The sequence below is a fragment of the Camellia sinensis genome, chromosome 3, assembly GCF_055761805.1.
Source record: "Camellia sinensis isolate YWXY chromosome 3, ASM5576180v1, whole genome shotgun sequence".
Lineage (NCBI taxonomy): Eukaryota > Viridiplantae > Streptophyta > Magnoliopsida > Ericales > Theaceae > Camellia > Camellia sinensis.
Genome location: NC_138963.1, coordinates 144690383 through 144761816, shown reverse-complemented (window position 1 = coordinate 144761816; position 71434 = coordinate 144690383). Strand labels below are relative to the sequence as shown.

The window sequence follows — 71434 nt, the reverse complement described above, 5'->3', positions numbered from 1 at the left end:
ATCTCCTTACCTTTCCTTTCCCAGTCCTCTTTGGTGGGCAGATAACCCAAACCAAAGGTATGCGAGTTGTGCGGCACTTCGGCCGATACAGCGACGCCCTTCCGGCCACTCTTTTCCAATCCCATCCCAGGGATGTGTTGAAGCTTGTTCATGAGGTATACTGATTACGCATTGACATACACCCCCTCATTAACAGCCAAAATGTTCTGCACGACCCGGGCATCCGCCAGAGTAAACCCCGATAAGAACACATCTTCCGTGCCGTGCTCAATTTCCAAGACTGGTGTAGACACTTCCGGCGGCGGATGGATTGACGAGTTCCCAAAAACAATAGCTACACCCTTCCCGTGAGGGTACTTCAACATCTGATGCAAGGTGGAAGAGACTGCCTTGACCTGGTGCAACCACGGTCGCCCCAAAAATAGGTTAAAGGTTGCAGGAACGTCCAAGACATGGAATTCAATGTTATGCTGTCCTGGACCAACCTGGGTCTGAATTTTGACAGTCCCCATCACCTCCCTGCTTGTGTTATCATAGGCTCTGATCACTTGAGTAGTTGGCACGAAGTCCGTGGGCTTCAACCCAATTGCATATGCCGTCCTTGACGGGCACACATTAATGGTGGACCCCGTGCCGACAAGAACCACTGGCACCCACTTGTCTCTACATTCCACAGAGATGTAGAGGGGTTTGTTATGATTTGCGCCCTCAAGCGGTAGTTCTTTGTCCGAAAAGGTCAATGTCGGGGAACCTCCTCCCGAAAAGACCAGTCTAACTAGCTGCTCTGGTGTGGTGTCAATGGAGAGCTTAGCCTTGTCCATAGCAGATAGGACAGCCTGTCTATGTACTCACGAAGCCATAAGCAGTCCCCAGATGGTGATGTCTGCTTTGTATCTTTTTCAGCTGCATCAGTACAGCCTCTTCTTCGAGTTGCTTCTCTTTCTGTTTCTCGGCCTCCTTGTCCTTCCTGGATGCTTCTGGTTGGTCTAAATATAGGGGCTTGAAATACCGCCCACTCCTGGTCATATGATTGACTTCGCCGATGTACCAGGTATCGCCTGGTTGATTGCTCCCCCAGTCCTCATCCATGTGGGCGAGACATAGATCATCGTTTTCCCACCACATTCCATCGACAGCCGACAGACACCTGTCCGACTCCGGTTCCACTGTCCTTGTACTCGCAGTACCTTCTATCCACATGCTCGCAGCATTCTTTGTCTTCGTGCACACAACACTTTCAATCCCCACGGGGGCCTTGGCTTTCCTAATTCTCTCAGACTCTTCGATTCCTTCTTGTTCCAACTACGTCAGTACAACTGGCTGCTCTATAATTCCCGTATTCAAAGTGCCCAGATCCCGAGCGAAATTCTTAGCACCGGTGCTCTTTGGCGATGCATTCTGATCTCCAGCCCTTCCGGCCACAATTGATGTCCTTGCCCCTGCCGGGCCCTGTTCCAACTGAGATTCTTCAACAACGTCTGGTAGGTCATCAAGCCACCTGGTAACCTCTGCTGACTCTTCAAAATCAGACCAGTCGACTGCTACGCCCTCTGGATCTTGTTCATTGAAAAACTGGAGGTTAGCAAAATCCCCCTCCACAGCTGCCAAGTCATCCATCCTCTGACCAAATCCATCCCCCTGTATCACACAAAGCTCTGCCCCTGCCGGTAATTCCACATTTGGCCCAACCTGGCCTACTGACAGAATGTAGTCACTCGGACTGTATACCTCCTAGCAAAACTCCCAGATTCCTTAGATTCTGACTCAACAATCCCATTCTCCACTGAAGTCTCTCTTGTTCTGTCTACGATAGTCACCACCATTGGTTCGGGTTGGGTTCTGGAGATGTCCAACATGCACAAGTCAGTGCAGTCAAGAAGGAGCACCTCCGGCTTGGGTAGGTGGGACGGGGTAATATATATGCTAGGATCGTAAGACACGACCCCAGTTTGGATAAAGTTGATGCGTTTGGGAGGTGGAGCTTGGTTGTGCGGTGGGAGAGGGTTGGTTGTGACGTTGGGTTTTTCTGGAGGCACAATCACTTGTTTGTCAATGAGGTCTTGAATCTCATGATGCAATCTGAAACATTGGTCGGTGTCATGACCGTGTTGTTAGTGATATGCGCAGTATTTTGCCGGGTTATGAGTGGGTGGGAGTGGATTTGGCAATGGCCTCGGCTCAAGGGGCTTCAAGTGCCTTTTTTTGATTAAAACCCCCAGAGCTTTGGACAGGGGCATATATAATGGGGTGAAGGTTCTTTGGCCTCGAGGTTGGTATTTGATTGTTTGTGTATTACTTCCGGACGCACTAGAGAAAGGTGTAGCTGCCATGGGTCTTGGAGGGGGAATGGTGGTGACCATGCTTACTTCTGAAGTTCTATTATTTGCGGTGTTGCTGGTGCCTATATTGGTGTTGCGGTTGAAGGTTCTTCTGGGTTGCTCTTTGCCATTATCAATCAAACCCTGCTTCAAGGCATCCTCAATCTGTACTCCCATCTCATGCAAATCTGAAAAGGTAGGGAAGGGGAGTACGATCATTTTCTGCATAAGCTTAGGCTGGAGATTGCGCACAATCATCCGGATTTGATCCTTGTCAGTGGGCCTAAGGGTCATCATTGAGGCCTTGGCCCTCCAGCGGGCTACGAAATCAGAAAAACTCTCCTTAGGCTCTTGCCTTGTTGTCTCAAGATCACGGGTTGTAATCTCGATTTGCGTGTTATAGGAGTATTGCGCAACGAAGGACTCGGCCATCTCATCCTAGTTCCGTTTGACATCGTCTTCTAATTTTGCATACCAGATAGCGGCCACACCCGATAGGGTTCGGCCGAATAATGAAAGCTTCTACAGTCTGGTGAGGCCCATCGACCGTAGTATATCTGAGAACAACCGGAGATGCACCATAGGATCCCCAGATCCATCAAAGTGGTCGATTTGTGGCATTTTGAACCTATCTGGCAGCATCACAGCCACGTTAGTATACCCGTCCTCAATGTCTGGGATGGACTTTACCCCTTGGGATTTCTTGAATAACGTTTCGAGCTTGCTCAACTTCAATGCTGTAAGGTCCACTTCGAACTCAAAGGGAGAGTCCGGTTGATTGATAGGCGTAGGTGCCTTGGACAATTGAGGTAGAATCGGGGGCGGAGTCGGCCCCGTTGGGATGTCTGTATTCTCCTGGATATTTTTGGACATTTGGCAGGATATTCTGGACATTCGGTGTCTCCCCAGGTAGCGGGACCCTTGGTGGGGGAGGAGCTTGATGTGAGGTTGATGCTCCGGCTTGCTGCTGTAGCCGGGTAATTTGCTCTGTCTGCTGGGCCATGATCGTAGCATGCTGTTTGGAGAATTTCGCTTGGCGGGCAACGTCCTCCTCCATGAGTTTCATACTTTCTTCAAGATGACGCATCATTTCTTCCATCCCGGCCCTGTTTTGTTAATCCTGCTGATTGACTGGTATATCTATCTCTATGGCAACAATTGAGACCTCGGCCCGACTATCCACTGATGGGGTAGACCACTGCTCTGGCAACCACTGCTCGAATATACTGCGTTTTCTCGGCCTCCGTCTAATAACCGGAGGTAGAGAGTGGAACACTGGTTGTCCGTCGACCAAATCCTCAAATCGATTGAGTCGGCGAGCTCTTGTCCAGAGTGCTTGGGGAATATCTGCTTGATCTGAAGCAATTGTGCTACACTACCCCCAAGTAAAAAGATAAATAAAGCAATAATAAGGAAATAAACAACCAGACAAACAGACAGCATAACAGCTTAAAATAAACACACAACACACAGTCAGGCATAACAACACGCAGTCAATAAGCTGAATATACTATTCTCAAAAGCACTGATCACTGTTCCCAAACTACCGTCCCCAAAAACTAAATCTGATACCCGCAGATAACTGATTCCCAAAATACTGAACTGGTGCTCGCAGGCCTGATGCCCAAACTTGCAAATTGATACATGCATTCCTGTAGAGACGCACTCTAAAAGCACATAGCAAGCAAGTAAGAGCCAAAACACCCCTATGTTGGGGTAGGGTTTCCCTGTCCTATTTTGTCAGGAACTAAGGTTTCACTATGCACACAGCGGTTTCAAACAACCTATGATCGGGTAAGCAACCTGTCCTAGTTTGGAATGGTCACTATGGATCCTGAATATGCGCTAGGTCGAATGGTCAAAGAGGGTGCCCCGGTAAAATTGGGGTTTGTGTTCCCGTCGTGGCAGAGCCCGCAATCGGTCAGCCTTATGGCACGCTTCTCGAAGCGAGCTATCACGACCCAAACCCGCCCCGGGTTTAGCACTGTAACCGGCTAGTAATCCAAGATTACCGAAGGCCTGCTTAACAGTAGAACAGTAATACAGAGTACAGGAGTTGGCGGAAGCTAATACAGTAATTAAAGTTGTCTAATGAGCTATGACAATCTGTATGCAAAAGACTTTTCATACATATATACAGTCAGTACTAAACAGTATGCACAATATTTACAATCTTTCAGGACAGGGACTTAATCCCTATGTAAACAGTACAGTTCAAAAACATTCAGTCTATACAGTATTACAGAACAGTGACAGTTGGGTGAAACTAAGACACCCGAAAAGCAGCCTAAGCTTGATCACACTTGGAACCTCGCAGTGAGGCACAATGGTTGGCTGACAAAACAAGAGCCTGCCTGACGCCCCTAGCAATGGTCCGGTGTCTGAACACCTACATATATATATATATATATATATAAGCAGTGAGCTAAAACCCAGTGAATAACATATGCTTAAAGAGGTTAATAATGAATGTCCTTTCAGTATTGAAAACAGTCAATTAAACAATATATCAGTCATTCAGTTTATGGCTCATATTTCATGCCAACAGTCATTCAGAAACTATAATAATCATATGTGGTACATCCAATAGCAAACCAGTACAGTAGGTCTTATAGACCGAATAGTCAGTTGATGGCCATCATATCAGTAAACAGTAGTGGCTCCAACATGGGAACTGACAGAGATCTCTATGACAGTAGTAGTACAGTACAGTAACAGTAGATTGCTACGGATGCCACGAATACAGTTCACAAATAAGACATCATTCATTCAGTAACAATATCATTTCAGAAAACAGTACAGTTCAGTTGTTCAGAAGATAATCATTATTGAACATATCTTTACGACATTGTTACTCACAGAGTTCTGGGCTACAGATAAGCTAGAGCCTCTCCGGAATGCCAACCCTACACAGTTACAGATTGAACACACACTAAGCTACACAGTTGAGAAAAATAATAACTTAATCCCTAATTTGCCTCGGTGTGATTCTACATCAATATCCTCATTAAGATGCCTTAAACTAGGCCTAGGAATGCCTAGAATGAAATGAGGATGCAAAGATGCGCTTTAAAAACATTTTCAGAATTTTCAGAAAACAGAGGTCCCGCTCGAGCGTGATTATCTCCGCTCGAGCGGACATGCAACAAAAGGGTTCCGCTTGAGCATATACTTCCCCGCTCAAGCGGACTGTAAAACAGTCAAAAGTGATGGATGTGTGAAAACTACGCTCGATAGGCGCTCTACACCCGCTCGAACGTTAGACACAAGATCCCGCTCGAGCATCCAATACCCCACTCGAGCGGACTGCAAACATAACTAAAGTGCTGGATGCACGAATTTCACGCTCGAGCGCCAGTCACCCCGCTCGAGCGTGAGTCCAAAATCTAGAATTCCCAAATTTGAACCTCAAGCTCAAAATCAACTTCAAATGTATCAAATTCGATCCTTTTGGGCTAATTTTCTGGAAAACACTTCAAAACTCATAACATTACATGTTTCAAAGATCCATTTGAGAAATCGAAGCCCAAAGGTAGTTCAATTAAACCCAATTTCAAACTAAATTTCATGAACATGACCTCAATGCAACATGCATGAGTTAAATCAACTTTAAAGCTTCAAATACATGCTCAAGTGAGTCAATTTCTTCAAAGACAAGATGAATTCATGGATTTTAACACAAACATGAACATGCATGCAAGATTCCCATGAAATCCAACCTCCAAACTCAACAATGTAAACATGCATGCATGATTTGAGCTACAATACAACATACTAGAGCCAATTCTAGACTTAGCTCTCTAAACTACCACGATCCATGCTAGATACAACTTAGATACACAATTAAGAGAGTGATTTCTCTACCTTATACCTTATGTCTTCAATTCAAGTGTAGAAGCACAAATATGCAAGAATCCCTTCAATTTCTCTCAATCTCCAAGCCAATTCTCAAGAACTCAAGATTTTCTCCTACCCTCTCTCTCTCTAGTCGGTTGTGACTCTCAAAATGGGCTGATGAAATGTTTAGTCAAGAGTGTATGAAGTGGAGAGGAGTTGCCTAGATTAATCCACTAGGTGGCAAATTGGTAAATAGGGCCAACTCTTGTAATCTAGCTTATTTTAATCTAATTTAATCATACCAAATCGCATTTTAAATAAATATACCATTAAATCACATAATTTCTAATGATCATAAAACATTAATCAATTTCTGATTCGGCCGCCGATAAGGCCTTTAATTTTGCAGTTTAAACACAGAACATGAACAGATAATTTACCAGTCAAACAGAGAGAAATGCAATTAAACTCATATACTCAATCAATCAGTTCAGACTTTCAGTCAATCAGCCAATTAACATGCTTAGTCTCAGTTTAGCAATAAACAGCGGTGAGGGTTGTCACACGAGCCTCCCGCAAACCGTTCAGGAATAGCATATGGCAAACACGGTGCCCTAGGCGCACCAATGCACATGCAATGCAAAGAAACACATAAGTGTAGTCAAAACACGACATCATGAGTTCAAGTCAAGTTCTCTAACTCCCCAGCGGAGTCACCAGAAACTGTAGACGTCCCCGAACACCCTGGGAAGGAAATGTCATTTTGTTCATATGGGCTCACTACAGTTTAGGACTCAAATATCACGATCTTGTATCTAATCTCGTAGAGTGCAATGCAAGACTGATGAATCATCAAAGAGTCCAAATCCGGCAAATCGTTTTTGAAAACAGATTTTTTTTGAAAGAAGTATCAAACATGGACTGCTTTGCCAGATACAGAGTCGCCACCTAAATATTTTATTTTGAGAAATTTAGGAAACCTTGACTCGTTTGCCTAAGGCCACGTGTCGGTCATCACCAAAGTTGCCTCGACTCGAGAACTTGGGTACGATTGGGGAAGGTCACTTCGTGAGCACCCCTGCTCGCCCGATCAAAGATCGGCCTCTACTAACCATGATATCGAGTTTTGAACACATTATGTGCTCTTATTCCGGTTATTAGCGTAGATTTACTGCGTGATGCACACAGCATACAAGTATAGATTGGATCGCCTGAATTGGAACAAAACACCTCATGTTTGCTTTTGAAACGGTTTGCTACTCGCAAGTAGGCTAAAATGCGAATTTGCCACCCTCAGGTGGGCTTAGAAAACAAGATGATTTGCCACTCTCAAGTGGGCTTAAAACTCACAGTCAATGCATTATTCCAATTCAGATAATCCAACCTTCACCCACAAGCATTCAAGTAGGTATATCACATAAAGCAGTTAGCCTCATGGTAAACATGCTATCATGGCAATCACTCACACGCATGCAAGGATGCTAAAGCATAAACACTTACCGAGTACTCCGAGCCAAAACAGAAACTAGTCAGTAATCAACGCATGATCCTAGTTCATGTTAAGATGGCTAATGCAACACATGCAAAATGCAACTAGAAATAGGCTCGGCTATCTTAAGAATGACATATGAGATGCTACAACTAACATATGTTCAACTTGGAATTGGAATACAATGCAGTTAGTATGATGCGCCGAGCTCGGTGCATGCAATACAGATGAATGATGTAAACATGCAAGCATAAGTATGCTAATTGAAACATGGCCTAATCTAACCATCATAAGCTGATAAATAAAAGAGAGAAAGACGTGGGGTTGGAAGACATACATCACACACGCACACCTATTACAATTGTGCCCTCGTTCGGAGGGTCCGAATAAATAATACAGTCCGAATAAATAATTAACTGCTCTAGCTAATTAAATATTACAGAACCCTAATTAATCAACAAATTAACTAGGAAAGCAAATAAATTAGCATGCAAGCTAAATGGACCTCCTCAGCTCTGTTCCGAATGATGAAAGATGCATGCATGCTCGAACCGCCTCGTCGGGAAATTCATCGCGATGCCCCGATTCGCCTCTATTTGCAATTGATCTCAGAATGCTGTACAAAACTCCAGAAGGTTGTTGACTAGTTTTTCCTGTCGGTTTCCGGTTTGCTGCAACAGAGAGCAAGAAAAGGTCATGGCAAAGTATTTTCACATATATATGCACGACCACTCTCCCTATCATCGCGCAAGCTCTAGGGAGTGTAGGCCTTGATCCTCGTGCCACCAATCACGCATCTCGATGCATGATGGCCGAGGAGTCGAATTGCAAGACGCAATATGAAATGAATACTCATATAAACACAACAAAGCCTAAACTCCATCATGGGCAATCCAGAGTGTCGGTGACCGAGAATTGAGACACGTTTCATCACTTTGAGTATAAAACGTCCCTCATTTCCCGTTTTTGGACTAACCCTACTCCAAACACAATGCAATGAGATGGCATACACGATGTGGCTAACATGCAACCCTAAATGCAACGCAACCTAATCATGCTGGCATGTGAGGGATGATATGCACGCATGCAATTAGCATACGCGATGCTATGAACCTAGAATGGCATACTCAATGCACATGAGCTATATGGCATACACAATGCACACATACGAAGATGGACATACATAAAGACATAACCAAAATATACACAATGCGATGGCCAAACGTGCAACAACATGAGCTAAATGGCATACACAATGCAAGATGGACTTAAACCAATATGAGTGGACCTCAGCCACACTCAAATCAGTGGCCATATGATGAAAATGAGACAACCGAAATACATGCAAACATGCACGAATGTAAAGAACCGATCCTAAGGCACAACATGCTACTCTAACAAAGTATGGCAAAAGATGAAATATGACATAGAATGGCACATGATCCAGCACTGAAATATGATGCATAATGGTCCCGAATCATGAAAACACTTCACACGATGCATGCTAGATGGCCCGAATACCGAAACTAGTGAAGTGCGTTACACTAGAGGTACACAAAGCAATGAACAAATGGAAAAACCAACCCCAAACAGACCTTAGGCAGGTCCAAGATAGTGGGAAATTGGTCTAAAATGATGGCTCAGAATGCATTCAAATGAAGCCCATGCAATGGTCGGTAAATGAGGCATACAAGCCCGACTCTCTAATGCACTTAAAGAGTGAAAATCATGGGAATATGGCATGCATATAGGCTCTGAAATATGATGTGCAATGGCCCCAAAACATGAAAACACCTTAGTATATGCATGTGATGGACCTCAAAACTCAAAGTTAAGCATGGATATTGAACTACAGGCATGCAAAACAAGCATCATTCGACCATGAGACCCAAAAACAAAGCTAAGGCAGTCCAAAACATGCACAAAATCAGTTTAAGGCAAGGCCAAAATATGAGGCGGCCAAAACATCATGCAAAACAAGCTAGTGAACCATGACTTACACTACAACTATATGAAGCATGTGAAGGACTACCAAACCAGCCAAAAACAGAAACAAGGCATACCAAAATATGACCCAAAACCCACTGGAACTCAGTCAACACATGCTAGAATGAGGTGCTCCTTTGAAAGGCTATGCAAGGGGTTACTCTACACATGCAAGATAGACATCAAAATGGCAAAACCACCTCTGGACAGAGGTTATGAGGGCCCTAAAACTCCTCAAAAATGGCCTGAAAGGGGGCTAGGAAGCATGCAAGTGAAGGCTCCTTTGAAAGGCCATGAAGAGGGTTACTCCACACATGCAAGATGGAAACTTAACATGGCAAAACCACCTCTGGACAGGGTCATGCAGGTCATAAAACTCACAAATAATAGCCTGAAACATGGCTTGAAAACATGCAAATAGGAGCTCCTTTGTAAGGCCAAGAAAGCTAGTAAACAAGACAAAGGGTGAGAGGATCACCCCTCTCTGATTTTGATACTCAAAAACACATAATAAACAAGGCCAACAAAGCTCAACACAAAATCCCTAATGCATGGCTCAAAACAAAGAGAAATGAAGCATGCAAAGGGGGTAGGTGACCCCCTACAGAAAAGAGGTCTTAAACAAACATGTTAAGAAGCTTAAAACAAGACTTTTTTCAGTTTATGACAAAGCCCAAATATACTTGCAAATGGAACTAAGATGTGAAGCAAAATAATGATTAAAAGGGGAAAATGAGTGTTACCCTTGTAGAGAAGACCTCCAGCAGCTTCTGGACAAAAGTAGCAAACCATCAACCTCTAAAAAGCAGCTCCAAGGTGCTTGGATGGATAGTGGAAAGGTTAAGCTAAGGGTTAGTGTGTAAAGGGCCAAGAACTATGGAATATTTGAGCACAAAAGAGAGAGATATAGAGAGGTGTATATTGTATGCCTTAGAAGCAAAGTCTGAACCCTTGTAATGGAAGAGGACCTCTTCTGTGACAACCCTCACCACTGTTTATTGCTAAACTGAGACTAAGCATGTTAATTGACTGATTGACTGAAAGTCTGAACTGATTGATTGAGTATATGAGTTTAATTACATTTCTCTCTGTTTGACTGGTAAATTGTCTGTTCATGTTCTGTGTTTAAACTGCAAATTGAAGGCCTTATCGGCGGCCGAATCAGAAATTGATTAATGTTTTATGATCATTAAAAATTATGTGATTTAATGGTATATTTATTTAAAATGCGATTTGGTATGATTAAATTAGATTAAAATAAGCTAGATTACAAGAGTTGGCCCTATTTACCAATTTGCCACCTAGTGGATTAATCTAGGCAACTCCTCTCCACTTCATACACTCTTGACTAAACATTTCATCAGCCCATTTTGAGAGTCACAATCGACTAGAGAGAGAGAGAGGGTAGGAGAAAATCTTGAGTTCTTGAGAATTGGCTTGGAGATTGAGAGAAATTGAAGGGATTCTTGCATATTTGTGCTTCTACACTTGAATTGAAGACATAAGGTATAAGGTAGAGAAATCACTCTCTTAATTGTGTATCTAAGTTGTATCTAGCATGGATCGTGGTAGTTTAGAGAGCTAAGTCTAGAATTGGCTCTAGTATGTTGTATTGTAGCTCAAATCATGCATGCATGTTTACATTGTTGAGTTTGGAGGTTGGATTTCATGGGAATCTTGCATGCATGTTCATGTTTGTGTTAAAATCCATGAATTCATCTTGTCTTTGAAGAAATTGACTCACTTGAGCATGTATTTGAAGCTTTAAAGTTGATTTAACTCATGCATGTTGCATTGAGGTCATGTTCATGAAATTTAGTTTGAAATTGGGTTTAATTGAACTACCTTTGGGCTTCGATTTCTCAAATGGATCTTTGAAACATGTAATGTTATGAGTTTTGAAGTGCTTTCCAGAAAATTAGCCCAAAAGGATCGAATTTGATACATTTGAAGTTGATTTTGAGCTTGAGGTTCAAATCTGGGAATTCCAGATTTTGAACTCACACTCGAGCGGGGTGACTGGTGTTCGAGCGTAAAATTCGTGCATCCAACACTTTAGTTGTGTTTGCAGTCTGCTCGAGCGGGGTATTGGACGCTCGAGCGGGATCTTGTGTCTCACGCTCGAGTGGGTGTAGAGCGCCTATCGAGCGTGATTTTCACACATCTAGCACTTTTGACTGTTTTACAGTCCGCTCGAGCGGGGAAGTATACGCTCGAGCGGAACCCTTTTGTTGCATGTCCGCTCGAGCGGAGATAATCGTGCTCAAGCGGGACCTCTGTTTTCTGAAAATTCTGAAAATATTTTTAAAGCACATCTTTGCATCCTCATTTCATTATAGGCATTCCTAGGCCTAGTTTAAGGCATCTTAATGAGGATATTAATGTAGAACCACACCGAGGCAAATTAGGGATTAAGTTATTATTTTTCCCAACTGTGTAGCTTAGTGTGTGTTCAATCTGTAACTGTGTAGGGTTGGCATTCTGGAGACGCTCTAGCTTATCTATAGCCCAGAACTCTGTGAGTAACAATGTTGTAAAGATATGTTCAATAATGATTACCTTTTGAACAACTGAACAGTACTGTTTTCTGAAATGATACTGTTACTGAATGAATGATGTCCTATTTATGAACTATATTCGTGGCATCCATAGCAACCTACTGTTACTGTACTATATTGCTACTGTCACAGAGATCTCTGTCGGTTTCCATGTTGGAACCACTACTGTTTACTGATATGATGGCCGTCAACTGACTGTTCGGTCTATAAGTCCTACTATACTGTTTTGCTATTGGATGTACCACATATGATTATTATAGTTTCTGAATGACTGTTGGCATGAAATATGAGCCATAAATTGAATGACTGATATACTGTTTAATTGACTGTTTTCAATACTGAAAGGACATTTATTATTAACCTCTTTACACATATGTTATTCACTGGGTTTTAGCTCATTGCTTATATATATATATATATATGTAGGTGTTCAGGCACCGGACCGTTGCTAGGGGCGTCAAGCAGGCTCTTGTTTTGTCAGCCAACCATTGTGCCTCACTGCGAGGTTCCAAGTGTGATCAAGCTTAGGTTGCTTTTGGGGTGTCTTAGTTTCACCCAACTGTCACTGTTCTGTAATACTGTATAGACTGAATTTTTTTGAACTGTACTGTTTACATAGGGATTAAGTCCCTGTCCTGAAAGATTGTAAATATTGTGCATACTGTTTGGTACTGACTGTATACATGTATGAAAAGTCTTTTGCATACAGATTGTCATAGCTCATTGGACAACTTTAATTACTATATTGGCTTCCGCCAGCACCTGTACTCTGTATTACTGTTCTACTGTTAAGCAGGCCTTCGGTAATCTCAGATTACTAGCTGGTTACGGTGCTAAACCCATAGGGGCGGGTTTGGGTCGTAACATCTTCCTTTATAGAGAAGAGGGGCTAAAGCTTCCTCAAGAAGCTTAAAACCAAGCTTAAAGATTCTCCATACACATGTATGGAGGATCAATTCTGAGGCTTCCAGCTGGCACAGCTGGCTAACACTCAGTGAGACAAAAAAGGAGAAAGCTGGCCAACCAGTTCAGGTGGTCGGCCGACCCCTTGCCCTGGTCGGCCGACCAGGTTCAAAAGGGTCAATCATCAAAAGCTGGTCGACAGCCTTGATTGGTGGTCTCCCAGGTGAAAACAACTCAGTGGTGGTATGGGAGACCAGAAAATGTGGCTCAAAAGGGAGGGAGACCACTTACCTGTCAAGAAAAATCGGCCGACCAGGGAATGGTGGTCTCCAAGAAGAAAAGGTGGTCTCCCACCCTTGTACCACCTTCCTAACAATGAAACTAGGGTCTATGCCAAAAATGAACCAAGACGGACGCAAAACAAGGGTTCGGGGGCCAAAACGCGCAGTCGGGTGCCCCAAAAACTGACTGTTAAGCATCAAAGGTGGCATGCGACCACAAAGGTGGTCTCCCGGGCCACAGTGTCCCTCTAAAGAGAGGAAACAAGGTGTGTGCGAAAAACTGGAGCAAACAGAGGTAGTTAAGCGGTCCCGAACTGAGGCACACAGCTGACGGCTCCGAAAACCAAAAACTGGTCTCCAAACGGGAACAGTGGTCTACGACCACGAAAAGTAGCCTACGGCCACTGAGAGATGGTCTACGAGACCTCTCCCTCTCTTCGGGAAGAGAGAACAAAACTTGGTTCGCAAACCGAGGCGAAGCATAAAAAGTCCCGAAGTCCGGAAGCAAGGCTCTCAGCCGAGACTTCGTGACCTCAGGATGAGCACAACATACGTGATCACCGAGTGCTCAATCGATGACATCTGAGTCTTAAAGTCGGTCAAAAATGGGGTGTCTACAGGAGTGGTCCCACTATGTCTAGTCCCCATATCGCAAAAGGCCAAGGGCTTGAGAGGGGAAGGAGTTCTTTGGCCGGTTGGTGAATTTGGTGGGCGAACTTCTGGCACTTCTCACATTTGCGAACATATTTCTGAGCGTCCGCTTGCATGTACGGCCACCAATATCCCTGCGATATAGCACGGTAGGCCAAAGATCTACCCCTTATGTGACTATCGCATATGCCTTTGCGAATTTTGTATAGGAAAGCTTCCACGCAGTTTGGGTGTACACACTTGAGATAAGGACCAGTGAAAGACTTCTTGTATAAGGTGCCAGATGGAGAGAGCCAAAACTACTCTGACTTCACTCTGACTTTATGCGCTTTCTTTTTATCGGCTGGAAGTGTCTGTTCTTTCAGGAAGAGGATAATAGGGTCCAGGCCAAGCTCGGTGCAAAGTACTTCTGTCTGCTCCGGTTCCTCTATACTAGGCCTTGGAAGAAACTCAATCAGGAGAGGACTGGGAGAGGTTCGATCGACCATGGAAGCCAGACCGGCCAGCTCATCTGCGCTGCGATTGTCTTCCCGTCCAATTTGTTGGACCCTAATCGTTTGGAATCGCTTGATGTGGTCCCTTACCAGAGCTTGGTACTTTGCCATTCTATCATCCTTAGCTTTATAAACCCCAGATACTTGGTTGACAACCAGTTGGGAATCACTATAGACCATCAGCTCGGACGCACGCACCTGGAGCGCGTTCTTAAGTCCGGCTAGTAGCGCCTCGTACTCGGCCTCGTTGTTTGATGTAGGGAATCCGAGGGTGATAGAATGCTCAATGGTCAGACCATCTGGCGAGACCAAGACTATGCCTAGCCAGCACCGTGACGATTCGAGGCCCCATCTACAAAAAGTTTCCACATTTTGCCAACAAAGAGCTTCCAACATTCTGAGGGGTCCTGGGAGGCTTGAAGGTTGATGGGATCATGGTCGCTCGACTGTGTAACACGCTCGCGGGGGACCTCGCTACAGCTCGGACTCGATTTGTGGTCACGGTTCTAAATCTGAACCAAAGAGTCCAAATCCGGCAAATCGTTTTGAGAAAGCAGATTTTTGAAAAAAGTGCCAAACATGGACTGCTTTGCCAGATACAGAGTCGCTACCTAAATATTTTATTTTGGGAAATTTAGGAAACCCTGACTCGGTGCCAAAGGCCACGTGTCCGTCATCACCAAAGTTGCCTCGGCTCGGGAACTTGGGTACGATTGGGGAAGGTCACTTCGTGAGCACCCCCGCTCGCCCGGTCATAGACCGGCCTCTACTAACCATGATATCTATTTTTGAAAACATTGTATGTTCTTATTCCGGTTATTAGCCTAGGTTACTATGTGATGCGCACAACCTACAAGTATAGACCAGGTCGCCTGAATTGGAACAAAACATTTCATGTTTGCTTGTTTGAAAGGTGGTTTGCTACTCGCAAGTAGACTTAAAATGCAGATTTTGCCACCCGCAGGTGGGCTTAGAAAGATGGTTTTGCCACTATCTAGTGGGCTTAAAACTTACAGTCAATGATTTGTTCCAATCCGAATAACCCAATCTTCACCCACAGGCATTCAGGCAGTTATATCACATAAGCAACTAGCCTCATGGTAAGCATGCTATTTCATGGCAGTCACTCACACGCATGCAAGGATGCTAAAGCATAAAACTCACCGAGTACTCCAAGCCAAAACAGAAACTCATTAAAAATCATGCATGAATCCTAAGTATACAGAAATGCCTAATGCAACACATGCAAAAATGCAACTATAGCAGGCTCGGCTATTCAAAACATGGCGTGTGAAATGCTATAACTATCATGTATTCAATTTGGAATTGAAAGTACAATGCAGTTAGTATGATGCGCCGAGCCCGGTGCATGCAAAACAGATGAATGATGCAAACATGCTGTCATACTGTATGCTAATTGAAATATGCCCTAATCTAACCATCATAAGCGGATAAATAAAAGGGAAGAAAGACGTGGGGTTGGAAAACATACAACACACTCACGCACACTTATTACAGTTGTGCCCTCGCGCAGAGGGTCCGAATAAATATACAGTCCCGAATAAAAGAATATTACAGTCCAAATAATATACAAATTCCTAATTAATCAAATTAACTAAGAAAACTGTAAAACTGGCGTGCAAGCCAGGGACTGCCTTGCTTCTGATGAATGATGTATATTTAGGCTGCTTTGCGCGGAAATCCACTGGGATGTCCCAATTAGCCTCTGTTTGCACCTGTTCTTGAAAAGCGTGCCAAGTCCCGAAAAGTTGCTGATTCTTCATTTTGCTGCAACAGAGAGCAGGAAAGGGGCATAGCAATGTATTTTCACAAATATATGCATGCCTCGATCCTCGTGCCACCAATCACGCATATCGATGCATGATGGCCGAGGAGTCGAATTGCACAATTCAATGTAGGATGAATGCACATGAAAACACAACAAAACCTAACTCCATCATGGATGATCCGGAGTGTCGGCGACTTGGAATTGAGACACGTTCCGTCACTCGGAGTACGAAATGCACCTCGTTTCCCGTGCCCGGACTAACTCCTATTCCGAACACGATGCAATATGCATGACATGCATGAATGCAACTAAGATACAGCCTAGCATGCACAATGCTATGAAAATGAGATGCCTCGAAGTGCGTGCACACGGGCACGCAAACCAAGGAAATGCATGAATGCGATCTAAGATACAACCTAGTATGCACTATGCTGTGAAAATGAGATGCCTCGAAGTGCGTGCACAGGGGCACGCAAATCGAGAAAATGACATACGCAATGCAAATGACATGAAAACATGATATGGGCTTATACCAACATGAGAGAGCCTCAGCCACACTCACATAGGATGCCGGTAGATGAAAATGAAGTGCCTCGAGATGCGTGCACACGGGCACGCAAACCGAGGCAATGGCATATGCAATGCAAATGCATGGAAATGGCATATAGAATGCAACATGGACTTATACTAACATGAGAGAGCCTCAGCCACACTCACATAAGAGGCCGGTGGATGAAAATGAAGTGCCTCGAAATGCGTGCACACGGGCACGCAAACCGAGACAATGGCATACGCAATGCAATATGGCTAAAATGGCATATAGAATGCAACATGGACTTATACTAACATGAGAGAGCCTCAGCCACACTCACATAAGAGGCCGGTGAATGAAAATGAAGTGCCTCGAAATGCGTGCACACGGGCACGCAAACCGAGGCAATGGCATACGCAATGCAAATGACATGGAAAATGATATGCAAACATGCTAATGGAATTTCAGCACTGAAATGTGGGGGAAAACAGCCCCGAAATGAGGCGAAAACACACCCGATGCATGGAATCTTTCCCGAAATGCAAAATTAGGCACATAGAATGAACTACAGCTATACAAAGCATGCATAATTGGTACATGAGATGAAAATACAGAAGCAAGGCAGCCTCAAAATAAGCATTTTTACAGTACAAATCATGGCCAAACAGCAAGCAAAGATAGGGCAACAATGGCATGCAAAAATGGCCCTAAACATGAGATTATGAAGCAACTCACAGCTGCTAACTCCAAATAGGTTAGGGCCCTTCAACAACATTGAAGAGGGGCCAAAAATAAGTCACTTTACAGAACTGTAAAAACCCTAAAAACAAACATAGATATGGCTAAGCTCTTATGCAAGAAAAAGGGCCAAAAGGTGGCCAAAGAGGCAAGTGGTATATGCACAGCCCAAACTGAAAAATTCCCTTCTACAATATTGAAGAGGGACCAAAAATAAGCATATTTACAGAACTGTAAAAACTCCAAAACAGTATACAAACATGCTAGAAATGCAATGCAAAATGAGGCTCAAAAGAGGCTATAACATGAGGTATACAAAATATTCATCAAACAACCAAAGACCCTTGATGAAACATGTTAATAAGGTCAAAATAAGACTATTTCTAGGCCTGTAAAAAGACCAAAAATAGAAGCATGATAGGCTGCCAAAGCATGCAAGAAAACGGCATTCAAGGAGGATATTGAAGCAAGTGCAATATGGAGGGCTCAAACTGGGTTGAGCCCTCTATGAAACAAGAAAATGAGCTCAAAAAAGTGACCTTTTCAGTTTTGGTCGGAGCTCAAATCAATAAGCATGTATGGCTTACAAAAGGTGCAAGAAATGGACCAAAAAAGGGGGAAATGCTACTCACCCTTGAAGACCAATGCTTTTGTTGCTTCTTGGACCAAATTTGATGATTCTAAGCTGCTGGAATTCCTCCCCTTACTGCTGGAATGGAGTGGTGATGGTAGAGCTTGAAGATGATGAAGAAATGGAGCCCAAAACTTGAAGGAAATGGGGTGATATGTATGTATATGCTCCAACCAATTCTTCTAACCTCTCCTCTTGAGTTGGGAGGCCAGCAATATATGCAAGAGAGGGAGAGAAGACTCTAGGCCAAAGTGGAGCCAAAATGAGCATCTTGTTCCCCCACAAAATATCCCCCGGATATAGATATTTTCTGGGGGAAACAGCTGTACAGCTGTAAAGTGTGCACTGCAAGGAATATGGCCGGCCAAGTATTTTTGTTGCAGGTGGCCGGCCGGCCACCTCCCCTAGCCGGCCGGCTAGGGGTCAAAAGGGTCAAGTTGAAATAGTGGCCGGTCACCACTTGTTAGGGTCCTCCCATGTGTGTACAACACAACCCTATGGTTCAAAATTCAAGAAAAATGGCCTAGGCTGCTCAGCATTAGCTCGGAAAGGGGGTTCAAAAGGGTCAAGAAACATTATTGGCCGGCCACTAACTTTTAGGATCCTCCCAAGTGTGTACATCACAAATATGTGGTCCCAAGTTCAAGAAAGTGGCCCCAAGGTGTTCAACATTAGCCCGGAAGTGTGAAAAACGGGCATCGGAGGGCGTCGGAGGATATATAACTGGTTGCTGCAACAATTACTGGCCTCCCACCCTTCTACGGCCTTCCCAGTGATAAAACAGAGGTACCTGCCAAAAATGAACGAAAACCGTTGCAAAACGAATGTTCGGGGGCAAAAACGCGCAGTTCGGGGTCCCGAAAATGGGCTGTTAAGCACCGAAAGTGGCATTCGGCCACGAAGTGGGTTTCTCAGACCCCAGTGTCCCTCAAAAGGGAGTAAATAGGAGGTATGCCAAATTTTAGAGCAAACGGAGATGGTTAGGCGGTCCCGAACCGAGGCACACGGCCAACGGTCCCGAAAAACGGGAAACCGGACTCCGAAATGGGCAAAATGGCCTGCGGCCACAAAATGTAGCCCATGGCCACTGAGAGATGGTCTACGGGACCTCTCCCTCCCCTCGGGAAAAGAAACAGAGAAAACTGAGTCTGGTTCGCAAACCGAGACAAGGCACAGAAGAGGGTTCGGAAATCCGGAGGCAGGGCTCACGGCCGCGACTCTGAGACTTCTGAACGAGCACGATATGCAACGTCACCGAGCGCTCAATCAGTGATGTCTGAGTCTTAAGGTCGGTCAAAAATGGGGTGTCTACAGGCTGTTTGGCTTCAGGTTTAATGCTGATCGATTCCACTTCCTCCCCCCTCGGTGACGCGGCACCGGACCCAACAGGTTGGTCTGTTATCTCGAAGTTCGTCGTCGCATCGCCGGGCTGCGGTGACATGCCGGCTGGAGGTTCTACGGCGGGGCGCGTAAGTTTCGCGTCGCCAACACCGCCCTACTGTTCAATTTCGGTGGAATCTTCGTTGGCCTCCTTGGCTACCATGGTAAGATCCACCGGACATACTTGGTGAATCCCGGGCGAGAATTCGGCAACAAAATCTGCCAATGCTTGAGCTTTTATGGCCGTTCGGGGTTGAAACTTAACGTCGAATTGTCCCAACTCGATTGCCTACTTTAGAATTCGACCAAAGAAGTCTGCCCGTTCGAACAAGGCTTTGAGGGGAAACTCGGTCAAAACGATGATTGTGTGGGCGTGAAAATAGTGTGCCAATTTCTTAGAGGCCATCATCAATACTAAGGCAAGTTTTTCCAGTGGCAAGTATCTCGACTCTGCCGATAGCAAGGTTTTGCTTACGTAGAAGATATGTAAATGTTGGATACTTGCTGACCGAACAAGCACTGCGCTAACTGCATGCTGGGACACGGCCAAATAAAGGTAGAGTTCTTCGCCGGGCTTGGGCGTTACCAATAGTGGTGCAGAAGACAAATACTTTTTAAGTTCGGCCAGAGCCCGGTCACACTCCTCGTCCCATGAAAACTTGGATTTCAAGGCTCGAAAGAAAATGGCGGCAGCGATCTGATGACCGACTTATGAATCGGTTAAGCGCGGCGGCCATCCTGGCCAGATGCTGCACATCCTTAGCCGAGTTGGGTTGCTTCAATTCCTGTACGGCTCTGATCTGTGTGAGGTCTGCCTCGATGCCTCGGTTTGTGACTAGGAAACCCAAGAATTTTTCAGATCCCACGCCAAAGGCACATTTAGATACATTCAGGCGTAGCTTGTGTTGTTTGAGGATGGCAAACATCTCGGCTAGGTCGGACAAGTGGTCTGCTTGATGCCGGCTTTTAACCACCATGTCATTGATATAAGCCTCCATCGTCCGGCCTAGCAGAGGAGCAAACATTTTGGTCACTATCCTTTGGAAAGTTGCCTCGGCATTCTTCAAACCAAAAGGCATGACTCGGTAGCAGAAGAGTCCCCGTGAAGTAGTGAAAGAGGTGATCTCACAGTCAGGGCCATGCATGGCAACCTGATGATAGCCGCAGTAGGCATCCAAGAAACTGAGCTTGTTATGTCCGGCCGTTAGATCCATCAACTGGTCTATTCTAGGCAGGGGAAAGCTGTCTTTAGGGCATGCTTCGTTGACGGTCTTGTAGTCGACGCAAACTCGCCACTTCCCATTCTTCTTGGGTACTACGACCGTGTTTGAAATCCACCGAGGGTAGTGCACTTCCTGAATAGCCCGAGCTTCAAGCAAGTTCTTTACCTCCTCTGCGACTACCTCGGCGTGGTGCAACGCCGATCTCCTGGTTCTCTGAATAACTGGCCTTGCACCGGGAAAAACATTGAGGTGATGACAAATAAAGCTCGGGTCGATGCCGGGCATGTCGTAGGGCGGCCATGCGAAGACTTCGATATTTGCCATCAAGAATTCTACCATCTCGGTCCTTTCTTGGGCAGTAAGGCTTGAGCCGAGCAAGAAGAACTTGTTCGGGCTTTCAGTGTCAATCCGCACTTCTACCAACTCCTTGACAACTTTTTCCTCAGCCTTGGTGCCCACATCTTCAAGGACTCCGCAGTCTTTCGGTCCTTCAATCATTTGGACGAAACCTTTGGCAACTCCGCTCCCGTTCACTGCCACGAAGCATTGTTTCGACATGACTTGATCGCCCAGAACTTCCTCAATTTCCCCCATAGCCGAGGGAAATCTCATAACTTGGTGGTAGGTTGACGCCACAGCCTGCATAGCGTGAAGCCATCCTTTACCGAGGATCATATTGTACATAGACGGGACCTGCAATACCCAGAACTCCACCTGCTTGACCACGGATCCGGCTTTGACCGGTAAAATTATCTTTCCCAAAGACCACTCCGGTTGCGAGTTGAAACCAACCAGTGAAGAAGTTGCCAGAGCCAAGTCTGTATCTCGGAGTTTGAGTTGTTTAAACGCGTCGTAGTACATGATCTCGGCTGAGCTCCCCTGGTCGATCAAGATGCGCTTGACATCAAATTCTTTGACACGGAGTGTGACCACTTGGGCATCATTGTGTGGCGTTTGAATGCGCTTTAGGTCCCTCGTGGAGAAATTAATCATGTCTTTCTCCTCGGTCTTGCCCCTTTTGATCGCGGGCTGGACTAACAACATTTCCCTCATGTGTTCCGCCTTTTTAATCATCTCTCGGAGCTCGCATACACGCGCCGGCTCCACTATGCCATGGATCACATTAACCACTCCTTGAGGGGGCGCCTCCAAGTCATCCCATCCATGTTGATCAGCTGGGGTGGGATGTACGGCCTTAACTTCCCCGTCAATGTAAAGATCCAAGTGTCTGGCTGCGACTAACTCCTCCAAGTGTTGCTTCAGAGGCAAATAGTCCTCTGTCCGGTGTCCTCGCTCCCGGTGATATGTGCAGCGGTACCGCGGATTGAAACCCTTTTGTGCATCGCCTAAATTAGTAGGAAATCGGATATAATCCTCATCACGGATTTCACTAAGTATGCGATAGATTGGAATCTTAAAGACCGTGGTGATGCCTGTCCGAGCTTTCAACCTTCTGTTAGCATCAGCTACATCATCGCGGGGGTATTCCTCTCGGTCATTTCGACGACCCCTTCTTCGGTTACGACGATTTGACCCTCGGTCAGATTCCTCGGCGTGATCATTTGATCGATTAGTTTCTTGTCCGACCATGTGTACCTTGCCATCCGACCTCTTGTCTGCTACCACTGGAGTTGTCTTTGCAGTGGAAGCCGCTGCATCATCCTCTACTCGGATGTGCTCGTTGATTCGCTGCATTAGTTGGCCCATGGATGTTGGCTGGCTCATGGTAAGCGAGTCCCGCAATCTATGCCCGGCCGGGAGACCGCCCTTATATTGGGTGATTGCCAAGTTGATTGGGCAATCCAAAATCTCATTGAAGGTTTCCTAGTATCTGGAGTTGTATGCTTTGAGTGTGTCGCTCGGCTCCATTTTGACACTGAGAAGGTGGTCCACCTTCTTTGGCGTTTTTGTGTTGGTCTTGAAACGAGTCATAAATGCTTCTGCCAACTATTACCACCTTTCGATGCTTCCCTCCGGCAGCCTCTCAAACCATTTCAAGCCCAGCTTACCCAAACTCGACGGAAAGATTAGGCACATAAGAGCGTCATTGCGCCTATGTCCAACCATGACCTGTCGGAAGTGGCTTACATGCATGTATGGATCGGTCTTTCCGTCGTAGAGCGTAAACTTGGGCCGGTGGAAGCCTGTGGGAAGTGGAGTGGTTTCTATCTCAAGGGAGAAAGGGGTGGCGCTCAGCCTCGCCAAATCTGTGTCTAGAGGGAGAGGCACGACTGGGTGGGGTGGTGGCATTATGGCCTCTTCATTGGTATGACCCCCGTAAGATAGCCGTTGGAACGCCGACACCCTTTGAGTCTCTCGCCGGTGAGCCCGTTCCTTCAACACTACCCGCAAGTCCTCGGAGCGCGCGGAGTAGGAATACTTCGACGTCGTCGCCGGACGTGAGGGTTGATAGGTACTGTCTTGCGCGCTCGACTTCTCTGCAGGCGCATCGGAATCTCCAACTCTGAAACTTCTGGTAATAGAAAGGGAGGGAGTGTGCCGCTGGCTCTGACTGCCTGAACGGCGTGGTTGGGTGCGCTCACTGTGGTCTCCCACTCTAGCAACACCCTTCTCTTTGACATGTCGCTTGAGATCTTCCATCTCTGCCGCCATTCTTCGGATGATGGCGTCTTGGTCCTCAACTTGTGCTCCAGACGTCTGGCGTGTGATTCTCTCCGTCGCCGGTGTCTGTCTGCGCTCCGAGAGTAACCAAAACTCCTTCCGTGCTTATCCCGCGCGTCTCTCGAATGTCCTCCTGGGGAAGTCTCCAGGTCCGCCATGGGTGGAATGGCCGGGAGTCTGTCTGGCTGACTCCGAGGTAACTCAGTCGATGGCGGACAACGGTATCTCGTCGTTGTTCGCCATGAAAGACGATCAGATAAGCTTGGAAGACAAGGTTATGTCTATTAAGTTCCCACAGACGGCGCCAATTGTACGGGGAGCAAATATTCTGCAAAGCCCGTACTCCTTTCTACCAAGCTCCTTGTCCATCCGACCGACCTGCGAACACAACGGCGGTGAGCTACCCGGCGGTGTGTGGCCGAAAAACCCTTCTGACGGTCAAGTTAGCACACACTCAAGGATCTAGAGAGAGTTTTGTGTTTAGGGTGTTCTCACCAAATGATGTTCTGTCCCCAGCATGGGGGACGCAGACACGCTTATATACTTTCTACGCCCAAATCTGCTCCCATTAGTCTCTTGACACGTGGTGCTGCTCTCCCATCTGTCAGCACAAATCCTACAATCACCACCTAACCAAACCGTCAAGCTATATTACCGGAGCTCGGCAGACCGGCGGAACCACCTCGGTCTTTCACGACCGCGCTGCGCAGCGTACCCGAGTGCTCCACTCACCGAGCTCCAGAACGACTGAGCTCGGTTGCATTCTAGCAAAGCCGAGTTCACGATAGGTCGAGCTAGCAAACCGAAGGCCTTCTTGCCGCGCTAAACGCGTGAATCGTGGAATCCAGCATGGCATGCAATCATCTCGGCCAAGCAACTCAAGTAGCTTGGTTTTCTACATAGACAAGCCCAAGTAGCTCGATCCCCACATGGTCCTGGGCCTCAACCGAGCAAAACCTTATCTGGACTAGCCCAAGCTATCACGGCCCAAACATGTTCGGCCCCTCATTTTGCCCAGCCTTACCATGGCCCATTCCAGCTCATAAATCTCCCTCTCAATACACTAATAAATTTTTAAGTGTTTTTGTGTGTTCCATTAGGTTGTGTTACATTGGAGTGTTACGTTTGAAATTACATTAATTAGAGTGTTACATTTAGGAAAAACACACTAAGAAATTTTTTTGTGTATTACATAAGAGTATTACGTTTGGAAAAAGTACATTAAAAAGTTTTTTTTTGAAGTGTTATGCTCTTACGTTTGAGAAAAATACACTAAAAAGTTTTTAGCGTATTACATTAGAGTGTTACGTTATTCAAATATTACATTGGAGTGTTACATATTTGTTCATAATGTGGGATTTGTTACCGAATGAGGAAAAATTTAAAACGGATTGCCCAAATGTGAAATTAACATTTAGAGAAACTGACTTTTATTCTTCAAAATTTAAACCAAAATGCGTAAATGACTATCTTTTTGTATAGTTTATACTTTAATGAGAACTTTAGATTCATAATAAAAATTAAAAATTAAACAATTTACAATATCACATTTTAGAATTTATAGGTACTTCACCATAAATTTAGGAGAAAATTAGTGAAACATCTCTCTCTAATTTTGTGTAGTAGAAGAAGTGAATGTTTTTTTATTTTATTTTATATTTTTTTATTAACTAAGGTTTTTCAACATTTTCACCAAAAAATTTCGCTCGACTCAAAGAAATTTCGTCACTAATTCAAAAAAATTTATCTGATTTCACAGAGAAATTTAAATTTTTTTTGAATCAGATAAAATTTCTCTAAATTGAATTTTTTCAATAAAAATATTAAAAAAAATTAATTATTATAAAAAATATTATGGGTATGTTTGGTTTGTGTTTATAGAGTAGTTTTTGAGATAAAAAATACGAAAACTTGTTTGGTTTGTCTTTTTAAAAAAATAGTTTTGGAAAATTGTTTTGGGAAGAGAGTTTTAAAAAAGTGATTGATTTGATGTGTATGAAAGAGAGAGTAATTTTGGAAAGTAGGTAACCAAACAAAATTTTGAGATTTTTTTTAAAAAAATTGGTTTAGTTTGATTATACTTAAAAATTTGTTTGTAGAGAATTTTTTCCAATTTTTTTTTTCTGAAAAACAAACCAAACAAGGCCTATATATCTTTTATATTATAAAATTTATATTAACTAAGGCCAAGTTTGGCCATTGCAAAATAATTCATCTTTTTATCTTTTTTTCATTACATCACCTCTTTACTTTTCTACACATTTTTTCATAAAAAGACAAAAAATACACTATTTATGTCATTCCAAACAACCCCTACCTTAATTTTCTTTTTTAAATTTATTGATAGATTATAAAAGTATATCAAATTAAAGAGTTGCAAGAAGTTAGTGGTAAAAATTTCTTTTCCTCTCTGCAAAAATTTCACATACCTTTCGAGCTTCGACCTTTTTTTTTTTTTTTCTTCTTCTTCATCTTCTCATGTTATCTCCATCTCTCTCCCCCTCTCCTGCAACTAGACCATTTTTTAACATTCAATTGATTATTAGTGGTCTCTTCGATAATCAATGTCAGGTCTCTATAATCCTAACTTCTCACCTGCAAGACCTGTTTCCCCTCAGATTAGAAGTACCCCAGATGTCGACAGGTCCGCTCTTTAATTTTATTCTGGATTTTCTTTTTCGCTCCCATCAATCCTTCCCTGTTTTTGATCGATGTGGTGGTGGGTTTCATTCAATTTTTGTTTCAATTCATGTGCAGTAATCACTACTTTACGGAGCTGTTGGGAGAGCATCAGAAGATTGCACCCTTCATGCAGGTCCTTCCGGTGTGTAGCAGACTCTTGAATCAAGGTTAGTTTCCATACTGGGCTCACCATTTCTGCGTTTTGGATCTAGGTTTTTTTTTTTTATGGCTTTTAACTGTATTACTTAGGCACACACAAGACTCTTTTTTAGATCCCACTCAAAAGGGTTTACTTTCATGAACCATGCTTGCTTTCTTGATTCTCTTATCCTGTTCTTAGGCCTTGGTCATGCTTCATGCATTCTTCTATTCATTTCTTTCCTCGGTTCCCCCCCCCCCCCCCCCCCCCCCCAAAAAAAAAAAAAAAAATTCTTCCTTCAAGGACAGGGTCAAGAAGAGCCTTGACACATTTGATTTTGATTTTTCCAAGGGGCAATTGGACTGCCCATGGCAGAGTAATCACTCAATTGTGTTTGGCACAGCATCAAGTAGTTATGGTACAATGTGGGTCACCCATATAATCTCCAAAGGCCTAGTAGTAGAGAGGTCCTTTGTTCAATTGGTCTGAAGAAGAGTTCATGGATCTAAAAGAATGCTGTAAAAATGGAAATTAATTTCTCGCCGCAACGCGAAGCACAACTGATTTTTTCAATTTTCATGGGAATGCTATTTGTTTGTATTTTCTTATATGGATATACAGACTGACCTGATAACACTTAATTGTCTTATCAAAGTGTAATTGTTTTTTTTATGTGAGCTTTGGCAACCTTTACTACAGTTTGTGAATGGATATGTATAAAACACAGCAAGGCAAGGATTTCTGAACCACTTACGATGTGTTTGGTTGGAAGATTTGGAAAGGAATTTGGAAAAGAAAAAAGAAAATGTAGGTGAAATATGAATAAAATATACTTAGATTTAGTTTCACACACTTTTTCCCTTTCCCTTTTCAAATTCCTTCCCAAATCCCCCCAACCAACCCCAACCAAACACAGCGTTAATGACCTACAAATCCTCTTTAAGTTCAGACCTGAGCTTCATAGCAATGTGGAATTTTATTTTTTTAGAATGTGAATGGAAAAGCATAATAATATCATACATTGTGTGATTATCAATCAAAATCAGTTTTTGTTTGTAAATTGTTTATTTCATGTGTGAAATGGTGCTTAAAGTTGCTTGATTTGTATCACTATAGACTATAAAACACTTTTGGGCTTCAGCATCTTTTAAAGAATGAAGCATTTGTGAACTCAAAAGCTGGTGTGGAAACTGGTAGAGCTTTATGAATAAAGATTCAGTTTGTGTAGCTGGACATAGTATTTATTGATTTGGTTGTTTTGGGTTTTGATTAATATTCTATGACCTGTATGCTAAAGGATATCTGACTAGTGCTGTGGTGAGCTTGAACCATAGAAGGATGCCCAAATCACCACCTTCAATCGGCTTATAAGTCTTTTCCAACCTTTTAGCTGTATGCTTCCAGCTTTAATCACTTGTTGGTGTTTTGATTTTTATACTGACAGTGGAGGTTAGCATCTTACATTCTATTGCTCTTTTATATTTTCAGAGATTTTACGGGTGTCAGGGATGATGCCTAATCAAGGTTTTGGTGAACTTGATAGATTGAGGCATGGAAGCCCCAGTCCCATGGCTTCTTCAAACCTTATGTCAAATGTTTCAGGGACAGGATTAGGTGGCTGGAATGGCCTTCCTCAGGAGGTAATTGGTCTCCTCAGTTTTACTTTAGCATCGTTTTCTGTTTGTCATTTCTTCTTTTATTTTAATTTTAATTTTATTTTGTTTGCGTAACTTTTTATTTTTGTTTGCCATCTACAATTTTATAGTTCTACATACCACTTATGGATGTGCAATATCTGATCATACCTACCTAGATGAAATTAGTGTGATAAGGTGAAGAACTTGTATTGTCAATGTTAATTGGTTTGTCTTTGTAATCGTACCCATAGCTGCCTGGCTTCTGAACTTAAATTGACTCATGGGACAAGGATGCTGTTTTTTTCTTTTTTTTTGGTTTTTGTTTTTGTTTGCTGTTTTGGATTTATGGTTTTAACCCCAACTCCCCCTATTGTGTATTGTGTTTTCCCTTATCTAAGTGGTATGCAACTTGTGGAATAATCGCTGACTCATTGTTGCAAGCTGTCAGGCGAAATCACATTAATGATTATAAAAAAATGCAAACCATAATTGACTTGAGATAAATTAATGTGAACTTTTATTACATTTTCTAATAGATGGTGTAAGTATGCATGTTAAACTAATGTTTTTAACTCAAATTCGAGCATAATCTAGAGTTGATAATTCCTAATCATGATGTGTTGCAATATTGCTTTTTGGTTTCTATCGCCTACTGAAGAAAATTGTTTTTTGATGGTTTTATTTGTTAAAGCCATCAGGGTAAGATTAGGACTCAATTACTGAAGATGTGTTGAGTCTGAAATAGTGTTAATGTTCATGAAATCATGAATATGCTAATTTGTTGAGATATATTTGTTACATTTAAATTAGTGTGGAAGGGGAATTGCAAAATTACTAATTGATGTATGCTACTCAATATTGGCAAGTTTGGTAGAGATTTTGTTTTATGGTATCACACAAAAGGAGGAGGATGAATGAAATGTTAAAGGACAACCCTTTGATAAGAGCCAATCTCTCTAGATCATGGGATGTGACATCATAACTTCTCAGTAGTTGCTGGTATGCAAGACAGAACAGATTGAAGTCATGCATTTGATGTTTTGTGGGTGGAAATTAGGTGGTTAGTTTGATCTTCGAGCTGATTTATGTTAAAAACTTAAAATTAATATAACCAGGATATCCTTTGCAACTGGTACGGTGTTGGAAACTGTTTTCAATTGCTAGTTCATGCCTAACATGGTACCCTTCCAATATAGACTTCAATACTAGTGGCTCAGGATCCAAGCAACCAAAGAAAAAAGGACAAAAGGACACTACCTGTTGGAGGGGAAAGACTGGATACAAGGTAGCGTCAATTGAAAAAAAAAATGGTAAACCTTCCACAGGTTGGCAGAGCAATGTGCGTTCATATTGTCCACAGGTTAATGTAATTGGATAAAAGTTGCTAGTGAAGATGGTCCCTGCAGTTACATGCGAGATGTTCACAAAAGTGGTATACTCTGAGGGATTCCCGGGTGAGGGGGTGTGAAAACCTTGGTAAAGAGAGTGCAGTCAACTTGGTAAATAGAGTGCAGGCCATACCGGCTTGAGTATGGTGGACTTCTTTGCAAGGCACCCCTGGCTAGGGGGTGCAGTTAACTCAATGAAAGAGGGTCTGGGCAATACTGGGTTGAATATGGTGGATTGACGAGCAATGAAGATCAACGCTGGTTATCTTTGGAGAACTTGTAGAAGACCGAGTAGCAGACTTAACATTCCATCCATCGCACTTGTGCGGAATGGGGTGATTGTTGGGATGGTTCGCTCATATGGACAATATACAAGAGTACCAAGTCCCACATTGCCTAATGAAGTAAGTGTCAAAGTGACTTAGGGTGAGATATGTGGACCTTTATTGTGAAACACGTTTTAAAGTCATGTGAGCCTAGCCCAAAGTTAGACAATATTGTATAATGTGGGGTTGGAACATGGCTAATGATATCGAAAGCTTTTGCTGCGAGCATAACATAGATCTGTTTATGAAATGCAATAATGCAAACAAAATTTTTGGCTTCACTGCCTTAGCTTCTCTCTCTCTCTCTCTCTCTCTCTCTCTTTTTTGTTTTTATTTTTTTTTGCGCGTGTGTGTGCAGTAGTTGTGATTGTATGTCACTATTTACCTACTTTCGTTTATACTCTAGTTGTCTACTACTAGAGTATAAAAGAAATGGAACTGGAACTGGAACAGGAACAGAAACTGGAAGAAGCCCGTCCTTCCCCCTCTCCTTCCCATCATTTCACTTGTAACCTAAACCAATAAGGTACTTTCTTTTCATTCTCTTCCCCATACACCATTTTGCTTATTCTTGTGTTCAATCGCCTCTCTCTCTCTCTCTCTCTATTATTTCTACATCTTCTCTTTTTCGCTCTACGCGCTCACTCCCACACAATCACACTTGCCATCCTAAATTTTACTCTTTGAAAAAATATATATATAATTATTTGATCTCAGATTTTCATTACTATTTTGTTTTTTTCCTTAAATTTTACCCTTTTTAATTTTTTTTTTTTTTTTTTTTATATCAGCAGCCGGAGGATTTGTTTTGGGTACCATACATCTTTTTTGATTGAAGATTGCAGCAGGAGAAAAAGATGGCGACTGCAGCTCAGCTACGCAACTTTCCTCCTATCTCCTCAAGGCACTACAACAATCACTTCATCCGAAATCATTGCCATCTTTCTGATCAATCACCGCCCTCATCCTCACTTGTATCCTTCCCTCATTCTTCGTCTCCCTCTATGCCTCCTCTCCGCACCCAAACCCCCTTCCTCCTAAAAAAATTCCATTTTTCATGCGCCGCTGGCGGCAATGGCAGTGACGGCGTTGGACGGGGAACTGGCGGCAGTGGCGGTGGCTGGGACTCAACTGAAAATTCCAATGATTCATCGCCATCGTGGGTTGGACCCATTGGGGCATTTCTGAATGGATGGAGATCTAGAGTTGCCGCAGATCCCCAATTCCCTTTCAAGGTTCTCATGGAGGAATTGGTGGGTGTAACTGCTTGTGTTATTGGGGACATGGCCTCCCACCCTAATTTCGGTCTCAATGAGCTTGACTTCGTCTTCTCCACTCTGGTTGTTGGTTGCATTCTCAATTTTGTTCTTATGTATCTCTTGGCTCCCACCATGTCTGTTTCCACCTCAACCCTCCCTTCCATTTTCGCGAATTGCCCCGCCAGCCGCATGTTTGAACCTGGACCCTACGGTCTTATCAGTCGACTTGGAACTTTTGTCTATAAAGGTGTACCCTTTTCTGCTGTGGGTTTCGCTGCCGGACTTGTTGGAACTGCCATCTCCAATGGACTGATTAAGATGAGGAAGAAGATGGATCCCAATTTTGAGACACCTAACAAGGCTCTGCCTACCATTTTGAATGCAGCCACCTGGGCAATCCACGTGGGCGTGAGCAGTAACTTGCGATACCAAATTTTGAATGGGGTGGAGTTTTTGCTAGCCAATTTGTTTCCGCTTGTATTGTTTAAGTCGTCGGTGGTGGTTCTTAGATGCTTGAACAATGTTCTTGGAGGAATGTCCTTTGTGATATTGGCAAGATTGACGGGAGCTCAAAGCGTGGGTGAAGAGAAGCAGCTGGTTACAGATGAAGCTGGATTAGCTGCAGGGAAGGAGAAGTTGATTAATGGGAGCGAGGAGGATTCTTCAAGTAATCAATCCACTTGAAAGTAATTTCATTCATCTCAATGGCTGTGCTTCACAAATGTCTACTCTTTTTTTTTGGTGTTTTTTTGTGTTTTTTTTTTTTTTTGTGGGGGGGGGGGGGTGGGTGCCAACTCTCTCTCATGTTTATCTATGAATAAACCCACATTTGGTGGTTCCCCTGGTACTGCAGAAGAAACAAACTTTCGGCATGAACATGACCATTGTGAGATTTGATGATCTAATTGCTAATGGTTGGGTTAGGCTTGTTAGGCTTGTTTTCTTGTGTTTTTATTTTATGGTTATGTGATTATCAACATTGTGGATGTTAGTTTTGGTTGTTGGTTCAAAGCTGCAAGTATCTGGTCCAATTCAAATCTTTCAAAGATTTTGGATTGTTTCTTGGTATATTTAGACACAGCAATTTTGAATATATCATCATGTTATTAAATCTTAGTTTTCAATTTATATTATGTTCCTCTCCGGGAATCTTGTAGAGAATTTTATAAACTTTGAAAAACAGAGCTGGTGCACTTTGGCTTTTGACCCTTGAGATCTTTTGCCAATTTAGCTGCCAGTAACTGGCTCTGCTCTGGTTGGATTTTGTTGCTGACAAGATTGGACATATTGAGCATATTGAAATTTAAAGATGGGCATATTGAACTACAATGTGAAGTACCCTGCCCCTTCTGGTTACGGTGGGTAGCAGACTTTGGTGGGTAGCAGACTTTGCTTGAGGACGGGAGTTGAGCTTCGAATTGGATTACCTCTAATATATCAAGTTATGCACGTCATGATTGTAATTCTCATATTTTATTTTTCAGCCGTTCTGGGGATACAAATGGGCTAGGAAATTGGGGCCTGCTCAACTTTGTTTTTCATTTTTTTAATTTTACAAATTGCACAAAAATGTTCCATATTTTTTATTATACTGCTGAAATGACACGGGCAGAGAACAGAAGATGCCTGATAAGGAGCTTTGCTGCAGTTGCACAACTTTAGGTTAAGTGAAGTTTATTAAAAAGAGAAACAATTTATCTAAACTGCATTGTTGGCGTCACCACCTTCTTGACGCTCTGAGACTGAAATTTGCAGTTTGTCATTATTTCATAACAAAAAATCTCTATCAAAATTGTCATTTCCCATTTGACCACATTGGGTTATTAATTACTATGTTCAACAAATTCCATGAGTAATTATGCTATACTAAGAAGTGGTAATTTACACTCAGCACACATGAAATTCTAGACTGAAAGTTGCAATCTACTAATGGCACCTGAGGATGAAATTCTAAACTGACAGTTGCAATCTACTGTCTGCAGCTGAGGTTATCTGCATACAAAGCGAAATTAGGTCAGCAGGTCCATTGCCAGCCAGATGAATGGTAGAGAAAGACATCAGCACTAACAAACCAAATGCCGAAATTAAATTTATACCCATTTCCCCTCTCTGCATAATAAATCTTGCCTACATAATTTGTCCTTCTATCCAGCATAGCATTTTTTTTTTCTGTACACAAAACACATGGGTGTTCCAACTACACCTTTTCAGTGACCAAGTCAAATGTGAGCTCTGATGTAAAATCATCTGACGGCCTCTGGTGCAGAGTTGCAGTAAGGAGTGTGCAAGCAAACCAACTTGGTGCATGTTAGGCACACAGTAGCGAACCCTACACCCATCATGAGACCAAAGCTTCCCTTCTTTGTATCTAACCTCACTACTCTCCTCACAATGCTCCCAAAACATGGGATTAATCCCCCACATGCAAACACCATCAAATGGTCCAAACCACTGTAATCAATTCCTGTGAGTATTGCTCCAATTGCCGATAATGGCCCCACAAACCCAATCGGTTATTTGGGAAAAAGGACCTCGTCTGAGGATGTATTTGAAGCTTTTCCCAATGGTCAGTAATGGTCACTCGAGCACTTTCAATATAAGTGAGATTCTCCGAATTAGAGGCATATTCACATCGTGGGAATTTCCTGGTACTGACTTGTTTGGGCCTCATGAGCTTCTCAGCTTCACTCTTCTGGGACTATATTCATATGGTAAGCACTCAAACCGACATCTTTTTCTAAGTTGAATTGAAGTTTTGAGAACCAATGATTCTGAAAATCATATATGTTTATGGCCTTTACAATATTCAGCATGATTTATGCTGTGTTTGATTGGGGGTTTTGAGAAGATTTGAAAAAGGAAATGGAAAAGGTAGGTGAAATGTAAATAAAATATACTTAGGTGACGTTTGGTAACACTTACGTTTTCAATTTTCTGTTTATATTTACAAAAGTTTTAAAAACTCAAATAAAAACTTGTTTGGTAAAATTTTTGATTTATAAATCAGTGGTCTCAGTTTATAAATTTGGCCAAAAAATAAAAACACAAAAAATGGGTTTCCATTTTGAGTTTTCTGTTTTTTTTTTTAACCACCCAACATTAGCCACCACCCGCCACCATTTTCCACTACCGTCTTCCGCCACCACCACCCACCACCCACCCGCCACCCCCCACCACCACTCACCACCCACCTGCCACCACCACCCGCCACCCGCCACCACCACCCATCTGCCACCACCACTCACCTGCCATCCACTCGCCACCACCACCCACCCACCCCTTGCCGCCACCACCACCACCACCCACCACCCACCTGTCATCCACCACCCACCACCCGCCACTACCATCCACCGCCCGCCACCACCACCCGCCACCTATTTGCCATCACCATTCACTACCCACCTGCCACCACCATCCACCACCTACCACCACCATCCACCACCTACCACCACCACCTACCCACCACCACCAGCCACCTGTCACCCACCCACCCGCCCCCCCCACCACCACCACCACCGCCACCACCATCACCCACCCGCCACCTACCTGCCGCCACCACTCACTCGCTACCACCTACCACCCGCCACCGTCACCCACTCACCCACCCACCACCACCACCACCCGCCACCATCCGCCACCCACTTGCCACCACCACCAACCACCCGCCGCCACCACCACCACCCACCACCACCCGCCATCCGCCACCCACTTGCCACCACCACCAACCATCCGCCGCCACCACCACCACCACTACCCATTCGCTGCCACCGTCACCCACCCAACCACCATCACCACCCACTACCCACCCGCCACCGCCTACCACCACCCGCCATCCGCCACTCACCTGCCACCACTATCCACCACCCGCCACCGCCACCACCACCACCACCACCAACTCGCCACCACCCACCACCTGCCACTGTCATCCACCCACCCACTACCAGCATCCGCCACCTACCCGCCACCACCCGCCATCCGCCACCCACCACCCACCACCACCCACCATCCGCCACCGCCATCACCACCACCACCTACTCGTTACTACCCACCACCCGCCACTGTCACCCACCCACCCGTCCGCCACCACCCACCACCACCAGGTACCCACCACCTACCGTCACCACTTTCCACCACCCGCCACCGCCACCACCACCACCACCACCCACTCGCTGCCATTCGCCACTGTCACCCACCCACCCGCCACCACCCACCACCACCAGCTACCCACCACCCATCGTCTTTCGCCGTCACTTGCCACTACTTGCCATTTTTCACTCTTTTTTATATTTTTTAAATTTTGTAAACATTTTGTCAATTACCAAACGCGTTTGTAGTTTATGTTTTTCTAAAAATAAACAAAAAATAAACAAAAACCAGTTTATAAAATTTTTGTAAATATAAACTGAAAACGTAAATGTTACCAAACACACCCTTACATTTCACCTAGTTTCACACACCTTTTCCCTTTCTCTTTCTAAATCCCTCCCCAAATCCCCAAACTAAACACAGCATTAGTGGAACTTTGTCCAGCTGCCACCCCAAATAGTTGTGTTTTATACCTTTCCTGAGTTGTTTGTACATCCAAATGCAGATGTTTACATTAATCACTACGGGAAAAAAGTAAAAAGCAATTCTAAGCAAACTTTTATTCGTATTTATATTTATTTTCCTGGGAATTGTACCCTCATATGAATTGTTATTGTTGTAGTGAATTTTGAGACTGGTGGGAAAACTATAAGCAAGGGCATTTTGATAGCCATTGTTTTAGCAGCTATTGCCTGTGCTGTCACAACCTCTACAGTAGTCACATTTTTTTGCTGCCAGAAGACATTCTAGAAACCAGCATACCATTTCAAGAAATAATTTATGTGAGTTGTTTTATATAAATATTGAAAGTTAATTCTCTTTATCAATTTTATCATGTATGAGAATTACAAAGGAGAGCCACTCCGTTATAATCTTTGCAGCCTCAAAGATGTCTACAAAAATTGATGGCGTTAAAAGCTTCACCCTTGAAGAAATGGCATTAGCAGCTGACAATTTCAATAGCTCAAGTCAAGTTGGCCAAGGAGGTTGTGGGGAGGTTTATAGAGGAATTTTATCTGATAACACAGTTGTGGCCATAAAGCGTGCAAAAGAAGGGTCTTTTTAGGGGAAAAAGGAATTCTTGACAGAGATAGAAATGTTGTCAAGGTTACATCATTGAAATCTAGTTTCATTGGTTGGCTACTGTGGTGAAGAAGGAGAACAGGTATGTTATGTTGGGAAGTTTTTCAACTGAATATGTAAGAAACAGTTCACATGTGAATCCAACGTTGAGATATGAAAGATACATTCATATCCCAATATTGGAAGTTTCTGGTAAACTGAATATCAACTGTATACAAAAGAAACATTTCACATGCGAATTCCATTCAATGTGTCTAAATGTCTATCGTGATTTTTCAAGCAAGTTTCAAACTCCTTATGCGTTTAGGCATTTTAATTTTGTTTATGTAGATGATATCCTTTCCTTGTATACTTGGTACGTTTGTGTTATGTCGAACTTACTAGTATCTTATGCACACTGCAAGACTGAAGGTGTTTATGCTTTTGTTGTCCAATCAACGGCTGGACGTGATGTAGTTCAGTGTTTGGATGTATGAGGTCAATTCCAGTGTAGAAACTTATTCATCTGATTATGTTCTTGGTGCATGTGCACAGATGCTGGTTTATGAGTTCATGCCTAGTGGCACATTGAAAGATTGGCTTTCTGGTAAGTTAGTTTTTCAAGATTTGTCATTTCTTGATTCTGCGCATGGTTAAATTTCTGTACTTTTTTTTTCCCCTTTCCCCACTGAAGGTTCAAGGTACTGTTCTGGTCTTCCAGAAGATTTTATTTTATTTTTTTTGTGTTTTAGCATTAGATTGGAATGACCATGATGTGTAGATGGAAAAGAATTTTATTGATGTCTTTGGCCAGTTTGATTTGCATCAACCTATTATTCTTCAGGAGAACCCTGTAGCTTAGTGGTTTTGGATCGAACACCATCCATTTGACCCTTGTTATGCATCTATTCTTTTCTTCTCATCATTTTCTAGAAGGTCAAGTGGCTAATAAATTTAAAAATTCAACTGAACATTAGCGAGGGCTCCACAACTATTGACAAACCGACATCAAAGCAAAGTGTTAAAAATACCCCCCAAAATAAAAACTTTATACTCTTTGCTTGTTGTTGCTAGTAGATAATTCCAGTTTTCTTTCATTGAGAAGTTTTCTATTTCATCCAATTTGCATCAACAATTTTGTGAGTTCAAATTTCATGTTTCTACATCTTTGTTGAGAAGTTCTCCCTAAGCTCTAATTGATGGTTTTTGGATTTCAACAGCTAAATCTAAGGAAACTCTGAATTTTGGTGTGAGGTTACAAATTGCGTTGGGTTCAGCCAAGGGCATCCTTTATCTCCATACTGAAGCTCATCCACCTATATTCCATCAAGATATCAAGGCCAACAATATATTGCTGGACTCCAAATTTTCTGCTAAAGTCTCTGATTTTGGACTTTCACGACTTGCATCACTTTTGGACAATGAAGCGAATGTGCCTAATCATGTATCCACAATTGTGAGGGGAACACCAGTAAGTCTAACTCTGCTAACACTCTTGAAGTTTATAAAATCAGGAAACTATATTCACATGCGTATGTATACATCTTCATGCTAACTTGCTTTGTAATTTTCTTAGGTTCTAATTAAATATCAATGTGAAAAGTGAAAGATGTAGAGTTCTTTTTTTTTTTTTTTGCCATGAAGATGTGAAAGTTATGAAAGATCATTGGTTGTTATTCTTTGCACGTTATCTTCATTCTTGTTGATGATACAAATAAGAATGTGGTAATTTGTATGATCATGTCTCCTCCTGACAGTCCATTTTAAGGTTAAATGTAATTTTAGAGTCTTTAAACTAGTTCTTAGCTGTATTCTAGTCGTAGAAGTTATTTACAGTATTTGTTTATTTATTCATTTATGAAACACCATCAGAGACAGAATAAAGGTTATATAATTGGTTGGACTTTCCTGTTTATTTGATATCTAACTTTTCTAGTACTGTCGAATGTCTCGAGGTTCAATTGTTTCTGTTCTCAAAAAACTCTCTTATGGCGGCATATATTTGCAGGGTTACCTTGATCCTAAATATCTCTTGACCTGTAAATTAACTGACAAAAGTGATGTTTATAGCCTTGGTGTTGTATTTCTGGAGATATTGACAGGAATGCAACCAATATCACACGGCAAAAACATTATCTGCGAGGTAGTTCCTCTGACTATATGTTATACTTTTTATAAGTTCTCTTCTCTCTTGTCTACTTACTGGTGTCAAGCATAGCAGGTGTATAATTGATACAACTCTGCTCTCCCTCATGAGAGTTGAAATCATTTTTTTTTCCATGATTTTTCAATTAGATGTTGTGTATAAAACAACAAAATTTATGCTGCCAGAAAGATTAGTACAATTTACTTCATGTTAAGTTGTGCTATATGAGCCTTAGTAGTAATTGTGTTTCTTGAAAACATTTCCTTACCTGCATTTGGAATTTTTGAATTCAGGTGAATTTGGCACATCGATTAGGCACAATGTTCTCTATAATAGACAGCAGAATGGTTTCTTACCCGTCTGAATGCGTGGAGAGGTTTGTAGATTTGGCACTGAGATGTTGCCAGGACAATCCAGAAGAACGGCCTTCAATGTTGGATGTGGTCAGGAAGCTAGAAAACATACTGCGAACGATGCTAGAAACTGGACTGAACACGTCAGAATCAACATCCATATTGAGAGGGAGATTTGCGCCGGACAAGTACGGTCGAGCTACAATAACGCGAGTCATGGCGGACCTTGCGAGAGCCGTTTGCTCGGTGCATAGCGGTTCCCCATCTCGTCATGCCGGGCTGAGCTACGTTTGTCGACTGGAGCGTGGAATCATGCATAAACCAGACCGAGCTGTGATTCGGCTAGGCGTTCGGTCGGATCCGCAATGGTGCGTTTGGACCAGGCAAAGCATGACCCGGAATGAATTTAGACCGGGGCGAAGGCCAGCGCGCCTCACGGCCAGTTAGTCCGGAAGGATTGACTTTTTATAAGTCGGCCGTATTGATTATGGCTGTGTTTCCTTCCAAGGGATAGGTCGGTCGTGACAGCCCGGTAGAGTGTGCCACCTAGACTAATGGTGTGACGGAGGGGAAATCCGCTCCTGGCACGCGTCAATACCGTTTGGCAGTTCCACACATACTGTTTGGAGGTTTTGGCCTTTACATACGTAAGGTAGTGAGGGGCGAGCACTGCTACCTGTCCAGGGAAGGACAGTAGAGATAGTGTGCGCACAACCCCTGAGGCTGTATGGCCAGCCTAGAAAAAGGAGAAGTGGGGAACGTTGGAGGTAAGCAATTTATGCGATCTGAACAATTCTCTCTCTCTCTAGAAAGTGCTCTCTTCTTCTTTAAGTAGTCTGACTTGATCGTCGGAGGGTCTATCTGGCAGCACACCACCGGACAGCTCACCATTTCTTTGTCTTTAGGCTAGGCGTCGTTACGTAAAGCTTGAGTTCAAGGAGTACGGAAAGCTAAGGATATTTCGCCCCCGTACAATTGGCGTTGTCTGTGGGAAGAACTTTGACACACAAACTTTGCCTTTCAAGATTTTTTGACCGTTTCCATGGCTAACAGTGATGAAACTCCACTGTCCGTCGTCGATGGTGTCACGCCAGAATCTGTTCGATGGAGAGAAGGCCCCCTGCTATTCCAGCTATGGCGGGCCTGGAAACCTCTTCGAGAGGTGCGCGAGACAAACGTGAAAGGAGTACTAATCGCTTGAGGAGTCCAGAGGGCCGTCGATGGCGGGGGGAGTAGCATGCACAGCGCCTGGAGCACAAACTCAAAGACCAGGACGCCCTCATTCGCAAGATGGCGGCTGAAATAGAGGTGTTGAAACGCCAGATCAAGGGGAAAGGGTGTTGCTGGAGAGGGCAGCCTCAGTGAGCGCACCCCGTCTCCTCGTTCTGGTAGTCGCCGCCAAGAAAGGATGCACACTCTCTCTATCACTAGAAGCTATGGGGTCGGGGACTCCGACCCACAGGTAGGCAAATCTCACACTCGCGACAGCACCTACTGTCCCTTACACCCATCATCGACATCGCGATACTCTTTTTCTGCCCGTTCGGGAGGCCTGAGGGATGTGTTGGAGGAGAGGGCTCGCCGTAGGGAGACTCAGAGATTACCGGCATTGCAGAGGCTAAGTTCCTAAATTCGTTGTAGTGAGGAAGTGGCAATGCCAGCACCCAGAGTGGTGACCCCAGCGCTCGTGGACAACGAGCTAGTGAGACTTACAGCTACGTCGTTGTCTCCAGAAATCGAGAGCACCACTCTCTGTCGGATTCCACCAGCCTAAGTTCACATTGTACGACGGCAAGACGGATCCGTACATGCATGTGAGTCATTATCGGCAAGTAATGGAAGGACACCGGCGCAATGACACCTTGATGTGCCTCATGTTCCAAACAAGCTTGGGAGAACTGGGCTTGAAATGGTTCGAAAGGCTTCTGGAGGGGAGTGTCGAAGGATGGCAGCAACTAGCGGAGGCTTTTGTCACCAGATTCAAAACCAACACTCGAACGCCAAAGGAGGTCGATCATCTCTTGGGCGTTAAGATGGAGTCTGGAGGTTCGCTGAAGGCATACAATGCGAAGTACTGGGAAAGTTACAATGAGATCCTCGACTGCCCTACCAATCTGGCGATTACTCAATACAAGCGTGGTCTCCCAGTCGAACATAGGCTGCGAGACTCGCTTACAATGCACCAGCTTACAACCATGGAGTCCTTAATGCAACGGATCAATGAACATATCCGTATGGAGGATGATGCCGCTTCTGCAATCGAGAAGGCTAATCTGGTCGCGGCGGACAGAAGAATGGCGAGGAAGGTTCACTCGGTGGGGCAGGAGGACAACTGCCCAAACGACCGGTCAAAAGATCAACGTCATGGCTCGAACTGCGATGATAGAAACAAAGGTCGCAGAAACGACCGAGCTAACGCTCCCCGTAACGAAGAGGAAGATGCCAAGAGAAAATTGAAAGCGCGGACCGGTATCACCACGGTCTTTAAAATCCCTATTTACCGCATCCCGAGTGAAATCCGAGGTGAACCTTTCGTTTATTGGCCGACCAAGTTGGGGAGTGCACAGAGAGGCTTCAACTCAAGATATCGCTGCACCTTCCACGAGGAACGGGGGCACCAAACGGAGGATTACTTGCCGCTCAAACAACATTTGGAGGAGCTGGTAGCGGCAGGACATCTGGACCAATACATAAATGGGGGTATGAAAGCCGCTCCACTGGGACAAACCGAGCCAAACGGCCTAGCCGCCCTGGACGCAGTGCTGCAAGGCGTAATTAATGTCATCCATGGCATCATTGAATCGGCACGGGTCTGCGAGCTGAGAGGAATGATCAAGAAAGCCAAGCACATGAGGGAGGTACTCTCCGTTCAGCCCGCTGTGAAGAAAGGAAAGACCGAAGAAAAAGATATCCTTACCTTTTCAAGTAAGGACTTGGAGAGAATTCAAGTGCCCCACAATGACGCCCTAGTAATGACTCTTCGCGTCAAAGACTTCGACATCAAAAGAATTTTGATTGACTAGGGGAGTTCAGTCGAAATCATGTATTATGACGCGTTCAAGCAAATGAAGTTGGAGGACAAGGACTTAGCCCCTATAACGTCTCATTTGGTAGGCTTCAACTCTCAACCAGAATGGCCGATTGGAAAGATCATATTGCCGGTCAAAGCGGGTTCGGTCACGAAGCAAGTAGAATTCTGGGTGCTTAAGGTCCCATCCACCTACAACTTAATATTGGGCAGGGGTTGGTTGCACGCCATGCAAGCTGTAGCGTCGACCTACCATCAAATTTTGCGCTTCCCGGCGCCGACCGGGCAGGTTGAAGAGGTTTGGGGAGACTAGGTAATGGCAAAACAGTGCTTCATTACGGTGAATGACAGCCGAGCCGCCAAAGGGTTCGTTCAAATGATAGAGGGCCCGAAGGGAAAGGAAGTCTTGGAAGGCGTAGGAAGAAAGGCCGAGGAGAAATCGGTTGAAGATTTTGTGGAGGTACATATTGATGAGAACAATCCAACTAAGTTCTTTCTTTTGGGATCATCTTTGTCCAGCGCTGAGCGACTCGAATATGTCAACTTCTTGGTTTCCAACATAGAAACTTTTGCATGGACGCCTTACGACATGCCTGGCGTCGACCCTAGCTTCATCTGCCATCAATTGAATGTCTTTCCGAATGCACGGCCGGTCATCCAGTGGACATGATGCTCGGCCCTGCACCATGCCGAGATAGTGGCGGAGGAAGTCAAGAACTTGTTGGAAGTAGGGGCAATAAAAGAAGTGCAATATCCTCGGTGGATCTCTAACACGGTCGTGGTGCCGAAGAAAAACGATAAATGGCGGGTGTGCGTTGATTATAAGACGGTTAATCGCGCGTGTCCAAAGGATAGCTTTCCCCTTCTAAGAATCGACCAGCTGGTAGATTTAACCGCTGGCCATCAGAGGTTTAGCTTCCTGGATGCATATCGTGGCTACCACCAGATTGCCATGTATGAACCGGACTGAGAGATCACTTCATTCAGCACTCCAAGAGGTCTGCATTGTTACAAAGTCATGCCGTTCGGAATGAAAAATGCCGGGGCAACTTTTTAGATGATGGTAACCAAGATGTTCGCCCCTTTTCTAGGCCGCACCATGGAAGCTTACATCGATGATATGGTGGTAAAGAGCAAGGAAAAGTCTCAACACCTCGCCGACCTAGCAGAGATGTTCGCTACACTTAAACAGCACAAGCTGCGTTTGAATGCCTCCAAGTGCGCCTTCAGAGTTGGCACCGGGAAGTTTCTGGATTTTTTGGTCACAAACCGAGGAATTGAAGCCGACCTTTCTCAAATTAAGGCGATACAAGAGCTGGAGCACCCAAACTCCACAAAGGACGTGCAACATCTTGCCGGGATGGCAGTCGTGCTGAATAGATTTATAAGCCGGTCTTCAGATCGTTGCAGGCTATTCTTCAAAACATTGAAGGCCAAGTTCTTTTGGGATGACGAATGTGACCGTGCCTTGGCGGATCTAAAAGTATACCTTTCCTCAGCCCCTATCCTCGTCACACCAAAACCGGGCGAGGAACTGTGTCTCTACTTGGCAGTCTCTCAACATGCGGTGAGCGCCGTCCTAGTCCGTGCTGAAGGAACCTAGCACCTTCCCATCTTCTACGTAAGCAAGACCTTGCTCCCGGCTAAATCAAGATATCTGCCTCTGGAAAAATTGGCCTTGGCCCTGGCCCTGATGATGGCTTCCAGAAAACTGGCACACTATTTTCATGCCTATACAATAGTCGTGCTAACTGAGTTTCCACTTAAGGTGCTCTTTGAAAAGGCGGACTTTATTGGGAGGATTTTGAAATGGGCCGTAAAATTGGGGCAATACGACATCAAGTTCCAACCACGTACCGCAATCAAGGCTCAAGCTCTGGCAGACTTTGTGGCGGAGTTTGCCCCTGGAATGCATCCGATTTGCTCGGTTGATTTGGCTAGCGCGGATTTGGCGCGGCCAATGGTTCAGGCAATAAGGACAAGTGGTGGATCACAACTAGGAGAAGGGCAAATGAAAGCCGAAGTGGAGAAGTCGAATAACTCATCAAAAGACAAGCCCGACCAAGACATGGAAGGAGACCAGAATGAACCGACCGGCACCTTGGAGTTGAGAAGCTCCCAAAACCCATCAGACTGCTGGAAGTTGTTTATTGGCGAGATGTGGAAGCTATTCGTCGATGGGGCATCCAACAGACATGGCGCTGGGCTAAGTATTGTGCTGACTTCCCCGGACGGGCTAGTTATCGAGCAAGCAATTACGCTCGGCTTCCCGGCATCCAATAATGAGGCGGAATATGAGGCCCTCCTCACCGGATTGAGAAGTGCATTAAGAATGAAAGCGTCAACCCTTATGTTATTTAGCGATTCCAAACTGGTGGTCAATCAGGTCTCTGGGGAGTATGAAGCCAGGGATAGAAGAATGACCAAGTATCAGGCGCTGGTATGCGCAAAAATCAAAAAGTTCACTGCGATAAGAGTAGAACAAATCAACCGCGAAGAAAACAACACAGCTGACAAACTGGCCGTCCTTGCATCCATGCAAACAACTTTCCCCAATCCTTTGATGATAGAATTCCTACCTCGGCCTAGCATTGAGGAACCAGAAGTGTCCGAAGTACTCTGCGCCGACTTAGGACCATCTTGGATGGACCTTATCATCGCCTTCCTAAAAGATAGAATTCTACCGGAAGAAAAGAAGGCGGCCAACAAAATCCGGGCTAAGTCAGAACGGTTTTGGCTCTTTCCATCTGGAGCCTTATACAAGATGTCTTTCACCGGGCTGTTTCTGAAGTGCGTCCACCCCGACAAGATGGAAGCTTTCCTCTATGAGATTCATGAAGATATTTACGGGAGTCATATTGGGGGAAGATTTTTGGCTTACTGAGCAATTTTCCAAGGTTATTGGTGGCTCTGCGTGCAGGCGGACGCGCAGAAATACGTTCGTAGGTGTGAAAAATGTCAAAAATTTGCTCACCAAATCCACCAGCCGGCCAGAGAATTGCTCCCCCTTATAAGTCCTTGGCCGTTCGTGCTTTGGGGGTTGGATATTGTGGGACCACTCCCAACAGCTCCGGGTAACTGCAAGTTTTTCATCGCTGCTACCGACTACTTCACTAAGTGGATCAAGGCCGAGCCATTGACAACCATAAAGGAAAAAGATGTGAAGAAGTTCGTTTGGCAAAATGTCATCACTTGCTTCGGTATATCGAAGGCCCTCATCTCGGATAATGGCACTTAGTTCGATGGGAAACTCTTTCGCGGATTTTGCGAGGAGTTAAAGATCGAGTTCTACAACTCAACACCGGCCTACCTTCAGTCAAATGGTCAAGCAAAAGCCTCAAACAAGACCATCCTAGATGGGCTGAAGAAGCGGCTAGAGAAAGCCAAAGGGAAGTAGGCTGAAGAACTCCCCAATGTGCTCTAGGCATACCGCACTACGCTGAGACGTTCAACCGGGGAAACACCATTCGCCCTGGCCTACGGCATGGAAGTCGTCATCCCACTGGAAATCGGCATGCCAACCATTCGGTCTGAAAGTTTCCAGCCAGACTTGAACAATGAAGCAGTGGCCTTGGAACTTGACCTAGCTGAAGAAAGAAGGGAACAGGCTCTGATCCACATAGCAACCTATCAGCAAGAACTCTCCAGAAAATACAACAAGGTTGTGCATCCAAAGCTATTCAAGATCGGGGACTAGGTCTTGAGAAAGGTGATGGGCAACACAGTAGTCCCTAGCGAAGGCAAACTTGGTGCAAATTGGGAAGGGCCGTATAAAGTGACTGGCCTAATAGGCAAAGGGGCATACCACCTGGAAGACTTAGATGATAAAGCTATCCCCAGACCATGGAATGCAACTAATCTTAAGATTTTTTACTTTTGAAATGCAATCGTTTTTGTTCCTTAGCCTTTTGAACCTTTAGCCTTTTGGCATTTGACGTAAATCGCTGACATGTAATGACAGATAGCGCTACTTTTTTCTTATATTGTGTGTTTCTGTACAAAGACATCATAAAGGACATTGGCCCACTATGGATACCAGGGGCAAGGAGACCAACTTGCACTGGGCTGAGCTGGTTTTTCCTCGCCGGAGTGGAGACAGGCCGTGCAAACAGTTGGTGTTTTGCCCAACTCGTAAGGGCCGAGCTGATTTTTGCTTGCCTGAAGCGAACAGTTGGTGTTTTGCCCAACTTGTAAGGGCCGAGCTGATTTTTGCTTGCCCAAAATGAAATATTGGCGTTTTGCACAACTTATAAAAGCCGAGCTGATTTTGCTTGGCCAGGTGACATGTTGGCGTTTTGGTTAACATATAAGGGCCGAGTTGATTTTGCTCGCCCCTGTAAAATGTTTGCGTTTTGTCAAACTTGCTATGGGCCGAGCTGTCTTTGCCCGCCCGAGTAAAATGTTGGTGTTTTGTCCAATCTCCTTATAGGTCGAGTTGATTTTGCTTGACCGGCCGAACTGATGTAAGGGCCGAGCTGATTTTGCTCGCCCGAGCTGGAAGTTGTATTCGATAAACATTTTAAATCAAAGAATATTTATACGTTATAACCGAGACAATAACGACCGCACAGGAACAAGTACGTGGCGGGCGAAAAGATCAAATCTTCATTGATGGAGCAAGTTGTATTACAAAAGTGGGGCCAAGCCTAGTTACATTCAAAAAAAAAAAAAAAAAAAGGAACTGAAGATCAATCTAAGTCAACAAGAGCATCTCGCTCGGCCACTCTCACCTCGGCTTCGTTTGTCGCAGCATCAACCACCGCGACAACCTCCTGTTCGGCTTCTTGATCCTCGGCCCCCTTGGAGACTTCAAAAGGATTTTGCTCGGCTGGTTGCACGGTGGTTGCTTCTTCTTTAGCTGCCTTCTTCGCCTCTTCAATAAGCCTTTTTTGCTCGGCGCTTGCATAAGCCTGCATATAGGCCGGAATGAAGGCAGCGGGCGGGTTTTGGAACACTTCGGCGTCTTAACCAAGGCCAAGTCTTTCCACAGCGGCTTTCTAACCGCACTGGAAAAAGATGTCCTTGGTCGCTTGAACTTGCCGCTCATAAGTCCTTTTACCTTTCGCGTACCCATGGTCTTCAGCGTCCTCGACCTTCTTATCCACTTTGGCCTTATGGGCGTCGTGAAGTTTGCGCAGCTCGGAGATGTAGCGAGCCTTGGTCATCTGGAGGGCCCTCTGCTTCTCCTCATCAGCCCGGGCCAACCATTCTGATAGTTGGTCGCGCTTGGCCACTAATGCTTCCTGCGCGGCCTTAAATTTTTCCAGCTCGGCCGTCTTGGCCTTGTTGTCAGTAATGGCCTCCCGTAGACTCTTCCTCACGGCTATCATTTGCTCGTGGGTGAGATAGTTCTTCTGCGCGGCCTGCAAACACATGAAGATTATCAGAATGGAAAAGACCGAGCAGCGACTTGACAACCAATGAGAATGCCAACTTACCAACACTATGGACTTCGCGGCCGAGCGGAGCACCTTCAGGTCAGACAGCTCTTTATGCTTCTTCATGTCGGCGGGAAGGATTAGCCCCTTGGTCATATTGAAGCCGAGAGAGTAATCCTTGTCCGCGTAGACTGAGTCCGCAGCAGAGACAGCCTGACCTTTGTATGTGAACTCGGGCGACCAGACCGGGGAGGGACTAGATCGTGCGGATGGCCTGGTAAGCGATTGCTCGGTCTGGTCCCCTAAGTCGGTAGAAGCGTGCTCGGTTGAATCCTCATCCGCTCGGTGCTGTTCGGTCTGATCTTTTCTCGGTCTCTTCTTCGACCGGCCAGCAGCTTGTTCGCTGGCAAGAGCTAACACAGCTTCCTCTTCTTGCACGACCGACATGGAAGAAGTCCCTCAAGACGCCGCCGGTGGCTGGGAGTCGCTTGCTTCACCGGTGATCATTGACTTGATTGCTCGGATTTTCGTCATTTCTTGCTTGGCTGTCAGAGGAACAAGTTTGATCGGTGGAAGGCTTGGATCTGGTTCTGGAGAGGGCGCACGTAGAAAGTCGGCCACCCTACTCTTGTGCGACGCCATGTAGCGGTAGCTCAGTTTGAAGCCGAGCAACTTTGGTGATTCTCGCTCCTTGACCGGAAGGCGCAACAAAACCCTTATAGCTTCCTGGTTAGCGCGGGAATAATCCTCTGCCAAGAGCTTATAATCTGCAAAAAGAAGACAAGTGTTAGATCGACAATAAGAAGACCAATGCAGAGAGAAAATAAGATGATTCGCCGAGATGCTCACCGGCACTCCCAAAATCTTTCCTAATGTACCAGCCCGGTATGGGTGCCTCGGTGTCCTCATAACGACTGGACACCCACAGGAAGTCGTCATCGTTTGATTCTTTATCCGGATTACCCTCGATGAGTTTTGCTCGGCCTTTTTTGACCTTCAAATACCAGCAAAGCCCACCTTTATTTTTGCTAAGACTGTGTTGGTGAAATATCTCGGCGAGGCCGAGATTTAGACCGAGTATTCTATTTAGCTCAGCCATACCGTTTATTATCTTGTACGTATTGTTGGAGACTTGGGTCGGGCATAGCCTAGTCTGCCTTAAAAACTCGCAGATAAGCGGTTGGACCAGGAAACGCAGGCCTCCTTCTACAATGGACACCACCGTGAAGGGGCATTTGTCCAGCTCGCCTCAGGGAGTGTCTCTTTTCTTGGCGAGCTCCAGGTGGACATCATCTGGAATGTTGTACTCTCTACGGAACTCGGCAAGGGCCCCGGGAGGACTCACCATGAACCGGTACTTCCCCATCTATCCCGGTTTTATTTAGTGGGGTGACTTAGGTCGTATCTCGGTGAAAATTTGGTCAGTGTTTGCTTGGACGTTGAGCTTCAACGGTGATAGCATCGAACGGGCTTGGTTGGTCCTAGTTTGTTCTGCATTATTAACAAGTAAGTCCAAGGATTAGTGCGGCATAAATTGCACGGCTCCAATAGGGAAGTGTCTAGCTCGGTTTAGAATCCTAGGGTGTTTGATCGGTTTACTTCTCTTATCTCGACTTCACTATCTGGCCGACGTGGCCTTCCTGGATCGATTCTGGCCCCTAGTTGCAGCTCGGTCTCATCCTCAAAACAAGACCGCAAACAAGTTTTTGCTTGGCTAACTCCTATTTATAGATCAAAAGGTTCAATTTTGCTCAGTCTCGCTCGGGTTTCAGGCTGTTTATCTTAAATTTGAAATTTATGCATTGAAACTTGGGGAAACAAGGGGCATGGGAGCCCCATCTACTTCTCAAATTCCAGTTTTCCCTAGGGTGTACCAGTGTTATCCCAAAGTAGGGGCACTGGTAAGATTCTAACAATCCAGTCAAAAGTTTGGAAAACAGACACGAAGAACACTGACATAAAAATATGAGGGAGGAGTAGAGAGACTTATCGACATCGGGTGCCAAGAAGAGATCAGTCAACCATGAACTTGATTGCAGCTTCTAGAGGAACAGAAATGGACGAAAATGAGGCGTGGAGCGGTAATGGTAGAAACTTGGAGGCTAGGGTTGGCTTGAGAGAGAAGATGAACAGTAGGGGGCATATGTGACCCCTTGCGTGCATATATGAAAGAGGGGGGAAGCCAAAGGGCGGCGACCGTTTGAATTTTGCGCGTGAGGGAGACAGTTGTGGGGTTGCACGGGTCCAATGATATGAAGCCACGTGGCATCGAAGAGATGGCTCTGTCAGTATGGCTGTACGATTGATGACAAGACTACTGGCCCAATTTAGAAGACCGACCAAATATGATAGCTCGGTAGTGGCGGTAATCCCAATCACGCTCAGCTCCGATGGGATTAAGGGGCAATTGAGAGGGAGATTTGCGCCGGACAAGTACGGTCGAGCTACAATAACGCGAGTTATGACGGACCTTGCGAGAGCCGTTTGCTCGGTGCAAAGCGGTTCCCCGTCCCGTCACGCTGGGTCGAGCTACATTTGTTGACCGGAGCGTGGAATCATGCGTAAGCCAGACCGAGCTGTGATTCGGCTAGGCGTTCGGTTGGATCCGCAATGGTGCGTCTGGATTAGGCAAAGCATGGCCCGGAATGAATTTAGACTGGGGCGAAGGCCGGCGCGCCTCACGGCCAGTCAGTCCGGAAGGATCGACTTCTTATAGCTCGGCCGTATTAATTGTGACTGCGTTTCCTCCCAAGGGATAGGTCAGTCGTGACAGCCCGGTAGAGTATGCCATCTGGACCAATGGTGTGACGGAGGGAAAATCCGTTCCTGGCACGCGTCAATACCATTTGGCAGTTCCACACATATTGTTTGAAGGTTTTGGCCTTTACACGCGTAAGGTAGTGAGGGGCGAGCATTGCTACCTGTCCAGGGAAGGACAACAGAGGTAGTGCGCGCACAACCCCTGAAGCTGCATAGCCAGCCTAGAAAAAGGAGAAGTGGGGAACGTTGGAGGTAAGCAATTCATGCGATCTGAACAATTCTCTCTCTCTAGAAAGTGCTCTCTTCTTCTTCAAGTAGTATGACTTGATCGTCAGAGGGTCTATCCGGCAGCACACCACCGGACAGCTCACCATTTCTTTGTCTTCAAGTTAGGCGTCGTTACGTGAAGCTTGAGTTTAAGGAGTACAGAAAGCTAAGGATATTTCGCCCCTGTACACATATTTTGGTGAATCAACTCCATCGTCTTCGTTGCCCTTTGTAAGCAGGGGTCTATATGTATGGTCAAATGATCTTATCAGTGGTGTCATGCCCACCATCACACCTCGCTGAATTGCCTGGAAAATTTAAAAAGAAGTAAAGGAATTATCGAAATCTGTATTTTGGGAGTGAAAACCGCATTCTATCATTGTTATTTTGCTGTTTAAATTGTGAGCGGAAGAAAATTTGATGTACACTATTTGTTTAGGCTTTCAAAATGTAATACAAGTTTGTTTTTGTAGAAGCTTATCTTTACGTTCCTTTTTGTCACACAACTCATACGGCAGTGAACAAAGGCGCAAGGTTTTTTTAATGTAGTTTTCAAAATTTGTTTGACGAAAATAAACACAAAATAGATAATTCTAAATTTTCAATAATTAGTTACCTTTCAAAAAAAGATAAAATCATGTTAAAATTATGAATTATTTTTTTATTTTTTTCATTTTATTTGGCAATTACATTAAAAGTCAGCTTTTAATTTTTTGATTTTTTTTAAGTTACATCACTTCTCTATTTTTTTACATGTTTTTTATAAAAAAAAAGTTAAAAATTAACTTTTAACATACTTTTTCAAAATAGGCCAATTAAACTTCATTAGCTTGAAACATTATTTATTTATTTATTTATTTTTTTCAAAAAACAAAGTTTAAAAGCACGTTAAACTTTTCCCATAACAAAAAAAAAAAAAAAATTCAGTAATTGTGTGTGTTTGGTAACGTTTACGTTTTCAGTTTATATTTACAAAAATTTTATAAATTGGTTTTTGTTTATTTTTAGAAAAACATAAACTACAAACGCGTTTGGTAATTGACAAAATATTTAAAAATTTTAAAAAATATAAAAAAGAGTGAAAAGTGGTAAATGGTGGTAAGTGGCGGCGGAAGACGGTGGTGGAAAGTGGTGACGGTGGGTGGTGGATAGCTGATGGTGATGGGTGGGTGGGTGACGGTAGCGAGTGGTGGGTGGTAGCGAGTGGGTGGTGGCGGTGGCGGTGGCGGTGGTGGTGGCAGATGGGTGGCGGATGGCAGGTGGTGGCGGGTGGTGGTAGTGGGTGGGTGGGTGAATGACGGTGGCGGGTGGTGGCGAGTGGGTGGTGGTGGTGGTGGCGGGTGGTGGGTGATGGTGGCAGGTGGATGGCGGATGGCGGGTGGTGGTAGGTGGTGGCGGGTGGGTGGTGGGTGGTGACGGTGGTTGGGTGGGTGACGGTGGCGGGTGGTGGGTGGTGGGTGGTGGGTGGTAGCGAGTGGGTAGTGGTGGTGGTGGTGGTAGCAACAAGTGGGTGGTGGGTGGTGGTGGGTGGTAACGGGTGGTGGTGGTGGTGGTGGTGGGTGGGTGGGTGGGTGACAATGGCGGGTGGTAGGTAGTAGCGAGTGGGTGGTGGTGGGTAGTGGTGGCAGGTAGGTGGCGGATGGGTGGTGGGTGATAGTGGTGGTGGTGGTGGTGGGTGGCGGGTGGTGGTGGCGGGTGAGTGGGTTACAGGTGGCTGGTGGTAGTGGTGGTGGGTGGTTGGTGGTGGCAGGTGGTGGATGGTGGTGGTAGGTGGATGGCGAGTGGTGATGACAAGTGGGTGGCGGGTGGTAGTGGCGGGCGGTGGATGGTAGTGGCGGGTGGTGGATGGCAGGTGGGTGGTGGGTGGTGGTGGTAGTGGCAAGGGGTGGGTAGTGGTGGCGAGTGAGTGGTAGCTGGGTGGTGGTGGCTGGTGGGTGGTGGTGGTGGCGGGTGGTGGTGGCAGGTGGGTGGTGGTGGTGGCGGCGGCGGCGGCGGAATACGGTGGTGGAAAATGGTGGCGGGTGATGGCTAGTGTTGGGTGGTAAAAAAAAAAAAAAAAAACTGAAAATTCAAAATGGAAACACATTTTTTGTGTTTTCATTTTTTGGCCAAATTTATAAACTGAGACCACTGATTTATAAATCAAAAATTTTACCAAACAAGTTTTTATTTGAGTTTTTTAAATTTTTGTAAATATAAATAGAAAACTGAAAACGTAGTGTTACCAAACGACACATAAACATAGCATTTTTTTTAGCATTAAGTTAAAAACAAAAAACAAAATAATAACTAAAAAAAAAAGTGCTAAACCAAATGTATTATTGTTTGCATTTTTTTTATTTTACACAGACGTGATTAACCAAATAATTAGATTTTTTTATTAAAAAAAAAAAAGAAGAAGCAAACAAAAAGGAAAATAACAACTAGGTCATTTCTCGATTGTGCAATGCAAGTATCAAGACAAATAAATAAAATTTTATTGATGAGTATTCCAGAAATTATTGATGAATAACAAAATAAAAAATTATATACATTTGTAAGACATAGACTTTTATTAAAAAAACAATATAAATAAATAAATAAATAAACAAACTTTCATTAGGTAAAATAAAGTTTTGATTTTTTGTTTATTTATTTATTTATTTAATCTTTTGGATTCAGCAGCTGCTGCGTGGGCGTGGTGGCATTACTAAAAGCGGTTTTTCTACTCAACAATTGAATTGAGAGAATACATACATACGTACACATAGCTTGCTTTTCTTTCTTCGTTTGCTGGTTTTTCCCCAAAACAACGAGCGGAATACAGACAGAGTTAGTTAGGTCTGCATTTAATTAGGGTTTACTTTACGCGTTGTTTTGGTGGACCACGACACGAGGCCACTGCGACTCCTGAATAATCCTATTCTTTCTTCTTTCTGTAAGTTGAGCTTTTCTGATTGCGAATTTCGATTCAAACTTTTCACCATTCCATTCTTTTCTCACTTCCCAATCCAATTGTGTTCCTTAATTCTAATTTCTGTTAATTTTTGTCTTTTTAAAAGTATCCGTTTTGTTTTCTGTATAGTTGCTGAATTCTTTGACACCTGGGTCGGGGTAAGTGGATTTCATTGTTTGAAATCGATTTCTGATGGATTTAGCGTGTTGCGAGGATTTATAACCCCACTTTCACTTTGAGAAGAGCAACTTCTTTGATTTCTTCATTTGTGGCCATAGAAAATGTTGTTATGTTTCCTAATTACGGTTAGTAATTAGTTTTTGTAGTCTTAGTTGAATGTGAATGGGGATTTCAGAGACAATGCTAGTTGTCGATTGATCATGTGAGTTTTGGTGAAAGGGGGAGTCTTTGGGTTGTTAAATTATGTGATATTGGTTTGGTAGTGAAGCTTTATATACTTGTTGTGAGATCTTTTTGCTTATGTAAGTTATATATTGTTTCGGTTTTGTCATCCTGCAGACATTGGTCCAACCCCGCTTCCAACTACATGTCGATATCTGATTTTCTAGCTGATTCTTTTACTGGGATTTAATCAGGATGTGTTTTAGTTGATCGTGTATGTGCATCTGACAATCAAGTTAAAGTGGGTGTGGATAAGATTGAGTTGAAGGCTTTGGAGCAACTTCTATTCTAGTTGATTCTGTGACTATTATTGGATGTTTCATCTGGCATTCCTGAGTTGAGAAATAATTGTCTTTCGGCGTGCGTATAAACAAAAATGGATTTGAGATTTAAATAGGTCCTGTTATTTATGCTATTTCTTGTGGTTTTGAATGGTTATGCCACAGTAGAGTCAGAAACAAAGAGTTTACCAAGGTTAAGAGCTGCTCCATTGAGGAATACAGGGGGTAGTGTTATAGATGGCATAGGAACAGAGGATGTCCTTATATCTGATAGCGATACGAATGGACTGGATGAAAGGAAGGTTGGAAGTGGCAGAGTCTCAGTGTCCGCAGTTGCATTTCTCACGCTGGCAATGGCTGCTGCTACCGGTTTAGGTGCAGTACCATTCTTCTTTGTGGAACGTGATCCCCAGTGGGCTGGAATATGCAATGGGATGGTTGCTGGGGTGATGTAGGCAGCAAGCTTTGACCTCATACAGGAAGGACAAGAGCATGGTAGTGGCAATTGGTTTGTGTTTGGAATTTTGACAGGTGGAATTTTCATTTGGTTTTGTAAGAAGGTGATGACTCTCCATCTTTCATCTTTTGAAAAATGGGAATTTTTGCTTTCTGTAATATTACCAAGTTTTATTTCTATTACTATTGTCATTGCTATTGCTGATCGACCATAAGCAATCCTAACTCATGTTATTAATTGTTGGTAGTGTTACTGCTGTTATTCCTGTCGTTGTCATTGTTGTTATACTCTTCACATCCCTAATTTCAAGTTTCCTAATGAATGCTCTTGTAACTCGATTTACATGCTTGACTATTTTTCCTAGCATGTTTATGTGAGGACAGTTGGTGATGGTGGCATTCATTTTTGAAAAACCACCTATGGTCGTTTTGACATGTGTCCAATAAACCTTCTTTTTGAATGGTCTAGCAATGCAGAAAAGAGTCTAAAATGAGAGAGTTGTCATGTCGATTATGAAAATTCATTTTTGTACTTGCTCAATGATTCATAGTGTTATTTATTTGTTGAATTTTTTTTTTTAAAGTATGCAGCGTATTCCCAAGTTTTTGTCCATACTAGCTGTCAAACGGGTATCCAATTTCCTAATGTCTTCCTTCACTATAAAGCATATGCCCCTTCACAGAGTCCAAATCCTGTTACACTTGTATTCAATAAGAATCCTATAAACAAAAACTTTTTTTCAAAAGAAAAACCATTGCGCTATGTATCTTGGTCAAAGGATACACTAATTTGGCATTGAATCATAATTTTTACAGATAGTGCATGTTACCTTCTTCAGAATTATATCCAACTATATAAGTTTATGCTTCTAAGCCCATGAAGTGTGATCCTTAAACTTGCTGGAGCTAACTTTCCTTGTCTTTTTATTTTGTTGGAAGCTTATTGCCTACCAATGCAACAGAGTTTAGTTGTGCTGAACATATTGGAGTTACAGGAATAATATGCCACCCCTTTCTGCCACATATATAATCATTAAAGTGGAAAATGTATCAATTTAAGATTCTGTAATTTTGTTTCCATAAAAGATAACAGAAAAAGTATATTCATTTTAGAATAATGTACCAGTAATTTGGAAAGTCTGAATGAAGTGTGGATAAGCTAAAGAGTCATAAGTGCTAAAATTTTCTAGTATTCCATAACCGAAGCACCTATTCATCATATCTTTTATTTCAAATTTGAATTTCCATGTTGGTGACATCATTTTGATTTTTCAATCAGGGGATTTGTTTGCTTCTTTGTGGAGTTTGTACTGTTACACCGTTGTTAACTTCATTACATACTTCCCTGTTCGTATTGAATTTTAATTGTATTATAAGACAATATAGCAATTAAGTGAATCACAGCTTCAATAACTTAGATGTCTTGTTCTTGATGTTTCAATACCAAGACTTTGGTGAGCGGAAATGAAGCACTAAAAACCTGACCCTGGTAGAAGCTTATGGCATAAGTTAAAAGCAAACAATTTGTCCTGCTAAAAACATGAAATAGGAGGCCATTTCTCTCCACTGCTGGCACATATAATCTGATGCCGTGCCGATTTGTGTGCTTTTTGGCCAGTATTATTGACTTACATTATTGTTTTTGTTGTTCAGTTTTTGGAGCAATATGGTGAAGTAAGCATGTTAGACATAAAAGGAGCAGATGCAACTAAACCTGATTTCCTTTCAGTGGGAACAAAACCATATATTGCATTACGTACCCATGATTTACTTTTTCTGTTTATAACAGAACCTCTATGTTGATTTGGGATAGACATGATACTTCTATGCTTCTTTATATGGTGCATTCACGATTACTTGATGAACGAGCTATATATATATAGTGCAAAGGCCTTTTAATAGAGCAATGTCTGACATTTCGAAAACTTACTTGCATCATATACATTATTGATAAAAGTGAAGCATGCAATGGACGCTTCTAGTATTAGGAAATGAATATAACAATAGAGAAAAATAAATAAATAAATAAATAATCATGATAAGAAAGTACCAGCAATATGCATATATAATATTTTGTTGAGCTATTTTTATTTTATTTTTTATTTTTTTTGAACGATTGTCCGTATAAGTATGAATTTTCTGGTGTTTGTGTCACATATCTATAGCTATCTATAAGGATAGCCATGTCTAATATATCATTTGGAATAGGGTGACTCAAAATATCAACCTTATTTTTGTTCCTTTCAAAAATAAAAAGAGAGAAAAGGGGGGTTATTGACATCATAGAAAGATACATAGAACCATACATGGAAGCATGTGAAAATAGAACCATACATAGAAAGATACAATACAAAAGTAGCATGCATATTATAATTATGTATAAGAGATTCATGAAGTTTCATTTTCCATATTATGCAATTATTAACATGGAAATTTTGAAAACTAATCAAAGTTGTATAATTTCTTTTAGCACATGTATATATATGAGAATATGTGATTTACTGAAAATTTCCTTGCAATGTTGGCGTGCTATTGTTTTAGAATCTTGTATGTGTCATGTTTGTGTCCATGTCGTGCTACTTAGACAATATCGGTTCCATTTATCAGAGACATCTCTAATGGGAAAAAAAAGTATAAAAGGAACTGATTTTTTAATCAATGTTGAGTAGCGAAAGGTTTAAATAATGATATTCTTGCTTATATGTGCTTAAAATGCCTTTTCTTATTGATCTGTTCGCATCTTTGTTGTTGCAGCCAATTGTAGCAGTTCCTTCATTTATATGTGCAGATGCTTTTAACAAATTCCTGCCATTCTGTACGGGCCTTGCAGCTGGGTGTATGATTTGGATGGTCATTGTTGAGGTCCTTCCCGATGGACTCAAGGTAACATTCCTCATTGTCTGGTTGAGTCTTTGATCTTAAAGATTTGTGCACAACACTAAGGTTTCATCTTCTTGTGACTCAGTAATAGGTTAACCAATTTCCTTTCAATCAAATTAGCGAAGTTAGGACAATTGCTTGGCTTATGCCTATCGTTCACTTGATGGTTCAGATAAATCTTGATGAATTGTGTTTGGCTTCTCATATTTTTCTTTTCCCATATATGTAACATTCTTGTAAATTGTAACCGACACTAGTTGACAAACTCTGGAATTTTTCTGATTGTTAAATAGGGCAATGCACCCAAGTGGATGAGTGCGTTGAATGGAATTTTTGGTCATAAGTATATGATTTTACCTTAGGGAGTCCTGAGGATGATGAATTTTATTATGTAACTAAAATGAAATGTGAATGGGGTTTTGAGGGAGGATAGTGATGGACACCAGTGGTTATGGGTGTGAGAATATGCTTATATTCAGTGTTTCCTTTTAGGATTAGGACTTAGTGTTCTATATCTATTAGAATTCTATATCAGTGATGTATTCATTTAAGATTAGAAATTAGTGTTCTATATAAGTGATGTACTGGTGTATTCTTTGTTCAATTAATTCAATCTAATATACAGTTTCATTCAAAAAACTTACATGGTATCAGAGCCTGGTTTGAAACCCTAGCAGCCATTGTTGAAGCTTTTCTGTTTCGTTGATCTCTCTAGTTCAACCTTGTGAAAACGTGCGACCCATCTTATTCGAGATTGGGTTCGGTTCATCTGGTCTTGGTTCAAGTCGACCCATCTGGTTGGTTTGGTCTCTGTTCAAGTCGATCGTGGTTGATCTCCTCTCTTACCAGATTCGCGATCCTGGTCTCTCTGTCTCTTCTTCAGATCGTTCAGATCCGCCGTCACTATTCAGATCCGTTGTCTCGCATTCGCCTCACACCTTCTTACCGTCGCTGTTAGAGTCGTTGTTTCAGATCCGCCGTCTCTTCTTCAGATTTATTCAGATACATCATTGACGTTCAGCTCCGCCATCTCTCTCGTATCAAGCTCTCTGTTTGACCTCTCCGATTAATTTGTTTTATTTATACTTGGACACCATAAAACCTTGCTTTATTACAATGTCAGAAACTAAAATCCAAGCCATCAAATGCAAACTCACTGGTGGCAATTATGTCTATTGGGCTAGTGTTATGAAGAATTTTCTTCTTAGTCAAAAAAAATGGGGCTATGTTTCTAGTTCTGTTCCTCGACCATTAGACCCGAAAGCGGAAGGGTATCTGACTTCCTGTGACACTTAGGACTGTGATAATGCCCAAGTTTTGACCTAGTTTCATAATTTTGTGGATGACTGTATTGGAATGATGTTTTCTAAGTATAGTACTACCAAGGAGGTGTGAGATTATTTACTAGGTGTTTATCAGCCGTCCAACTTTGCCAAGCGGTATGAGTTGAAATCAGCTATTCAGAGTGCTCGTCAGCGGAATTAGACTATTTAGGACTTCTATATTGAGATGACCGTTCTCTGGGATCAGTTGGCTCTTATAGAACCACCTAGTCTCAAGATACTGGACGCTTATATTGAGTCTCGGGAGCAGGGTCGTTTAGTGCAGTTCTTAATGGCTCTCTTCCCTCAATATGAGGCTATCCAAGGTGGCATCCTTCATCGCTCTCCTCTTTCCTCTGTGGATGCTATTGTTCGTGAGCTCATTTCCGAGAAAACCCGTCTTAAGATGGCCAGTTAGATTCTGCCTCCTTCTGTCTTCTTGGCTCCTGCCAAGTCTCCCTTGTTATCGACCCCACCTCCTCATCAGTTTCAGGCCATTGCGAAACCCAAGAAAGGACTATTAGGGCCAGATGAATGTGCTTTTTTCCATTAGAGGGGTCATTAGAAGAACAACTGTCCCAAGAAGGGACATTAGCCTGCTCCATCTACTCAGACACAGTTTCGTGGTCCTACTTCGGGTATTTTCCGACCTCCTGCCACTTATACTGCATCTACTTCGATTCTCGATCCTGACCTGGCTTCCTTGAGTGCTCAAGTTGCATAACTTCAGCATATCCTGTCTACCTCTCAGCCATTCCCATCTGCCTTCGCTCTTACCTCTCTTTATTCAGGTTTGCTTGGGTTCTCTTCAGGTATCTCTTCAGGTATCTCTTCTTCTGTCTGGCTTTTTGATTCTGGTGCCTCGCATCATATGACTCCTCACATTTTCTTACTTCAAAACTGTATTCCCCCACCCGTTCCTATTACTATTAATACTTCTAATGGATCTGGTATGTCTGTTCTGTCTATTGGGTCTGTCTTACCCTCTGCCATGTCTGCTGTTACTATTCCTTCTGTTCTTTATGTCCCTCAGTTATCTGTCAGTTTATTATCGATCAGTCAACTTGATGCGTCTAGTTTTGATGTTATCTTTTCCTCTTTTGTCTGTTGTGTGCAGGATCAGGTGTCCAAGAAACAGATTGGGATCGGCCGTAGAGTTAGAGATCTCTATGTGGTTGAAAGCTTGCATCTCCTCTTATCCACCTCTCCAGCTACACTTTCCTCGTTTCAGTTAGATTCTCAGTTGAGTCAGTTTTACTTATGGCATTCTCGTCTCGGTCATTTGTTTGTTGACCGCTTACAGTCTTTAGCTCAGTCAAGGTTGGTCGGTAAAGTTTTTCCTAGTCAAATTGATAAATGTTGGGGGTGCAAATTTGCTAAAGTGTCAGCTTAACCATTTAATAAAAGTACATCTATTTCTGTTTTTCCTTTTTCTCTTGTGCATACTGATGTCTGGGGACCTTTCATGTTCTTACTAAAGAGGGTTCTGCATACTATGTGTCTTTTATTGATGATTGCATCCGTTACACGTGGGTTTATCTTATGACTAAGAAGTCTGACTTCTACCAGATATACTGTACTTTTCAGTCTATGGTCACTACACAATTTGAGTCTACTATTAAATTGTTGCAGTCTGACTTAGGTGGGGAATACTTCAAAACCGAATTTTGTGAATATTTGGCCAAATTGGAAACCATTCACCAAACTTCTTATACTGATACACATGCCCAAAATGGTCGAGTTGAGCATAAACACTGTCATCTCCTTAAGAAAGTTAGGTCTCTCCTCTTTGCCTTCGTTCCGGCTCCGTTTTGGGGTGAAACGGTTCTTACTGCTGCTTTTCTTCTCAATCGTATGCCTATCCCCCTTCTTTCTGGTTGGTCTTCTTATGAGGCTCTGTTTTCTTAACTTCCTAATTACTTTCTCCTTCGTGTGTTTGGGTCTGCTTGTTTTGTCTTTTTACCCCATAAAGATAGGACCAAACTTAGTGTCCGATCTGTCTGTGTTTTTTTAGGTTATAGTCTCATTCAGAAAGATTATCGTTGTTATGACCCTGTTTCCCATCGCCTTTATGTCTTCCGCCATGTTGCCTTTCTCGAACGTCTATCTTACTTTTAGCTTTCTCTTCTCATTGCCCCAATTTCCAAAGAGGATTTGGTTGATCCATTTCCTTCTGAGGTCCCGTCTGATGAGTACATCTCCACAGTTTCTCCTGAGCTTATTTCATCTTCTCTTTCTGCTTCACATCTGGCTGCTTCTTCTCCTTCGGCTTCTTCTTCTCCTCCGTTAGTTTATTCTCGTTGCAAGGCTCCTCCCTCACTAGTTGTCTCTGCCCTTGTTGTTGATCCTCCTGCTTCTGACAACTCTGATCCTACTGTACACCAATATCCTCCTCGAGCGCGTCATCCTCTAAACAGGTTGGGTTAGTCTAATACTTGTTTTTCTGCTTCTTATCGTACATTTTTGTCTGCTATTCACTTTTTTGTAGAACCTCAGTCTTACAAGGAGGCCTGTCAGGATCCTTATTGGGTTCAAGCTATGGAGGATGAGTTGTTTGCTTTACAGAAAACTAGTACATGGAAGTTGGTTCCTTTGTCTGTTGGTAAAAATCTAGTTGGTTGCAAATAGATCTACAAAGTTAAGACTCATTTTGATGGTTTTCTTGAGCGCTACAAAGCTCGTCTGGTTGCCAAAGGTTTCTCCCAAGAGTGTGGTGTTGATTATGAAGAGACATTTGCTCCTATTACCAAGATAACTACTGTTCGTACTTTGATCTGTTGGGTCGGTAGATCCTGATAAGTACCGTTCACTCAACCCTACAGTTCACTCAAACACTGGGTCCAATAGGGGGTTTGGGTACTTTCGTAATTCTCATGTGCTTCCGTGTAACCCTAATTCTATAATTATAAATAAATGAGGGGGCGCCTCTTTTAAGTTAAGAGAGAGTTGTATTTTTCTGATCATAGTGAAAACTGCAGTAGCCGTGGACGTAACCCTATTTTAGGATGAATCACGTAAATCCTTGTGTTCTTGTGTATGTGATTTGTTCGATTCGTTAATTTCTTTTTTGTTTGTTATTTCGTGTCTCACTGATCTTGGTTAGGAAGGGTTAATTCTTAATAATTGGTATCAGAGCATTGGTTCGAGTGGAAGCAATGGCTACAGATGAAAAAGTTAGAATTGATAAATTCAATGGCACAGATTTTGGCTTTTGGAAGATGCAAATTGAAGATTATTTGTATCAGAAAAAACTGTATGAGCCCCTTTCAGGGACAAAGCAAAAAAAGATGAAGGATGATGAGTGGACTCTTCTTGATCGCCAAGCGCTAGGTTTTATTCGGCTAACGTTGTCTCGTAACATTACGTTTAACATAGCGAAGGAGAAGACTACAGTGGGTCTCATGGTGGCACTCTCAAACATGTACGAAAAACCCTCTGCCTCAAATAAAGTTTATTTAATGCGTAGATTGTTTAATCTGGGGATGACAGAAGGTGCTTCGGTAGCTGAGCATCTGAACGAATTCAATATTGTGGTAACATAATTGAGTTTTGTATCTATCGAATTTGATGATGAAGTTAGGGCTTTGATTCTTCTATCTAGTTTGTCAAAAAGTTGGAATGGTATTGTAAAGGCAGTAAGTAATTCTTCAGGAAAAGAAAAGTTAAATTACAATGATATTCGAGATTTAATTCTAAGTGAAGAAATTCGCAAGAGGGAATTAGGGGAAACATTAGGTTCTGTCCTGCATACAAAAGCCAAAGGAAGATCAGCAGAAAAAAACCCAAACCACAGCAGATCAAAATCCAAACACAGAAGTAAGTCAAGAACTGGAGAGGGACGGAGTTGCTAGAACTGTGGAAAGAAGGGACATCTAAAGGGAGATTGCCCAACATTGAATAAGAACAAAGGTGATTAAAATCAGAAGTCTGCTAATGCTGCAACGGAAGAGATTTATGATGCTTTGATCTTGAGTATTGACAGTCCTCTTGAATCTTGGATTTTAGATTTTGGGCATCATTCCATTCTACTTCACGGAAGGAAATCATGGACAATTACATTGGTGGTGATTTCAGAAAGGTTTATCCAGCTGATGATGAACCTTTGAAGATTGTGGGTAAAAGGGATGTAACAATCAGGTTACCAAACGGATTTGTTTGGATGATACAAAATGTCAGACATGTTCCTGGTTTGTAAAGAAACTTGATTTTTGTTGGACAATTTGATGATGAAGGTTATGTTGTAACCTTCATGGGTGGTTTGTGAAAAATCACCAAAGGAGCCATGGTTGTTGTTTGCGGTCAAAAAGGAGGCACCCTTTACATGACTACGAACAATAGTGATGTAGTAGCAGTTGCTGGCAAGAAAAAAGACTCAAATCTGTGGTACCAAAGGCTTGGGCATATGAGTCAAAAAGGGATAAAGGTACTTGCATCTGAAACATAAATCTGAAGTTTATACTACTTTTAAGAAATGGAAAGCCTTGGTGGAGACTGAAATAGGTCTGAAAATTAAGTGCTTGAGATCAGATAATGGAGGGGAATATGAGAACAATGAGTTCAAGAAATATTGTGCAGAAAGTGGAATTAGAATGAAGAAGACTATTTGAAAGACACCTCAACAAAATGGCGTTGTAGAACACATGAATAGAACTCTGAATGAACGTTCTAGAAGTATGAGGATACAGGCCGGATTACCAAAGATGTTTTGGGCAGATGCAGTTAACACTGCAGCATATCTGATTAACCATGGTCCATCTGTTCCATTGGATGGAGAGTCATCAGAAGAAGCTTGGACCGATAAAGAGGTAAATCTTTCTTTTTTGAAGGTATTTGGCTGTGTTTCATATGTGCATATAGATTCTACTGATATAAGTAAACATGATCTGAAATATGTTATATGTACTTTTATTGGATATGGCATTAATCAATTTGGTTATCGGTTTTGGGATGATAAAAATCGAAAAATAATCAGAAGTAGAGATGCCATATTTAATGAGAAAGTAATATATAGAGATAGGGATAAGTCCGCATGTGAATCTGAATCTGTTACTTGTTATGAGCATGTCGAGTTAGAAGAAATTAGTGAGAGTGATTTGAATAATAAGATTCCGAATAATCCTGAAAAACTTATTCTACAAACTAAGCCACATACTCCTACTCCTAAGTTGAGATGATCAGAAAGAGAGTCTAAACCTACACAACGTTGCTCTCCATCTTTATATTATTTGTTGTTGTCTGATGGGGGTGAACCTGATAGTTATGATGAGGCTTTGCAGGTTGATTTAATTAAGTGGGAGTCAGCTATGTAGGATGAAATGGATTCACTCATGGAAAACCAGACATGGGAGTTGACTAAATTCCCAGTGGGTAAGAAAGCTTTGCACAACAAGTGGGTATACAGGGTCAAATAGGAACATGATGGGAGTAAACGTTACAAGGCCAACAGGTGGGTACACAAGGTCAAACAGGAACATGATGGGAGTAAACGCTACAAGGCCAGATTTGTTGCAAAGGGATTTCAGCAAAAAGAAGAGGTTGCCTATACTGAAATTTTCTCTCTAGTTATGAAGTTGACCACTATCAGATTGGTGCTAGGAATTGTGGCTGCTGAAGATTTGCATCTTGAGCAGATGGATGTGAAGACGGCTTTTCTCCATGGTGATTTGGAGGAGGAAATTTACATGAAGCAACCACAAGGTTTCTTGGCACGTGGCAAAAAGGAGTTTGTATGCAAACTTTGAAAAAGCTTGTATGGTTTGAAACAGGCCCCAAGGCAGTGGTATAATAAGTTTGATGGGTTTATATGTAGCAGCGGTTTTATAAGATGTCAAGCAGATCATAGTTGTTATTTCAAGAGGTTTGACAAAAATTATATTATTTTGCTCTTCTATGTTGATGATATGCTTATCGCAGGATCTAGCATTGAAGAGATAAAAAGATTGAAGAAACTTTTGTCCAACCAATTTGAAATAAAGGATCTTGGAGTTGCAAACAAAATCCTTAGTATGAGGATTCACAGGGACAAGGCAAATGGTACTTTAAAGTTGTCACAGGCTGAGTATGTCAAGAAAGTTCTCAAGAGGTTTAGCATGGATGGTGCAAAACCAGAGAGCACTCCATTGGCTAGCCACTTTAGACTTACCAAAGAGCAGTCTCCAAAGACGGAAGAAGAGCAGGCTTATATGGAACATGTTCCATATGCTTTAGCTATCGATAGCATAATGTATGCTATGGTTTGTACTAGACCAGACATTGCACATGCAGTGGGAGTGGTTAGTAGGTACATGAACAGCATTGGAAGGCAGCGAAGTGGATCTTTAAATACTTGAGTGGTACTGCAGACATGGCACTTTGTTTCAGACAAATCGGCATTGGGTTACATGGTTATGTTGATGCAGACTTGGCTGGTGATATGGATAACAGAAAGAGTACTACTGGTAATGTTTACACATTGGGTGGTACAACAGTGAGTTGGATTTCACAGTTACAGAAGATTGTGGCTCTTTCTACAATAGAGGCTGAGTATGTTGCTATTACTAAAGCTGGGAAGGAGATGACTTGGTTACAGGATTTCCTAGCAGAGTTGGGTAAGACGCAAGAGATGAGTATTTTGCATAGTGACAGTCAAAGTGCTATTCATCTTGCAAAGAATCCGGCTTTTCATTCTAGAACGAAACACATTCAGCTGTGATACCATTTCATTCGTTCACTTGTAGATGATGGAGTCTTGTCTCTTGAGAAGATTCAAGGCAGTAAGAATCCAGCAGACATGTTGACCAAGACAGTCACCATTGACAAATTGAAGTTGTGTGCAACTTCAGTTGGCCTTCAAGATTGATGAAGGAAGATCGAGTTGTTACGGCGTTCCTCTATATAATGAAGATGATGGAGAGCTTGTGTTATCATGTTTCAAGTGGGAGATTGTTAGGTCGGTGGACCTTGATAAGTATTGTTCACTCAACTTTACTGTTCAGTCAAATAATGGGTCCAATGGGGGGTTTGGTTACTTTCGTAATTCCTATGTGTTTCCGTGTAACCCTAATTCTATACTTATAAATAAATGAGGGGGCGCCTCTTTTAGGTTAAGAGAGAGTTGTATTTTTCTTATCATGGTGAAAACCGCAGCAGTCATGGACGTTACCCTATTCTGGGGTGAACCACGTAAATCCTTGTGTTCTTGTGTGTGTGATTTGTTTGATTCGTTAATTTTTTTCTTGTTTGTTATTTTGTGTCTCACCGATCTTGATTAGGAAGGGTCAATTCCTAACATGATCTCTGTCGCTGCTATTCGATCTTGGCCTCTTTATCAGATAGATGTTAAAAATGCTTTTCTTAATGGCAATCTCACTGTATGATTTGAAACAGTCTCCTCGTGCTTGGTATGATCGCTTTTAAACTGCTGTTATCGAGCTTGAGTTTCATCGTTCTGCTTCCGACTCTACTTTATTTCTACGACATATCTCGGCTGGTTTTGTTGCTCTCTTACTATATAGGAATGATATGATCATCACTAGCTCTGACTCTTCTGTTATCTATGAGTTCAAGTAGTATCTCTTCCGCACCTTCGAAATGAAGGATCTATGACCATTACGGTATTTTCTTAGTATTGAGGTGGCTTCTTCTTCCAAAGATTATTTTCTGTCCCAGGCTAAGTATGCGAATGAGGTTATCCATCGTGCCGGACTTACTGATACTAAGCTTTTTGACAACCCACGCTCTACATATTGGGCCGTTTTGTTTCGAATTCTTCGCTGTCTTCGCAATACTATCTTTTAGGGTTTGCTATTCTCTTCTACTTCTTCCTTAGATTTGGTGGCTTATGCTGATGTTGATTGAGCTGGTGATGTTAATGATCGTAAATCTACTTCTGATTTCTGTGTGTTTTTTGGCGATTCTCTGATTTCTTGGAAAAGCAATAAACAAACTGTTGTTGCTCATTCTACTGTCGAAGCTGAATATCGTGCTATAGCTTATGCTACTGCTGAAATTGTCTGGTTTCGTGGTCTCTTATTTGACTTAGGTGCCCCTCAATCTTCCCCAACCTCTCTCTATTGTGACAACCGAAGTGCTATTCAAATTGCTCATAACACTGTCTTCCATGAACGGACAAAGCACGTTGAGATTGATTATCACTTCGTCCGTTAGCATCTACAGTCTGGCTTTATCTCGCTTCCTTTTATCTCTTCGACTCTGTAACTTGCTGACTTCTTCACCTCGGTTTCAGTTTTTTCCTGACAAACTCTCAGTGTTTTCTACTAAAATACCTTGAGTTTGAGCGAGGGTGTGAGAATATGCCTATATTCAGTGTTTTCTTTTAGGATTAGGACTTAGTGTTCTATATCTATTAGAATTCTATATCAGTGATGTATTCATTTAGGATTAGGAATTAGTGTTCTATATAAGTGATGTATTGGTGTATTCTTTGTTTAATTAATTCAATCTAATATACAGTTTCATTCAGAAAACTTACAATGGGACCCACTCATCTTAACAATAAATGAGGCATGAGATGTGTAATTTGAATTTGCAATGGTAAGGGGTCATTTTTGTAGCCTTCAAATTGATAGAGGATGTCCAAGTGATTTTTGCCAACTTAGAGCATGTCATAGTCTCTAAAGTGCCAATATTGCCTGCTTTAGAAGAGAAAGGTATTTACTAGGTAAAAGCTTGATAACACTGGCCCAATATTGCCTGCCAATATTTACTTCCTCGGGGAGAAACGGGGACGAGGATGGGCCAGGTCAGGGGCTATGAAAGCCATCCCCGTCCCCGGCCCGAAACTAATCGGGGATTTAATTTCAAATACCATCCCCGTCCCCACATGGGTATTTTTCAGGGAAAACAATTATGATCGGGGTCAGGGGGTCGGGTCCCCGTTGGGCTATGTTTCTAGTACTGTACTTAGAAAATATCATTCCAATACAGTCATCCACAAAATTATGAAACTAGGTCAAAACTTGGGCATTATCACAGTCCTAAGTGTCACAGGAAGTCAGATACCCTTCCGCTTTCGGGTCCAATGGTCGAGGAACAGAACTAGAAACATTGCCCCATTTTTTTTGACCAAGAAGAAAATTCTTCATAACACTAGCCCAATAGGCATAATTGCCACCAGTGAGTTTGCATTTGATGGCTTGGATTTTAGTATCTGACATTGTAATAAAACAAGGTTTTATGGTGTCCAAGTATAAATAAAATAAATTAATCAGAGGGGTTAAACAGAGAGCTTGATACGAGAGAGATGACAGAGCTGAACGTCAACGATGTAACTGAATAAATCTGAAGAAGAAACGGTGGATCTGAAACGACTCCAACAGCGGCGGTAAGGAGGTGTGAGGCGAAGGCGAGACAACGGATTTGAATGGCGACGGCGGATCTGAACGATCTGAAGAAGAGACAGACAGACAGACCAGGATCGCGAGTCTGGTGAAAGGGGAGATCAACCATGATCGACTTGAACAGAGACCAAACCAACCAGATGGGTCGACTTGAACCAAGACCAGATGAACCGAACCCAATCTCGAATAAGATGGGTCACACGTTTTCACAAGGTTAAACCAGAGAGTTCAACGAAACAAAAAAGCTTCAACAATGGCTGCTAGGGTTTCAAACCAGGCTATGATACCATGTAAGTTTTCTGAATGAAACTGTATATTATATTGAATTAATTGAACAAAGAATACACCAATACATCACTTATATAGAACACTAATTCCTAATCTTAAATGAATACATCACTGATATAGAATTCTAATAGATATAGAACACTAAGTCCTAATCCTAAAAGGAGTGAATATAGGCATATTCTCATACCCATAACCACCGGTGTCCTTCACTATCCTCCCTCAAAACACCATTCACATTTCATTTTAGTTACATAATAAAATTCATCATCCTCAGGAATCCCTAAGATAAAATCATATACTTCTGACCAAAAATTCCATTCAATGCACTCATCCACTTGGGTACATTGCCTTGTTTAACAATCAGAAAAATTCCAGAGTTCGTCAACTAGTGTCTGTTACAATTTACAAGGTTACTGTAGACCCCATTTTTGACCGTCCTCAAGACTTAGATGTTTTCTTGCAGGGTACATCCAGCAACAAGTTTGATCGCTCATCGAGTACTCGACTTTCGCGACGGAATGCTCTAGGTTTGATCCTTCCAGACCCTATTTCCATTCTCTCTCATATTTTGACCATGTGTTGGTCTTTGCATAGTGGTGTCTTTGATGCACTGCTGGCCATAAATAGGCCCTGCGACCACCAACTGTTCAGTAGATATTTTTGCAGATATTTTGACAGTTGTTTGTACAGATTAGCTCATCTTCACCCACGTGAATGGCTGGATCTCTTCAAGGCTCCTTTGTATCTTCTATATATAGAAGCTATCTATATACATGCAAAGGGTTACAAAATTTGAGCTGAACTCAAATTCTCTCTCTTTACATTTTAGCCTTGAAAGTGAGCTTTTTTTGCATATTTGCACTATCATCCTTAGCCAAACACCTTAGCCTTAGACTTGAGGTTCTTGGAGGCCTTGTTTGAGATCCTTGGAGTGGTTTTGGTTCAGAAGTTTGATTGTTTGCTTGCTGTTTTGCTGCTGTCTTCAAGGGTAAGAAGTTACCCCCTTTTAAGCTTTGTTTTGCTTCAATGGTTGGCTACCCTTGCATGTTGTTTTTGGCCTAGTTGTCAACTACAAAAACCTTTAATTTCAAGTGTTTGAAATGGTAGTTTGAGGTTCTTTTGAGATTAGAGGTGTTCTCCTCTCTTTTGTGGCTTATTTGCTAAGCTTTGTGCCATGTTTAAAAGCATTTAAAACAATCTCTTTTTGGCCTTTTAACCACTAAAATTCAGGGGATTTTAAGTGGCAAAAGCTTGGTTTTGAGGACCAAAATAGGAGGGCGCCTCCCCTCCTTGTTTCTCCTTTGCATGTGTTGATGGCTTAGTAGATGAGTATGTTTTTCTACCATCTCTTGACTTGATCTAAGCATGTTTTTGTGACTTTTTTAACATGTTTTAGTTCTATTTTTGGTTGGCTTGGTCACTTCTTGTTTGCATCTTGCACTTGTAGTGCAAATCTTGCATACTAGCCTTGTATGCTTAATGTTTTAGCTCATCTTTCTAGCATGTGTTAGTCTAACTTTAGCATGCTTTTATCACTGGTTTTGCATGCTTTAACTCTGTGTTGAGTGGTTTTGGTCATATGAGACTTGTTATGCATGGTTGTAGTACAAAGGCCCTTGCTAGCCTTGTGTTTTGAGGCCTCTCGCATGCTTAGCTTGTGATGTTTGCATGATTTGGCATCATTTAGCATGTGATTTCAGAGCATACTTCTCTGTCACACACTCACATATATCACTCTTTCATTGTGTTTGAGACTTGTGTCATATGCCTTGTTTGTGAGCCAATGGATGAACATGATTATTCTTGCTTTTTATGCTACTATCTCAGCACATTTTGACCATTGTTTTGGCATGTTTGAGGTCTGTCTAGGCCTGGTTTGATCATTTGAGCATTGTAGAACATGGTCCTAGTGTTGTGTCCTTCACTAGCCTTAATGCTTAAGTCTCTTAACATATTGTACATGAGTTGTTTGCATGTTGTTTTTCATGCCATTCTAGCATTGAAATTTTGCCATCTCCCTCACTTCTTCATCCTTTGATTTGTTTTGAGGTTTGGTTAGTCTTCAAATTGTGCTTAAGTTATGGGATTGAGGCTTATGCTTAAATGACTTTAATCCTCTTTTGAGGGTTCCTCCTTGTCAAATGCATGGCTTCTCTCATGTCTTAAGCCATCTTTTGATTGGCTTCCCTCTCATTAGAGGACTTTCACATTGGACAAACCGGTTAATGAATGGCTCGGTAATGTAAAATGTGTAAACAAGAATCGAATCAAGTCAAGTAAAGCATGACCAAGCTAATCATGTTTTGTGTGCATTGCATTGTGTTCAATCGGACGTTATATTGAACACAAGGAAGATTGGTTCATTTCATACTTAAAGTGATGAAAATGAGCCGCTCTCCTTTGTCTCCATTGCCTTTGATCTTTCATGATAACGTTGTGGTCTTAGAGTCTTGTTTGTCATGCATTTATTGAATTTGTGCAAATTGGATCTTTGACTATCATGCATTGTGAATTGCTTGATTGATGGTTTTGGATCCGATAATGTCTCTTCCTTGATGTTTAGAAATGATGAGGAGTGGCACGGTACATACATACCCTAGGGAGACCCTTCATTTCCTCTGTTTTGTGCTCTGTTGCAGTTTGGTGTCACAGCACACCAGTGGTCGGCAGTGCCACGCTGATGGCCGGCACCCTTTCATTGTTGGCCGGCAGAGGCCCATCCTTGGCCGGCAGCCACCATTCATGGCCGGCAGGCCACTGGTGCACTCCCCAGCATTGTTTTGGTAAGGTTCAACAGCAAGTCCTTGAAGACACCCTGCAAACAGAGCCTCCAAAGAGTAATTGGAGAGCTTTTCGGGACTAAAATCGAGGCATGCATGTTCAACTTCTTAGAGCAGAGCTGAGAGAGTACAAGTTTAGGGCTTTAGTTAGCTTGGTTTTGTAATTTAATTAATTTGTTAATTAGTTAAAGTGCTGTAATAATTAAGTAGCTTAGTTTAGCTGTTTCTTTATTGGTTTGTAATAATTAGTCTAATTAGATTAATTAGATTAGCTTAGCTTAGATTAGCTTAGCTTATTCATTCAGATCCTCTTTCGACAAGGCGCAATGTTGTAATCAGGGTGTGTGTGTGTGTGCATGTCTTCCAATCCCACGTCTTTCTCCCTTTTACTTAACCGCTTACGATGGTTAGTTTAGGGCATATTTCAATTAGTATACCTTATGATTTGCATGCGTGCATCATTCATTTGTCTTGCATGCACCGGGCTCGCGCGTATCATTCAAACTGCATTGTATTTCAATACCTACTTGAATACGTGTTTCAAAGCATGTTATCAAGTTGTTGCATTCATATGCCATCTTAGATAGCCGAGCCTATTTAATTGCATTCTATTGCATGTGTTGCATTAGGCATCTAGTATAGTTAGGATTATGCATATTTCTAATTAGCTTTTGTTTTGACTCGGAGTATACTATAAGTGTTACGCTTTAGCATCCTTGCATAAGTAGGAGTGTTGCCATGATATCATGCTTGCCATGAGGCTATTTGCTTAAATGCTTAATTGCATGAATGCTTATGGGTGAAGGCTT

At 42.9% G+C, this 71434-nt stretch overlaps 4 protein-coding genes and 1 pseudogene across 11 annotated transcripts; all 5 read left to right on the top strand.

Annotated features, from left to right (window-relative positions):
• Window positions 1-25810: 25810 nt before the first annotated feature.
• LOC145822820 (KH domain-containing protein At2g38610-like) lies at window positions 25811-33372 on the top strand. 7 transcript variants are annotated; one of them, XM_082921085.1, is made up of 5 exons: window positions 25811-26076; window positions 26190-26281; window positions 27742-27893; window positions 30011-30130; window positions 30399-32084. In XM_082921085.1, exon 5 carries the CDS (start codon window positions 30462-30464, stop codon window positions 31545-31547), a length of 1086 nt encoding a protein of 361 aa, XP_082777211.1. In that variant the 5' UTR covers window positions 25811-26076; window positions 26190-26281; window positions 27742-27893; window positions 30011-30130; window positions 30399-30461; the 3' UTR covers window positions 31548-32084. The 7 variants fall into 7 exon arrangements, with proteins under 7 accessions (XP_082777211.1, XP_082777213.1, XP_082777215.1 ...); XM_082921086.1 differs by lacking the exon at window positions 30011-30130 and adding an exon at window positions 27551-27645 and having other exon boundaries at window positions 25819-26076; window positions 30396-32836; XM_082921087.1 differs by lacking the exons at window positions 30011-30130; window positions 30399-32084 and adding an exon at window positions 32846-33372.
• Window positions 33355-39711, top strand: LOC145821891 (putative LRR receptor-like serine/threonine-protein kinase At1g06840). The gene is made up of 10 exons (XM_082918469.1): window positions 33355-33574; window positions 35572-35663; window positions 35803-35946; window positions 36077-36242; window positions 36363-36484; window positions 36567-36618; window positions 37232-37482; window positions 38020-38154; window positions 38451-38698; window positions 39564-39711. Exons 1-10 carry the CDS (start codon window positions 33355-33357, stop codon window positions 39709-39711), a joined length of 1578 nt encoding a protein of 525 aa, XP_082774595.1.
• Window positions 35831-50414, top strand: LOC145822819 (uncharacterized). Its single transcript, XM_082921082.1, has 5 exons — window positions 35831-36114; window positions 36567-36618; window positions 37232-37482; window positions 38020-38154; window positions 38451-50414. The coding sequence occupies exon 5, from the start codon at window positions 40319-40321 to the stop codon at window positions 41531-41533; it is 1215 nt and encodes a 404-aa protein (XP_082777208.1). The 5' UTR covers window positions 35831-36114; window positions 36567-36618; window positions 37232-37482; window positions 38020-38154; window positions 38451-40318; the 3' UTR covers window positions 41534-50414.
• LOC145821890 (uncharacterized) lies at window positions 43235-44422 on the top strand. Its single transcript, XM_082918468.1, has one exon. The coding sequence runs from the start codon at window positions 43235-43237 to the stop codon at window positions 44420-44422; it is 1188 nt and encodes a 395-aa protein (XP_082774594.1).
• Window positions 50415-52866: 2452 nt separating the features above from the next.
• Window positions 52867-56725, top strand: LOC145822821 (putative zinc transporter At3g08650; annotated as a pseudogene). The gene is made up of 3 exons (XR_014364556.1): window positions 52867-53183; window positions 53398-54121; window positions 55671-56725. The product of XR_014364556.1 is annotated as a putative zinc transporter At3g08650 (transcript).
• The last annotated feature ends 14709 nt before the right edge of the window (window positions 56726-71434 follow it).

Coding starts and splice junctions, on each gene's coding strand:
- LOC145822820 (XM_082921086.1), top strand. CDS start 30,462: ATGGCGACTGCAGCTCAGCTACGCAACTTTCCTCCTATCTCCTCAAGG.
- LOC145822819 (XM_082921082.1), top strand. CDS start 40,319: ATGCATGTGAGTCATTATCGGCAAGTAATGGAAGGACACCGGCGCAAT.
- LOC145821891 (XM_082918469.1), top strand. CDS start 33,355: ATGGCCCCACAAACCCAATCGGTTATTTGGGAAAAAGGACCTCGTCTG. Junction 36,485..36,566: donor AATCAACGGCTGGACGTGAT/GTAGTTCAGTGT, acceptor GCATGTGCACAG/ATGCTGGTTTATGAGTTCAT. Junction 36,619..37,231: donor ATTGAAAGATTGGCTTTCTG/GTAAGTTAGTTT, acceptor GGATTTCAACAG/CTAAATCTAAGGAAACTCTG.
- LOC145821890 (XM_082918468.1), top strand. CDS start 43,235: ATGGCTTCCAGAAAACTGGCACACTATTTTCATGCCTATACAATAGTC.